Genomic DNA, 69,410 nt, shown 5'->3' with positions numbered 1-69,410 from the left:
ATGTCGTTTCTCACAGATAGCCCATGCACCTGCATCAAAAGGCTGGTTCTTCCATGCAGTTCCACTGCCTACCGAGCCGACTTTAAATGCCCGTGCACAGTGCCTGGGGGCATTTGTAAATGTTCTTTTGTATTTGACGTCAAAACGTACTCCCCTTCATTCTTCCTGTGTCCGGTTCACCATGTCCTCTTCGAAAAGGGGGGTTGAAATGGGTGTGTGTGGCCTCAATGTACAGTGCGTGTCCTCTTTGTTCCCAAATCCCATGCACCCATTTGGACCTTCCTTGCTGAGTGTGCTTTGAACAGGAAGCGGGAATATTGATGTCTCTCTGTATGTACCTGTGCAACACTTGTGACTCCTGTCATTTGCCGCTGTAAATAAACATGTCCTAGTAGAAGAGACTGTTTCGAGATGTGACTGACGCTTAGGTATGACAAGAACACAACACATTCCGCTCTTATACCAGACATTGTGACAAGTGGAATTTTACGGCGAACATATATGGGAAAAAAAAGCCTCCTAGACAGATATACAGGTATAGCCACCTCCCCACCCCAGTTCAATAGCCATAACGCAGCTTTTTCTCCAGAGGGCACCTAGCAATTTTCAACAAGGTCATTCCTAAGCCACCATTATTTCAAACAGAGGCTGTGTTGCATCTAAATCGATACTCACCTCTTAGGTGATAAATCCGAGAGAAGCATAAGAGCGGTGTAGAATGGTGATATTTGACGATGTTTTAATGGAGTTCATCGTGTGGCACGAAGACACCCCCAGTCTTTAATCAACAAGTGGAATTTTTAATGCATAACTTATCGAGAAGTGTCACCCTGGGTGAGTGGTTGGCATGCGGTTCCAAGATAAAGGCTTCATTCCTAGGTGTCCAACTTCCTGCGTGGAGTTTTTCATGTTGTCCCCATGCCTGCATGGGTCTTCTTTGGCTTTCCCCCACATCCCAAAAACAGGCATGGTTGACTGATTGAACTGTCGTTAGTTTTCCATTCGGTAGGTGTGATTGTGAATTTGAAAGGGTGTTTGACTACATGTGCTTTGCTTTTTGTTGGCAGCCATTACAGGGTCTACGCCGCCTTCTGTCCAGAGTTAGCTGCAATATGCTCCAGTATACTCCATAAACCTCGTGAGGATAAGCAGAACGGAAGAACATAGTTTTAAATCTTGGCACCCAAAAAGACAGCTGTCAGTAGCCACACCCGCCAAGATTATTTGTTGAGCTTTGTTGAGCAACCGTATTGCATGGATTTACAGTCACTTTTTTTAGATTGTGTTAACCTAATCTGTTCTCTGCTACTGAACAGAATTTGAATAGTCCTTTCAATATATTCCACAGAACATCATTCGAGTTGATTACCCTTCTTACTGCTCCGTTTGCTTCTTTCTCGGATGCATTCTCTTCAATGATGTTTCATTTAAATTCTGTAAAGTTGATGTGCCACAAAATTATTTATTTAAGCCTGTAATGTTTACTCCTTCATTGCTCAGTTTTACATGGACGCAAATGTGTTCATCCAGCATTTTAGGAGCAAGTGTTGCTTTTCTTGTCAAAGTCGGACGCTGAGGCGTAGAGAGAACATTGTACTGTATGTCTGTAGAGATACAAGAGGGAGGGCAGATGCAGAGCAATGAAATGAGTGTGACTGTGAGATATACAAAATCCATACACTAGAGGACACAAACAAAGGCACTGAACAAACCACAGAGTAGGAAAGTGCAAATGGCCCCATAAGACATAGGTTGCAAAGGCTCCCTGCAAAGAGTTGATGCTGAACAATTGTAGTTTTTGAATACTCCAAGTATGCCTAGCCACTCACATCAATTTAAACAGTGTTTTAACAGACTGACAGACAGTCATAAAGAAGAAGAAAAAGATAGCACAATAAGCCTTGAGGTAATATTTCTCTCCTAATCTTACTCTTTGCAGAGTCCCCCATGATACTGACAGCACCTTAATCCGAGCTACTCAGGAAAGTTTGGGAAAAAAAACCTTCCTGCCATTGTTGGAAGTTTTCTCTCCCTGATGCACAAAAGCAGGCGTGCACTTAGGCACCACTTTTCCACACAATCCCACAGTGACAGGCGGGCGCGCACAAATTAATTTCCAAAGCTCTGTCGGCGTGCATGGAAGGTTGAGATTTTCCACAGAGAAAATTCTTGCCGCAAGCTTTCTGCCAGGTCCACTTTTTAAATCTCCTGATTTCCAAGTCGCCCAGCGCAGGTCCATTTGGCTCTGAGCTGACAGGCGCAGATGTGCGAAACAGTCGGGAGGAAGCAGATTCTAGTCCACATTAAAATGCTCACCTCTCTCTTACCTCTGTGGTGATGTAACACATCATTTTAAACCCACAAGGGAGAACAGAAGCACAAGAGTGATCTGAGTGGCTTTAGAAGTATGATGGCGCTCATCAGTGAGGAGAAACTTGACCTCAGCTTCAGGTAGGGACCTCATACTGAACAACCAGCAGCCTCAGAAGTGTTAATGACGCTCTCGCAGTGCTTTTGTCCCATAGATGAGCTCTGTAGTTCTTGAAATACAGCGCAAATGTACTTTTCTACTTTGGAGCTGCTGTGAATGGACATATATCCCAGTGCTCCTATAATTCAAAGAGATTTCACTATACCACTACATTCAGTAACCACAAACATGCATGAGCCAATAAAATCTAAATTATTTATAATTGTCTGAGAGGGTCGCAGGGGCACTGGAGTCTATAACAGCTAACCGGGAACAAGAAGAAGAACAGGAAAACTGGAACCCTGTCACGTTTTGTTAGGGTTTTAGGTGGAGGTGTGTGTGTGTGCTTTTCGCCTATTGTGTCACTCTGTGCTTCCCGTCCTCTTGTAACCAGCTGCGATTGATTGGTAATCATCCTTTGTCTGTCTATTTAAACCCTCTGTGTTTGTGAGTGATTGTCAGATTGTCTGACTTGTTTGCTTCATGCTGCATCTTCCTTGTTTCCCCATGTCTTTCCATCAGGTTTGGTTTTGTTATTTGATCCCAAGTCCTTGGGTTTCTGTTTTTGAGACCCTTGCCACGTTCTATTAAAGTTTTGCTCGAGCACTCCATTCATAACATATATAATAAACCCCGCAGGGATTGAATCCTTGATCTCAAAATTGCTCAAATAATTTAGAAAAAAAATTAACTCTCAGAGAACTATAAATTGCAACTAATTGCTCTTTTTGTAGGTTTTTTTCGACTCAAGCTGAAATTCAGGATAGCAATGAAATAATGGTAGTCCCTCGAATATTGCGGCTAATGTAGACCAGACATGGCCGCGATAATCAAAGAATCGCAAAGTAGGGTCACCCCTAGTATGACTTTTTTTTGGTGCTTAGTCCTAGCAGCAAGTAGCAGTTATATTTATTTGCGGAAAAAAAATGTAGTGAATTTGCGATAAATGACTTCCATCTTGAATGTTATTTTTTATTTTACGTCTTAATAAACAGTACTTTAACAGTAATAGAACTTTTTAATAATAAAATAATTGTATTTTACGTTCTTTCTATTCAAAGGAATGCATATCATCAAATACTGAGCAAAGGATATGAAAACATTACAGTTAAAAAGCGGGTAACTTAATTCACGCAGAAAATCTAACCATTCATGTTTACATTTTACACGAGAGAAGCAGCACTGTCCACAAAGTTTGGTGACTGCTGTAGAAGCTTTTAAACACAGCCCCCAATTACGAAGCCCAGCCACGCATCATCACAGCCAGAGTCCCTCAAAGCCAGTATAGATTACGGCCATTTGTAGAAAGCGCCATGCATAACTGTGCAGAGCCTCTGGGAAAAAAAAAGTCTTTCCCAATAATTGAGCGCATGGCAGGGTAAATGTCAAACCATTTGCGGGCCGTTCAAAGCCACAATATTCTTCTCTATTAGCTTAATATTCCAGAGTTACTCCTGCAGGCTTTGTGCAAATTCATATTGGATTTTTATTAAAATTCAAACCAATAGTAATAGATGCGCCTCTGGGGGCGCTTTAAAAATCAATTTGCTAAACAGCTCAAAATTGCCCCCACAATTGCGGCCGCGGAATGTAGAGCTCATCGCCAGTCAAAGGTGATTCTTACGCAAGTGTGAGTAAACTTTGTTCTCTCATCAACCAAGATTTGCTGGCTTCAAATGTGACAGTACACCCGCGCATATCCTCCATGACTCCGCCAAGCCATACAAACTGGATCCTCCTGCCCATCAAAAAACCCCACGGCTGTCTCATCTGCTAAAGAAATGAAATATCAGCTTGACTTGGCTCATTACCGAGGAAAGGAGAGCAACCGGCCGACAGGATTGATTAATTATAAAGTGACATTTACGGATAATAACCTTATGGTGGGTGTAGGCGCTAATGAATATGCAGAGGCCAATCAAATGAAGGCATTCAGCTCACAGAAATTATCTATACTCACATATGCGATCGCATCACAGCAGACTGCACAAAATCTATCTCAGTTGTGACTGTCCAGACAATTGTGAGGACAACATAATGGCGTTGCCCCTCAGGCCCACCCCCACGCCAACCTGGGGTCACACACGGTAACAACCGATGTGACGATGCCAGATGCTCGTCTCTGCCTCGCCAGCTGCGGTTAGTGTTCGGGGTCGCTCCACCTTGCCCACGGGGGAGTCCGATGGCCGGAATCGTCACATTTGAGAATGTGCTTAACGGTGCTGCAAGCGTTCCAATTTTTAAATAGCTTACCTAAATGTTCGGTGTAAAAATGTCCCACTTGTTATTTTCCGGTGAATTGCTTATTGATAGGGCAGTGTTGTATTTCAATGGTTATCACATCTGTCCAACAGTTTTCAAGATAGGGTTTAAAATAATTTTCTCCTGGTGATTGTGTGGGTTTTCTCGGAATAGAAATGTTAGGTTTCATTCACTTCACTCAACATTTGATAACGGCAGTGTTTCCCAAACTCTAATGAGCCATAGCACCCATTTCGAAATGTAATTGCTCACTTTCATAAACTACATAAAATATATGAATTGTGAACAAAATTATTCTTATCAGAGAACAAAGGTCGTCTGTACAAAAACTGTTTAATTGAACATACGACTGAGAAAAATACTTTGTGCTATATGAAAGGCCATGCGCAGGATTATTTAACCTTCAGTTGGAAAAGCATTGAATTGTTCTTCATGTCATTATAGGCAGAGATGGATGACAGTAATTTTTTTTTTCTACTTTTACCCCCATTTTTCTCCTGTATTATCTGAAATTGGATAATTCCCAGTGACCCGCATAGAGCTCGAGTGGTAATCACAGCACTAGATTCACCTTGACAATCCAATGAGATAGCATACTTGAGTGTAGAGGTGTATTAAAAGCCCACTGAGATGTGTTTTTCAGGTGACCTTTTGTTGCAGGTCTCAAAACATCAGGTGTTTTACTTTTTTTCCGTAGTTGTTCATGTTGACATTCAGGCCGTCACTTGTGCGTATAAACTCCTTCAAACAATCAACCACAACAAAAGGCAACAGACGCCCCGTCGTCAGTGCTGATTGTCAAATAAGGTGCTTGAAGTACTTGCTCTTTCCTACTTTCGCTTCCCCGTTCACAAAAGCAATTTAATTCGTATCATTCGACTCTATTCTAAACATTTTCTTCCGGAATACAAAAAAAAAAAAAAATACATCCGAGATCTCTGCAGTCTCACAGCCAGCCAATAGCTATAAGCTAAATAAGAATTGGTCTAAAAGGACACTGCAACCTCAAAAATATCCACAATAATAACAAACTGTTAGCACGACTGAATTTTGGAAATTTTCTTTCCGGTTCTGTATGGCGTTTCTTAGAGGAGAACCGGTGCAGTGTGTGCACAAGTAGAAGATAAAAATAAATTACACAGAACATATTATGATTCATTAATATAATGAGCAATTAATCTGCTATTAATTGACAAAAACAGCTCAATGTCTGGATCGTATTACATTGCTCACTGTGACATTCATGACCCATTTGCCTTGACCTACAAAATCCACTTAAATATTTCCTATATGGCCTTTCAAGAAAAAAAATTGCAAATTGGTTCCATTTAGTTGAAATTCCTCTCAAGAGCGATTTTTTTCTCGAAATGTACTCTGAAGCTCATTTTAATGTATTAAAATTGTAAAGAAACACATATACTATTCAGTTTGGTGCTTGTCCTTTCCGGCTCATGTACAGCATATTGGCAATTCATTTCATTTGTATCATTTGCTTCCATGATTAAATAAACCAGTTAAATGTCATTATAAAAGTAAGTGTGAAATGCATCCTGCATATTCATGATTCCACATTTAATGAATACAATTTAGAATGCTATTGTTTTAAAACCACAGTCCTTTGAACAAATGTGCAAAAACAACATCTGTTTCCTGCGCCTGGTTCTTAAAATCAAACTTTTGCATAAAATATAATCATTTGAATCCTCCAGGAGAAATAAATGAAATACATTTTTTACATTAAAATGTATTAGCCCCAGTTATTCTGTAAAGGTGATCTAGCAGAGTTTAAAAAATAATCAAATAAAAGCTTTTCATCTTTGTTATTTCTTTCTCAGGATGACTGTCTAAGGGAGAAACTGGAGTACCCGAAGAAAAGCCACATAGGCATGAGGAGAACATGTAAATTCAGCACAGGAAGGAGGAATCTCAGAACTGTGAGGCGCACATGTGCTAGCCACTCTTTTCCGTGCCACCTCATCACTTTTATTCAGATCAATTTATGGTTTGAAATATTTTAGTTGCAATATCAAACTGGGCCTAATGAGGTGATTTATAGGTGATATTACACAGTTTGTCGCATGAAAAATATTAATATTTGCATTCCAGCCAATACCGATCTCTTGTATCCCCAGTGGGTTTTGAGCTTCTTGTTTTTCTTGTTATTCCCAGTTAGCTGGGATAGGCTCCAGCACCCCTGGTGGATATATATTTAAATATAGGACAAATAGACAGAAAATAAAACTTGAATGGGCTGATTGGGAACTTTTCTTTGTATTGCCTCTGTTGTAGTATTTGTGCTATTAGCATTATTTTTAAATAAACAAGCAAGGGAGTTAAGAAACTCATGGGAGCACAAATTGTTTACTATAATGAATATCTGTTGGGAATATCAAAGACAGGGTGAAGTTCAACTGCTTCCTTGTTTGAAGCATGGTGTGATTTCAAATTTAATGAATCACCAAAAAAAATTAATGATTAAAAATGTAACCCATTTCTTGGCTCAGAAGATGAAAGTCTAAGACTAAATACTACATGTATTTTCAGGTGTTGTTCTCCCAGGAGCTTATTACACACAAGAAGATGGAGGTCAACAAGCACTTTTGGAACAGCAAGCACCCTGTGGTGAGCTCATTTTGTCAAAGTTTATCACAAAATTTACTCTTTTTCTCCTGGCTTTTGTTTACCAGCCATTGCAAACAAAGAAAACAATCGCCAAAAAGGTAAGATGACGACCTTCTTTCAGCTCAGCACTTTCCTTTGTCAGTAATTGGATGATTCATTCCCAGTATTCAACCATAAAGTGTGTAATGTAAACGACAAAAACTGACACATTGCCCTGTTTCATTTATCATTGGGTATTTCAAGACACAAAGTGCTGTAAATGAAAATTTGGAAGACCCATGGGACATAACAAAAACATCTTAAAAACTAGGGCTGGGTAATGAATTGATTGAGAATAAAAATTAAACATGACATTGGTATTTGATTGACACTTTCTACAATGGTTTCAAATATCAATTCAGGCTCATTCAGTTATAAAATACAACATTCATCTTTATGAAAAAAAAAAGGATTATTTACACTCAATGTCATTTTCTCTTTCTTTTCATTGAAGGAAGAGATAGAAACTTGCAGCTTAGAGGGATGTAGTGGATTTAATTTTCGGGCCATAATGCCTATGAATAATATATAGCAGGGGTGGCCATGTCTGGTCCTCGAGAGCCCCTATCCGGTCTGTTTTCCATACCTCCCTCCACCAACACACCTGAATCAAATAATCTGGATGGGTATTGAGATTTTGGACAGCTTGCTGGTGAGTTGATCATTTGACTCTGGTGTGGTCTTTTAGAGAGATATGGAAAACAGACTCTCGAGGCTCTTGAGTACCAGACTTGGCCATTCCTGATATATAGCATAACAGTCCTGGTTCTGGGAAAAAGTAACGGCTACGGAACGGAATTTATTACAGTAATGAAAACTCCGTAAAGCAACAGGAAACCGCTGATTCGGTGTAAGATCCTTGTGAAGCCATAAGATTTAGCACATAATTAAACATCTCTTCTTTGGGCACTCAAATCCACTGATTGACTGTCATAATAACTAATGAATTATATTCTTTACATACTCATCATATTGCAAAGTGTCAATAATAACAATCATCAAGACAACAGGCTTAAACAGAAAAAAATTAAAACGCGACATGATTAGTTTTATGGCATTTTACTTTTTATAATTATAGTCAGCCAGCCGGTTTGCAAGTGGTTAGCGCATGGACCTCACGGTTCTGGGGTTGAGGATTCAAACCCAGGTGGGTCTTTTTGGGTGCTCAGGTTTCCACCTACATCCCAAGAACATGCATGCCAAATTGTTCCTAGCTCCGTGTGATTGGTTGTTTGTCACCTTGTGCCTTGTGATTGGCTGGCCACCGATTCAGGGTGTTCCACACTTGGTCCCCCACATAGTTAGTCGGGAATAGCTCCAGCAACCCCGCCCGCTTTTCATTCACTGAAGGATTCTGACAATGGCTTTCTCGCCAATGACGTTACCTGATTTTGAATAAGTTGTACTTTCATTCACTGGCCCATCCAATAGTAAGTCATTACAAAACTTGATTTAGAAAAAATAAACATTGGACCAGGAAGAACAAAATTCAATGAAAACCATTAATGAAGGCAGAGGGCATTTCTTCTACATATGTTCTTCCAAGTAAATGGTTGATTTATTGAGGTACATTCAGAAGAAATTGTACATTTGGTCTTTGTTATTCCTACTTTCATCTACACTTGCCTTTGTGCCTCACTTTTGAGAATCTCACTCATGACGTCATGGCATCTTGTGTGCAATATCAAACTCAGTCGTCTTAGCAACTGTACAGAAAGGCAATTGTTCTTTCTGGCGGGAGCATTCAATGAGTAGATTTTCTCTAAAGGACTGACACTATTGCATTTTCTATAAATACTGCATACTTTTCAAGGCGTTTACACACTCAAAGGAATCGCTGTGAGAGTAGTGCTTGCTGTAGATGGAAGTTTCCCAGGAGAGCATATTAGTTCTTTTTGTCTTTGCCTCTAAACATTGTGGTAGACCTCAAAGCATGCTGACGTTACAACTAAAATAATTAATACACATCTTTAATCTTTTGATCAGTACGCTGGCTTTATGAACTTTAAAATGTATACATGTTTTCATTTACAAACTGCAATTATAAAAAAAAACTAACAGAAATTTTCTGAAATTATTATTTCTTTTTTTTTAGTCACCTTGACCATATCATTTATTAATGTACAAACAAAACAACCTTTGGTCTGAAACAATTTCCACAAACAAGTGTTTGGGAGAGAAAAAAACGTTTTGAATTCATTTTTTCGTTTAGTTGATAATATCTGTTGAAAAGTTATGAATGCTTCAGGCACTAAATTATAAGAATTCACTTTTTTTCCTCAGTAGCCCGATGGTGGAGTTGTTAGCGTGTCGGATTCACAGTACTAGGATCGAGGGCAAAATTCCTAACCCAGCGTTACGGAGCCTGGTGCGTGGAGTTCGCATGTTCTCCGTGGCATTGTGTTAGCTAGTAAACACTCTAAATTGCGCTAGCTATGAGTATGAGCATGAATGGTTGTCTGTATCCTCATGCCCTGCAATTGGCTGGTCACTAATTCAGGGTGCCCCTGCCTCTAGTTCCCCTCTACAAGCCTTTTTAATGACTTTGGTAAAAAATGTTGACGGCTGTCTTGATGGCGTAGAGTTGTCTCTGTCTATATGTGATGCCCCAGCCAAAATGTACTTTTCAATTTGGACACGCATAACCAAATGGCCAACTTTTTGCTCAAAATGAAATGCAGTCAAGCGTAAGTGACGGCCATACGGCAACTGTGAGAAACCCTGCTCTTCGAATGGAAAGCTAGTTTGAAAGTCACAAATAGATGACAGTCAATTGCAACCTCAAGAGTCGTGTAGTTATTGTCACGATGAAAGCGATTGCAGTATTATGTTGCAATGCATTGTTGCATTATTACTCAGTGGGCTGACTTTGTAGTTGTTTACAGCTGTGCACTGTTTGTGGGTAACAAAGATTCCTTTTTTTCCCGGCAAGGACAAACCAAGCATTTCCCGTGTTGTTGTTGTTGGTTTGGTAGTGATTCGAGGCCAGAGTGAGACCCAAGCCAGGGCTTAGCCTTTCTGTGTTCTATTACAGAAAATGGGCGAACCCATTACTCCGCTGGTAATCTCACCAGAGCCAGACAGGACGTATTAGAATTTTCCATCTACCCTGTGGTCTCCTGTGCCCCAGGCCACGAGCGTTCCCCACTGACCCTCTGGAGTCCATTTCCTTGCTGTGGAACCACTCCGATCATGAGTGCTTTGAGCTGCCAAGCTGCACTGCGCACACAAGAGATATGTTTGGAGTCTATGTGATGTGCAGTGAATTGAGAAGACGAGACGAAACAAATGAACTAGAACACATAAAAGAAATAAAATATAAAAACGTACAAAAAAGAAGTCTGCATCTAAAGCGCAGGCCCTGGGCAAAGTGAGGGCTGGGGGCTACATCTTGCCTGTGCGTTTCCAAATTCCAAACACGGCACATGGATCTTGTTTTAAGAATACCCACGTGCAATTGAGGAAAAACGACATAGTTGTTGTGTCTCCAGTGTTGCCAACTTGGTGACATTATTTGTTTTTTGCTGACTTTTTCAGCTCACCTTTCAAGTATATTTTTCTAAAAGCAGACAAAATAAGCTATGTTACTAATGTGGGCCAAAAGGGGGTTTCAGTGTGTTTTTTATGATGATACACACATCCTTTGACTAGTCTAACTTTCAATTTATTTGAAAAGTCCAGAAAAGGAAGAGACTATATCCTATTTAACATCAAGATTTGTGGGTAGATGATGAAAGAGTATTGTAATGTCATAGTTTATTAAAACAATCTAATTCGCTATACATACACAAGCAATAGTATATTTACAGTAAATGTAGCGAGGCCCCTTGATAACGCTTAGTAATTCTGAAATGTCCCTTTTTGGGATAATAATCACCCAACCCTGGTCGAGAATGTAAATAACATACCACTTAACTGTGTTGGTGTGGAATTCAAATAACAAAGTCAATTTTCTTCATCCGTCTTGGAGGCTGGTTGGGGCAGCCTCTGTTTGCTAAAGCAAATATTAAACAAGGAAGATCTTGACCTTGCTTTTTGGTGCTGTAAATGTTATCATCTCAAATCCACCTGCTTGCTGGATTGTTGTGATAATGGCAAACCTGTTGGATTTCCAGACAAAAGCAGCCCAATCAAGGTGTTTTGGTGCTCTTTTGAACGGAGTCTTTTGAAAACGAGACAAGAGGAAACTCGGTATGCTTTTTGTGGTACCTTGTGGCCAAGCTTTGAACTTTCAAAAGTAAAGTGCTATTCATTCGTCCTTACCTATCATTCGCTGATGGTGTCAGCGTGCAGCAAAACGTTGTGGGAATCAATAAAAAGTGGGCACTGGCTTTTTCCTAAGAAGTCCCATGTAGCTGCCAGTCAGTCTCAACCAATCTGTGTTTCTGTCAAGTCAATGTCTTTTTTTGAAGAAAAAAAAAAGGCCACTTTGCGCTACTGACGTGACCTCCATCTTGGAAGGCATTCATATGACAGCTGCTCTGTAAGATGATTTCAGCCAAAAATGGTATTGTAAATTGTCTGACTGGTTTGCCCTCCATTTTTATTTTTTCATTGTTATATTAGCCAGCTCATTGGTTTGGCTAATGACATGGTTGTCTATTATAATGGTGACAGCAAACAGCAAATATGTCTAAAACAAATGTGTTTTATGGCAGTTATGAAAACACTTGAGTAGACAATCATCATTTATTTAAGTTATTCTAAATTGCCTATGAAAGGATTAAGGCATAGTAATCCTTTGTGTTCACAAACACTGTAATTCATTTCAACAGGAAAGATGGAACCCTTCAGAAAAGCAAATCTTTGCATTCATCTTGCTTTCGTGTGAAAACGGGTCTAAAATGAACATTTATTCACTCGTCAGAGTGTTATTAACTGTGAGTAAATTAGAAGGGCATGACTGAACAGGAAAATGGGCAGTAAATTTATGGTGCATTTTTCTACAGGTTTTTACCATATGTGTAAAATGAGCTCAAATTCTCCTATAAACTCACACTCCAATGAAAATAATGAAATACTGTAGACTCAAATTAATAAATCAAACAAAATGCATTCCAAATACTAATTATAAACGCCTATAAAAACAAAAAAGGTTAATTATCTATGCATTGTGCTAAACCTTACTCGATAACTACCTATTAGTCTACTACTTTTTAGTCTTTGTATAGCAAAATTGTCGAAAAGCTAAGCAAAAGATATATGCAAGCGGACAACTATCTAAATTTCTAATATTGACAATATGCTACAAATTATCATATAGTTTGCATTACTTAAACTATTCTATTATAGTAATATTTATGACGGTAAAAAGCCCTTGAATTAATTACTTCCCCGTAGTACATGCTGTGGGTGTAGGCATGATAATAAAATGCAAAATCCCAATAGTTTTTGTACATACATACCATTAAAATACAATGCCGGTTGTAAACCAAACAAACATCAGTGTATCCCTAGAGGCATTATGTTGTATTTTTGATGGGGTGGTTTAAGACAGATTAACCGCAACCAACGTTACAGATATATATTTTAGCCTCTGACTCTGGCGTCTGTAAAATCTTCAAAATCATATAATAGCACATAAATCCCTTTAAGGAGCCATTTTAAAAGCTGTCTTCACGTATATTAGATTTCCAAAGAGTCATCAGAGTATCAGCGTATTTCGGTGAGTTTGAGGCCGTTGTAGAAATTGTATCCTTCAAGTGAAGCTCTCAATCACTACTGCATTCATTTCATTTCACCTGACTGACTGACTGTCAGTGTGACTGAACGCCGACAAAGTGTTACGGCAAATAGGGGGGAGGTAGAGGAAGGGAAACGAGGCGACGGACGTAGATGCGGCAAGGAGTGATGACTGGTTCTCATGGGATGCGATATCTTTCACGAGCCGACGTACGCGAGCACACGATAGACACAAGCTTGATATGATGCATAAATAGAGAGTCATTTTTCATCTGACTGATGATTTTATCCCCCAAAGCAGGCAGGTAGCTGCATTCTTTATCTGCTGATGCAGTGATGTTACTTACTGCCATCGATCTTTAATAGACAAGGTCATCAGATATTCGTGGAGCCTAATTAAGCAAGTGGGGCCCGTTCACTCCCTCTGCGTATGTCTTAGTAATGACATACAGACCTAATTAATTTTAGTTTAATAGGAAGGTGATTTTTGCTCCCGGGCTTTCATCTTTGTGTAGGCGCAGTCTGGTCAGGTCAAGTTTTGGAACTTTTCTGCGTTCCAGAATTTAAATGGAATATTTTTTGCATTTTTGAAGACCAGCAAAAATGAATCCGATCACTTCCAACAGATTAGGAGTCATACTTCATATTCAGAGTAGCAGTCCGTGCTTCCTCCGACTGTGGGGAATTATTTCTTTGTTCTACACTAAGCAAATATACTGAGTAGTGCAGGATCGATGGTGAACCAACATCAGTGACCTCGGAACTGACAAATGTTATTCTGCTTTAGGGGTGGAAATTCACACGGACCACCAATGTGGAAGATTGAAACCTAAGGGTAAAGTAACAAAAGCCTTCCAGTGTTACTTGCTGTCAAAGGTTTTGTATTCACTTACTAATAATTAGTAAATCAATTTTATGTTGGTTTTTACGGAAGTGAATCTGTATTTGTGCTGTTTTTTCCTTGGAGAATGGTTCACAAGCTAGTTTGGAGGATTCCAACATTGCCTTAAGCTGCTCTTCAACCAACTGCAGACTGAACTAGAAGCCATTACAATGGCATTACGGCTAATTAAGTAAGGTTATTATTTGTGGCGAAAAGAAGGTGGAACTGGACCCAGTGGCAAATCGCCTTTGAAGCTTAAACCACCAAAGACTTCTAAGCCCGTGAAAAGGGGAGCCTGCCTTCACAAAACAATTATGTCTCCTTCTAAGCAGTCAAAACACACTGTGTACATTTGAATAACTGATTGAATTTGGGGGTAAAGGACACGTGACCAAGGCAGAGGCATGCGTGTTTTCAAGACCCTTTTTTTTAAAATTAGCATGTGATTTAACGAGAGCAGACGCTGTCGATGATTGATGCTGATAAGTGATACTGGTTGGGGTAGATTGTAGTCAACGACGGCCTTTACGCTGCATTTAATGGTGATTGCTGCTGTTCCGTCGATGACATCCTGCAGGCCATGTGCCCAATCATCAGCGTCTATGGCTATTTGTGGAATCAAAAAGACTGAGGAAACGTCTTCATATTACAGCGCAGAAAAGCTCATTTCATCGCGCAATCCAAATCAGCATGAAATGACTTCTCTCGTTTTCCCGGTGAAGCCTTCACGTTTTTTAATGAAAATATCACAGTGGATGGGTGCAGTTGAATCTTGGGCCTGGTTGAACAAGTCCCTGATTTACGGGAAGTATATCTACAACGTGAACTGCTACCGTGCTGGAGAGTTCAAGCTAATCCAAGACTCATGAAGCATATGTTGGGAATGAGCCTCACATCTGCCTTTCCAAAGTCCACTTGCAAGGTCTGGGTTTTTTGTTTGTAATCCATCGGAGCTTTAAAGAGGCTGCCGGCTGCCAAACGGATCTTTGCTAAGCCTTTGGAGAATCCCACAGAATTCATCTTTGTGTCGATGTATGGAAAGTTTTCATTGCTTAATCCCTGCTTATTTGACTTACCTTACCAATGTTGACAAATATTTCTGCTGATGAATGAGTTGTTTTGGTGCTGTCAGGCCATTAAGGGACTCTGGGAAGTGCAAAGCGTAAATCCAGAGTCCCCAAAGGCAGAATAAGGCCAACAACCTTGATCTCCAATGCAAAAAAAAAAAAAAAAAAGCAGTCATTTTCCGCAGCAATGCCACAGCGCCGGCAATATTGGATTAAAACGGCTTCTTTTCTTCTCCTGTCCACTCATGTATGGCCACTGTGCGGATGAGGTCTGTCGGAGATGCTTGGCCGCGCACAATGGAGATAGCAGCAAGCAATTTTGACATTTCTGCTTCAGGGTCACGATGCATGAATGCAGTTTGGCAGAACAGCTTCAGAGCTGTACGAGTGAAAATGTAGCAATACTGCTCGAAATCAACAATCTATTTGGCTGAGTTATAAATTTGCTGTTGTTGAATTGACGCGGTTTCAAAAACAATACAAAATAATATAGATGTTAATAAAGAATCCACTCAAAGACAGTAATGATAATTATAAGTCAAGACAAAAATGAGACTGAGTGGCACAACAACAGACAGTGAAAAAAGGTTACGCCAGCCTAGACCAATCTTTCACTGGTATGAGCAACTTGCCCTGTTGAAGGCCAAATAGGCTCAGTGAAATGGAAAGGATGAGGGTGACAGGGGATGGGGGTCAGTTGGACAAAACGAGCACCGGGAAATTGGACCAGCTCTGAGTGGCGGATGTGACAAGTGGAGTGAGAGAGGTGAGACACAAACAGAGCCTGGGTCATATTGCAACATTGACACACGGACTGTGTAGCATCACAGAGAAAAGTCAGTGATCCCGACAAGGGACACAATGTCTTCATGTAAACTCTGCTGAAAAATCCCAAGATGGCGTGGAATGTTTTGTATGCCAAACTATTTCATTGTTTTAGTAATATTCATTTGCAATGCATTTGTCTTAACACAGCTTTTAGGTGCTAGCTTTCATTGTAAACACCAAATTTGACAAAAGAATACTTTCAGTGATCCAATTTATTTTTCTACACTGTTTAAGACCATGCATCTAGTATCTTGTATTTGTGTCGAACCAATGGCTTACACAGCACCGATTAATCATTTTTTGGGTACAAAACAACAAAAAATGCTCAGAGAAAAAGTTTATCGGCGAGAATGCGCTGGAGGTGAAAAAAACGGTACAAGCGTCAAACGCCAACAGAGGCTGAATCAAATTGGGATTAAAAATAAGGATGGGGTTCTTCGATTTCTTCACAGTCAAAATGTTTGCGCTTTGTGGCACTATGAAGTCCAATCTCCTAATGAGGTACCCTCGCCATAAAAGCGAGGTTTAAATATAATACTCTTTTGTATGCACTTCAGTTTGGTACTAAAAATATATTTGCTAATAGTAATAGAAGCGGTTCAATTTGATCTTAAAAATATTATTTGTTGCCCTTCCACAACACTACTTATTTTCTCTTCTGAAGGATCAGTATTGGGTTCACATGGGATTGATGGGAGTTGTTGCCTTGTTGATTTGGAGGAGGAAAAATGTTTTTTTTCCCGCAGTGTGGTATTATTATTTTTTTAACATTAGTTTTCAAAGTCGGCACATTGTGCAAAATGTTGCAGCCACCAATTTTGTTGGTCACACGGGCGATGCTGTGTGTGTTTCTAATCTCCCACGCTGCCATATCTAGCGCCATCCATCACAGGTTTGCTGGTGTGAACCTGTCGTTAAGATGAATTGACTCACTTTCCTCTGAACCTTTGAGGAATGATACCTTCCATTGTAGAAGTAATAAAACAATCGATGAGGCACACTCGGCTGTGTGTTTTATTTTTCATACCGTGAAATGAGGCGCGGCAATCGAGTGCATTATGGGTAAAACCAAAGCATGACTTGACGCTCTGACTCAGCAATCTTGTTTTCGGTGCAGAACAAGGGGGGGTTGCATTTGTTGGGGAGCGGCAGGTGGTCAAGTTAATTGCCCTATGCTGCGAGTTGCTGGGGCGTCTTGCTGCGTATGCCCGAGCCTTGGAGGAGCTCAAATTTGGGCTTCTCTCACGGCGCCGGTTCAATCAGATTCTCTTTGCTCTGCCATTATTCGCCTGAACTGGCTCACTTCCCAGAGGCATTCTCTCTCTACCTCTTCCTCCTCTTCTTTTCTCGCACTGCCCGCTGCTCACCCGTGTATTGTCGCCTCTTTTGTGTATAGGACTCCCTTTCTACAATTCTTTGTCCATAACACTGCTTCTTCCCTCCTCCACATTTAGCAGCGAACTGCCACTCCTCACAAATATTCTTCCTACCCACCCTGACGATTGTATTCTTTCCCGTTTCACCAGAACCATTCCTCCTCCTCGTCCTCTTTTATCCCTGAGGCCCTTTTGTCCTCCAGCTCCACCTCCTTCTCTCGCCGGTCTTCATCCTACCCCGTGAGGCAAATATCGATGTAAACATACACACGGCCCCGGGTCCTTCTAAGCTGCTGCGAGCGATCTGCAGGACGCCCTCCATTGTTCCATAAACATTAGCAAAAGACTTCAACTCCAATAGGATTATATCTCTTTAGTCAAGCCAGCCTCCAGCCGTGAAATAGACGGCGAGGGATTCGATTAGATTGTGGTAGTAAAGCGAGTTTGCAGTTCTGGCAGCAAAGTAATGATGGATTGGTCAGCTCATTATGCCTGGACTATTAAAACTGATTATATTACACTAACATGCCAGTATTATACGTGTAAAATCAAATGTGATACAATACAAAACATGCGACATTCATGGAGAAGAAAAACGTTTGTTTCAACTCCCCTCCGGTGAAAGTATTAAGTTGCAATTGGAGATTTCTTTAATCTGAGAATATGGCAAAAACAATAGTCATTAATTAGGCCTGAAACCTCGCTGTCTACATTTATGGCAACTGATGTCATTTACACTGTGTTGAGATGAAGGTATATTATGGGCTGTCATACCAAACAAAAAGGATAGGAAAGTTCCTAACGCAAAGTACATTGAGCTTCAAGTCTTTCAGAAGCTACGTGTCGGAAAGCCATTTCGGGTCTCAGGCTTATCAATTTGAGCAGAGATTAAAATTGAATAAGGATTTTACGTTTTCATCCTGTTCGTGGAGCCGAAATCTGAACATTTGAGCATACTGGTGATTCCTTCTTCTTTTGTCTGTTGTCTTTTAATCATTTTTCTGAGCAGAATCGGTGCATAAAACCACTACTATTGTGATCCATTGTTTATAAACTGTGTTAATTCTCTGTATCTACATGGAAGAAATTGTAATAAAATCACAAGAAAGGGTCAGACAATCTGCGATACTGATAAAATAGTGCTTTTCATTTCAGTTTTTTTCTCCATGATTCATTACCAAAGAGTAGCACCAACTCTTCTATATTTTGCCCCCAAAAACTTTGAAGAACTTCTACCCCCAAACACACATGCCTAGCCACCACCTGCAAGACAAAAAAAATCAGTTTTGATGGTATTGTTGGGGCCTTTGCTATGACACAGGGACAAACAAAAACACAGTCCTTTCACATTAAATATTGCTGCATATTTTCCCTCCAAAGAAGGCCAATCCATTTCTATCATAAAACAGAATAGTGTTGCTCACCTGCGACACACTGCTGGTCTCGCTATGAATGTCATTGTTCTTAAAATCTCTGTCTGGTCAAGTCTGGGGAGACATTGTGAGGACCAACCGAGCAGTGGCATTTCTTTTCATGTCATAGGAATGCTGTCTGTTGTGATGCCTGCACCTCTGCTTTCCCTATCACGAATTTCTCTGTAACCTTTTGCTTCAAAGTGGTATTGAAGGTGGTTGTCATGCCTAACGATCAAAGAATGATCAAACTCTGTTGTGCCGCTGTCAGTTCTGCTTTTTCACCTAGACATAAAGCACAGACACGAGGGAGTCACAGACAATCTGGATAAACACCCAAAGAACATGTTTCTTATCTACGATCTGCACATTTCTTGCAGTTGGCCATTCCTATTGTTGAGAAATTGAAATTACGCCACGCATTGTTTTAATCCCTCATTACATGAATTTACCACTTCTTTGCTCTCTTTTTGTGATATTTTCTTGTCCTACTCTTTTGTTTGTTTCTCTTAACTAACATCAGTTTTTTTTTTTAAATAAATGACCGTCATTATTTTTTTAATGGTGTGTTATTAGTGATCTAACTGGATTCGTTCCATTTGGGCTATTATTTTGTGTTCATAATTTGCCCCATTTTACAATTATTTCATCATTTATGCATCATCCATTCATGGTAAAATTATGGATCATCAAACAAAAATGCTTCAAATTATTGTTGTATTGAGAACAACAGGCAATAGTAGTCTGTATAGAAAGAAGTCAAAGACTGGCATTAGGTTTGAATTAACATTTTAGCCTCAAAAGGACCAATGACACACACCAAAATGTCCTTCCTTTCTTGTTTGTGAATTCATAAAACGTCATAAGGATGAATTTTCAGGTGTCATAAAGAATAAGTCCTGTTTTTATGAGCGTAGCGAACAGAATTTTTCCCTAGGTGAAAGATGAAATTCTCAAGATTTGATTTACATGCACCTATAAAAAAAAAAAAATCAAAGATCGTTTTTACCATTTGTAGAATGTCAACCAAATGAACCAATTGGGAGGTAGTAATGAGACTATTAGTGTAGTTGAAACCCAATCAATAATCGTTGTAGTAAGGAGTCGCTATACTCATCACTGCTAATGGACAATTGGCTTTGAGGGATTGTATTAATTGGCCTCTTTAATTGACTTTATTTGGGTTTGTAGGCATCCGATTGTTCATCAATTTATGTCATACATGCTTTCTAGGATGATGCTCATAATGCGTGAGTGGAATTGGAATTGATATTTTCTTTTTATGAACTATGCTTGGGCCCTTCTTTACTTGAGGTTGTCCTGTCTCTTTTCCTGTACAGTTTGTCTCCATCTGGTCTCCATCTCATTCTCCTCCTTTCTATTAGAGTTATGTCAAAAAGCCGAGATGACCGCTATCCATTTGTTAGGACAAGAAATATAAGCTTATCAAGAGCAAGCTCCTCCATCGGTAGAGAATCCGCAAGTAATCCAGAGATACATCCATTGTTGAGTTGTGCATTGGCTATCGCGAAGCTTGGAGTCAATTGTCTGAAACTTCACATGATTTTCTTTTTTGAAAACCTGTCAGGGCTCACATAAAATTCTACAGTGATGGACCAACTTCCAAATAATAGCTTTACAAAACACTGCCTCCTGGTACGCGGAATTTTTTTGGGCAACACATTTTTGATATCTTTTGGAACTCTACACACAAATGTGGCCAAAATATTTAACATATTCCTTGCCATAATCTTTTATCTTTACTTGTTGGGTTGGAAGAGCAAAGACATTATGTATTTCATTCGTCTATTTTAATTACCGTAAAAATCCTATGTAAATCATTTTTGCGGGTGTCTTGCTTTAAATGAAATATTGCTGTTTCTTACTAGGCCTCAATGAAAAAATAAATTGCCTTTTACCTTTTAAGAATGCCTTTTTCTTCAGAATTGCTTTCTGTTATGATTGATGTCTAGATTTAAAAAAAAAAAAATCCTATCGCGTTTTTCCCCATGTGGTATATGTTTCCAGGCACCTCGTCTCTGAGGTCAAGTCTTCTTATTTCTTTTGTTTTTGTCATGGTGCGTGCCTTTATGTTCTTCATTTTCCAAAAATCTCATTGGGATTTAACTTTCTATAATTCTTTATGTTTTTGCACTTTGTTTTCCAAGTTGAAAATAAATACAATTAACCTTATACTGCCCAAAACTACCCAATAAATCCCTGTGACAGCTTGCTCTGATATAAAACTTGAAATCCAGCCTTCCACTCAGCTTGAGTTGGACTCATCAAATTAATTTCCTTTATTTTACTAATCCATGTTTTGTATGGTCATGTTTATCTATACGTTGTAACCAACGGCAACACTGTGCCACCATCATTTTTGTAGTTACTGTATTTCCTCGCAGTCATAGCTCACTCAGGGCACCTACATCCTTCCTAAGGATGACAAACTAGACCGCGAAGAACACACTTCCTGGTTGTACTGCTCACGTGACTTCCTTTTTTAATGTGTCTACGTGGAGGCAACACCCTTTTGGAATGGGCAGTCCAGCAGACAATCCTTTCAATTCATACAGTATCTTAGAAATACCACGGGCAATGATTTTTCTCAATATTTTCCCTTCAGAGAAACACATTTGTACTCCCTATTAAAACCATTAATATGGAGGTGAAAATTGTGAATCGGGGGGCGTCTTGTACGAGAGAAATTGTAAAATTCAACGATTTTAAAGCAATCTTAAGGGTGCGGCTTATACGAAGAGGCAGCTGGGAGCTTGTGAATTTAGAGATACTTTTTGCCAGGCTAGAATAAAGTGTCATTTGTACAATCACTCGGTGGATAGCAGTGGGGCGCTCACTGTCAGAGTTCACTCAGGGATAAGAAGAAACGGCACAGAGCAGAACTAGTGAGTCGGCGACACCATTGGAAAATATTTTTCAGGGATGCAAAGAAAGGCAGAGAGGAACGCAGTCAGTAAGTCAAACATAACTCACCCGAAAGCCAAAGTGAGGAAATATGACGATGCGTATGTAGCATTCCGCTTCACTGTTACTTCAGTGAGAGAAGGGGAAATTTCAACCGCTGTGTTTCTGTGCCAAAAAAAAATGAACCCCCAAAACCAATAGTTTACAGCAATTGTCACACTTTGGTGGCTGAGTGGTTCGTGTATTGGCCTCGCAGTTCTGCGGTAGATCCCAGGTGGGTCCTCACCATGTGGAGTTTACACGTTTGCCCCAGGCTTGCGTGTTTTTTTTCCCGAGTATGTCAGTTTCCGACCACTTCCCAAAAAAAAATGCAAGGTAGGCTAGTTGAACATTCTTAATTTCCCCTAGGTATGTGTGTGAATGTGACATCAAATAATTGAGAAGTACTGACTTAAGGTGATGTAATGATCACATTGATATACTAGTCATTGGTGCTTCATATTTTAACCATTTCTGTCCATACACACAAAGAGTTGGCAGAAAAGAATAATATACAGATGTCTGGACCTGGGGTACATCATTATTTTTGGATTTCTGGGGCAGAGTGAGCAGTGAGCCTCAATACATGTGCTCTGGGGTAGGGAAGCCGGTCTCAGCAATGCTGGTTGTGGCCGTCAAAGAGGATGTGGCTTGTCAGCCAGAAGTGTGAATCTAGCATGCAGCGAGCAGCCTGACAGAGATTGTGTAGCTGTGACGGTGACACACAGTATAGAGACATGCCTGAAAGGTTGAGGTATTGACTTTTACTTCCTGACAGCTGAGTGACCTTTCAGCTCTTGCAGGGGGTAAGCATCGCAAGGATGGATTTTTGCCTTTCCACAGGGTTAAGAAGGAATTTACCTCTCGCTTGACTGCTAAGCAAGGATATTGAAGCGTAAATAACCAAATTTATATTGAATTCTATTCTATTCTAATTTACATTACAATATTGAAATTTTGCCATTTTAAGAGAACTATTGAAAAACCAGTGTTTCAAAAGCATTACAAAATTGATAATTTTGAGTTTTTATTTTTGTATGCATCACTAGTAAATGCCTCTAGGAAATCTAAAAACTCTCCTTACCAACTCCAAAATATTATTTTTGACATTTGGCATTCCTGTGCAAATATTTTTGACATTTTGTTCATTTATACTACTAGCACAGTGGTGTAATAATGAGCATCTCCACAGTTTCCTTGTTCAGAATCATGGCGACCTTTCACTCACTTATAGCCTCCAATACAGAAGTATATTGGCCTTGACCATGTTGGGTTGAGTAATACAACGAATACCAATGAGCTTTACAGGGAACGTTACATATCATAATTTTCTTTTACTGCCCCATTTGGTCACCTGGTGCCTTTATGAGAATACAATATACTTAAATGAGACGGACTGCTTAATCCTGTTAGGTTTCACAGGTTCTCAGTTTTGGTTGTCTGCCTTTGTTGGCACAGTGGGCAGTTGTAGGGCCTTCAATATGCTTGAGCGTATTGCTTGACGTCTTAAAAAAAAAGAGCTAAGCTTTGAATGATGGAGGTGAATTGAGTCACTGATCTCATCCCCATCTGTCTTTCCAGGCATCCAAGGAAGCAGTCAATGGCTTTCTGCCTATCCATGGACCATTACTCCCATTGGTCAATGAGCCATCTGCATGAGAGGGGCCTCATTGATTCCTCTTTACTGCCTGAAAACATACACTCAAACATGAATGCATCGGCAGGTTCACGACACAAAAGCACCAACCCGGCAAATATGATATATTATTTGGTGCTCGTTTGTGTTTTGGATTTAATAGGCAGAGTGCTTGGGTCATCGAGAGGTCATCCACATGGCAGAGTTGTCCAATTAGGGTGGTCTTGGTTCAGAGTGGAGTTCCATTTCTATGGGTTACAGTATATTAAGTTGCAGTTGTAGTTTTTATTGTTCCCTTTCGGTCGATTGGCGATGTGCAATGTGCTATTGGATATAATCAATCAGCTTCTCAGGAACTTTCTTGGGTCAAAGTGAGTCCTACAAAAAGTCCAAATTCGTGAAGACTGAAAGACTGTCATGACAAAAGGGTGGAGGTTTTTTCTTTTTGGGGGATCTCATTGTATTTTTAACAGGTAGCAATTTACTTAAAGATGCAACAGTTAAGAAAGTGAGAAGATCCTAACCCAGTCTGTCTCATTTTGGAATTGTTCAATGTTCATAAGGTTTCAATTTTCCTGTTTTCCCTCAACTGCTATTCTTTGATTTATGCCTTTTAACCATTCCTTGCAGGTTTTGAAACTATCACCTGTTCTGGAGCTCTCCAATGCATACAAAGGTGTCAGAGTGTTTAAAATCCAATTCAATTTTCCATCATCTATGCCCCACTAACACCTTTTTATCAGGAATATCTCATCACATCTCCTATAAATACCCATCACTGTGGCTGAAAGGCAATCTCAAAAGAATACAACCTATGTAAATAGCATGTGATTTAATTTCTCCAGGCTCATAAGACAAATGTGGCTGTCTTGCTTTCATGAGCTCTTTTGTGACATGATTTTTTTTTCTCCCCACTCAGAGCACTGGAAAATCCCGTAATTACATTTCCCATCTGTCTGCGCCCTCCATGCGTTGCACATCCGCCTTGAAATAATTGCATGTGCTCCCGAAGCATTACGTGCAGAGAAAAAGTGGACTGATGTCATGAACGAGGGAGTTTGATGATGAAGTGCGTCCTGTTTGTTGGGACAATTTTGTCCTGTCTCAATTCCCCAAGAGCTGCTCATTCCATCATTAGTGGTAAGATCTCGACATTGATTTTGTGGCATCTTTTGCAATCTCATCATTCTTCTAGTGCTCAATTTGCTTATTTGACATCATTTATTAATTGTGGTTGAAACATTGCACTTTATAAAGTATGTAAATTAGCTAAGGGCGACATTTTAAGATGGCCGGAGAATGATTTTCATTCATTTTCTGAAACGCTTTATCTTCACATGGGTTGCGGGTGGTGCTGGAGCCTATCCCAGCTGACTTCGGGCATGAGGCGGGGCACACCCTGAATTAGTGGCCAGACAATCGCAGGACACGAATGTACTAATAAGAGCGTCACTGTGGCGTTGACACTACCTCTACCACCACTTTAATCATCATTTTGTTTTTATTACTCTTCTGCATGCATGATATCATTGATCCTGATTTATTAGGATCAGCAAAAGAATGTCATCAAAAGAATTCAGAGTCTATTTGTACTTTAAAATTGGTGAAATGACAAAAAAAATCACATGTTCATGTATTTTTACTATCGATTCTGAGAATGGCTCTCAAGAAATCACATTAGAAAATATGAATTGTTTGTGGCTCTCTCTGTCAAAATGGTTCCCGACCCCTGTTTTAGATAATAATTTGCTTGTTAACGATTAACTGAGATAGTTGACCCAAGTGAGAATATGGAGAATACTAATAATCATTATACCTTAACTCCCCGAATTTTGAATCACTGTTTTTGATGACCAGTCGCACAAATGTGAGTACGTGCAAATGTTTGTCTTTCTTTCCCGACAAGGCCCAATGTGTAGCCCACCCCAAATTGGCGGCAGCTCACTCGTATGCCTGAAGAGGATAAGTGGTTAATGGATTGATGGATATGAAGGGTTCCCATTGTGTTTCTTGTTCGGTGCATGTGCTCCAACATCGTGTGAACTATTGACAAAGAATCTGTCTGCCACTATGTTTCCTTCTCATAATGGCCACCATCCCGTCGAGCCAATCACGGCCGCCTTCTCCTCTCATTTCACTCTGCACTCACGTTAATGGAGTTCACTCTTACACTCCCAGTGTGGGACTTTAGGCTGCCGGCCAATCTCTTTGCTTCATGTTTTTATAGAGTCCCTGGGCGAGGGGCATGTGTCAACAATGAAACTCACGCTGCTTACCCCGAAAGTCCGCCAGCGTTGCTGCTAAATCCCCATTGACACGCGCAGACCAGCCGCGCCTCGCCAAGCATGGACTGCTTGCCCCATGTTGGATCATTGGAGCGTCACGGTGTCAACAACCTCTTCATGCTTCATACAGGGGTGACTAACTTGGAGCAGGCCAGTGCAGGCACGTTGACCGAGTCCAATTGTGACTAAGGCGTGCACCTCTGCTGTCGGCATTGGCGTGTTGTGCTAGGAACGAGCCTTATAGGTTTTCAGCTCATGTGATCCTGGATGGAAAAGACAAGAATGGGGTTAAAAGAAACTAAAATCAGTTTGAGAGGTTCATTAGCATATTGAACTTGACAAACTTTTAGGGAAAGTTTCAGATTGGATATTATAATTGTGTATGACATTACGCGCTATGTCAACATCGAGGGATAATTCTATATTCTGATTTTTTCTTTGGCATTTTGCGGGCTTTCATTCAAACCCAGTTTAGGGTCTCCCATTAGGATTTAAAACTAGGTTTGAGGTTTCAAATGCGATTTCAAACTAAGGCTAGGGATTCAAATATTGGTTTCAAAATAGGGTTAGGGTTTCAAAATAGGAGTTAAATCCCACTTTGGGGGTTCCAATGTGGGTTTTAAATTAGGTTTATGGTCTCAAAATAGTGTTAGCGTCTTAAAATAGGATTTTAAAAACAAATTCCAAAAGCAAGCCCCAACTATTCTAAGGTTATATCTATCATATTTAAAATAAGAGAATTGATCAAAGTGGATACTCATGCTCTCATGAGACCAGTGGTTCTAAGCCTCACTTGTCATGTACATACCCACTCAAAGGCAAAGGAAAGCAACCCTTCATCCATCGGGGTGAACCCCAATGAATAGGCAATGAGCCTGAGGGCTAGACTGTGAAAATACCTGAACTGCAACCTCGACAAACGTATGCGTTCAACATTTGGGTTTCGTTCCGTTCAAGTGTGCCAAGGTCTTTTGTGCAAAGCGATAGTTTTTAAACCAAAGGATAAAAAGCATCACAGGAATCACATCACGTACGTACAATGTGCCTCAGTTTCTGCTTGACCTTGTCTGTTTTGTCATATGTTTCTTCCTGTTGCTCATCCAGCTAACGTTCCAAATCTCAAATACTATTCGTTATATATACTGTTCGTCTTGAGTCTTTCATTCATCTTCCATGCTGGGTTGTTGGAGCTGCTTATCTCAGTTAACTATAGGAACAGTGTGTGCCCAGCGGCTGAGTGGTTGGTGCATCTGCCTCACAATGTTTGTGGACCATTCCAGTTTGTTGTTGAGGTGAACACTCAGGTAGTACTTAAAATTCTCCAGGATTTCAATGTCTGTACCCTGGGTGTTCACCTGAGTGGTCTGTTGAAGATTTCTCTGGTATGAGTGTGAGCATGAATGGTTGTTTGTCTCCTTGTGTCCTGCAATTGGCTGGCCAACAATTCAGGGTGTCCCCCACCTCTGGCCTGAGGCCTGCTGGAATAGGCTCCAGCACCCCCAGCAACCCTGGTGACTGGCGGTTTAGAAAATGAGACGAGAATATAGGAACAGCCTGTATGGGTGGCCAGCTGGACAAGACCGTTCAAGGACTTTTTCATGAAAGGTAGCTTAAAAAAAATGTCTGCTGATAGGACAATGGCTCATCTTGTCACGCTAGTCAAAACGTTGTTTCATGTCAAAGAGGCTTTTATGTGCGTTCTTTGTCTGTTTTATAATGACGAAATCAAGAGTATTTCAGACGAAAACGCCTACCTACACGAATTGCTTTGCATTAAACCAGAGAAAATTCAAGCATAGTCGCTCCATGGTCGTCCCTACATCGCGACCAATCGACATTAAGCCACCGTATGACATATAGGTTCATAATGGGAAAAAATGTTCCAACAATGAAGTAAATCCTCTGATGTTTATCACTTTCTTGTACAGTTTCCTTTAAAGTCTGGTTGCTTAGCAACATACCGTATTCCTATTTGACGCTTGAGGATTAATAATGGTACTACTACTTACGACTGCAGGCAAAGGGTCACGGCATCCTTTTGAAGAGTTTGGGGACGCGCCCGGGCTTGTTTTGAGTCCAAATAAAACAATTTACTCGCACCTGGGGGCCACAGAGCTTCCCGAACTGGGAGCTAATTAAAGACGTAAGCTCGTAAACATCTCTTATTCCCCTTTGCCTGACGATTGTGTTGGTCCTCTTTCGCGAGCTGCCGTCAATGAAGGGGTCCAGCTGGGGAAATGAATGGCTTTTTTCGTTTTGACAAGTGGACTAAATGGCGGAGAGTGGAAGCACTCTTCAGCAACAGGTTCAAGTGTCTCCGAGTAAGACGCAAGTGCTTACAGCAAGCAAGCGGCGTGTCCTGAGGGGCTTTTCGTGCAGTTTCAAATTGAGGTTCAAAGTCATTGAAGCAACATGGAGAATAGTCGGTCGATTCTTGTGGAAAATTAGCCTGGCTTGATCGCACTGCTGTTCCCACTCAGCATAAGAATAGGAGCGTAAAGGTTAGAAGTCTTTGTGAAGTGCCATGGAACAGACTAGCAGTCAGTCTCCATGGCTGGATGAAACACTGGACTTCACACTTATAACACGAGCAATCCTATTTCAAATTTCCTGAATCTAAAAGAGTCTGGCAGGTTTCAAATTGGGGGGCCATGGGCCAAAACTGACTTGCCACATCTTTTTTTTGTGCAGACAGTGAAAGGATATCAGGTATCCACTTCATGTATCATGATGAAACTCAATTGAAGATTATAAATGAATAGAGAATATTGGCTTTTTTATCTTCAATAATTAATTTTTTGAGTCCCCAAAATGTTTATTTTGAGTTTGTTTTTTCATCCGAAGAAAACATTTGAAAAATAAAAATATTTTATCTTGTTTTTATCCTCTTCAAAGTAAATAAAATATATTGACTGCCACTCCTTCAATAAAAATTAAATAATTAAAAGATTTAAAATGAAATATTTCATGTTTTCTTTTTATAAGAAACATTTTTTGGACCAGATGACAATTGTGCACTATGCATCAATTTATCTTGCATTCTTCTCTCATGTTTATAACCAATAATTACCAGGACAACCACGTACTCAATAGTAACAAACTATTTTGGTTTGCATGGCGTGAACGGAATTCAAACAGTACACCTGACAAGAATGACGACGAGCATCCGTGACGTTTTATGTAACGTGTGTTGCTATACAAGCGGCAAACCCAAGCAGCTTACTCTAAACCGGGTCATAGCATTTGCATAGAAATTGTTTCAAGATTGGAGGATCTCAAAAACAATCCCTGCAAGCACACATACACACACACAAATAAACAGAGGCTCCCAGAGTCTGCTCATTGAAGGCCGAGTAACTTCAGGACAACGAGAGGGCAACATGATGAGAAACAGATATAGGGAAACGCTTCATGTTTACCAAAAAGGGTAACGAGGGATGTGGAACTTCTCTGGCCAAAGATGAAAGATTTGCATGACTTGCAGGGCCTTGTCATGTATGGAAATGAACCAAGTGTGAACGTCAAGGACAGAAAAGGTTTCCAAGACTAAATAGCCATAAGGGGAAAAAAAACTGTTAAAAATAACTCTATTGGCCAATTCAGAAGGCAGGCAAGTAGGCAACAATAAGTCTGAAATTCCTCATCATAAAATAAGCGTCGATAGAACTGTTGCTTTAACCAATCAGTTTTTGATTTTCACAAACTAGGATTGGCTAGTGATAGAGTGGACTAATCCGAGCTACCCAACTGTATCTGTAGCGAGATGGACAAGCAAATATATTGTTGTTTTGATTTAATAGCAGGGGAGAAGAAACGGATACGGTTGCAGATTTAAATACACGTTATCATGAAAAGAATGTATTTTTGTGTCTGTTTTTAATATGCATGATCAAGGTCAGAGTTCAAATGGCCGCCGCCAACCTTCAAAATGACGGATGAGCCGGTATTCAGTTCGGGAGTGGACTACAGAGCAGATCAGAAGTGACGATTTACCAAAGAAAGACCCAATAAAGCTCTCACAAGACAATACAGCGCATTTGGTACGTTGTCATTTTTCTGTATTTATGTAGATTTCGAAGCCCCAGTTTTCATTTTAAGAGTCCATTTTGATGAGAGCATGCTTTGTTCGCATGATGTAGCCCTACGTGTATGGAGACAGAAAAATGGTTGCTAAAAAATTGGCTACATTGCGTTACCTATAACTCTTAATTTTTAAAAGGGAATCATTCCATTGTGTATTTCAGGTCCTCAACAAACAGACTTCTGGGAAGCATCAAGAATGTGGCGAAAACGGCCGAATAGGAGCAGCTTGTCAACGCCATAACGAGCTGTTTGTCAGCAAAGTGAGTCATTTTCTAGTTTCTAGTTTCTCTATCTGTATAATAATGAAATGTCAGCGATCAGTATTCAAGGATTCACTCTATTAGCTTGTTCTTTTCATAATAAATACATTCCATGTTTTAATCATGTCAATAACCTGTGTGGATAACTCACACCAACACAAGTACCATCAGTAGAGGTGTAATGAATAAACAGTACACTTATAGAGAACACCCTGAATTGGTGGCCAGATAATCGCAGGCCACAAGGAGACAAACAGCCATTCACCCCCACACTCATACTTAGGGTCAATTTAGACTCTAAATTGACTCTAAATTTTAGAGTGTCCAATCAGCCCACCATGCATGTTTTTGGAATGTGGGAGGAAATCGGACTACCCGGAGAAAACCCACACAGGTCCGTTGAGAACATGCAAACTAACCACTCAGCCGCCTAGGTTTTTATTGATGCTTTTTTATGCGTCGCAGGTGAAGCTGCAGTAAAGGTTTTATGAGATTCGCGTTTTGTATATATATATATATATATATCTCACTGAATTTTTATTTATTTTTTAATAGGGGTGACCCTAATTTGTGTTTTGTTGAATATCGCGGCTATGTCTGGTCCACGTTTCCCACAGTATTTGAGGGATTACTGTATAGTAGCTATATTTATATATTTATTTATTCATATATATTTTATACAATCTCGAATCCAGTCATTTGGCCCTGCTAACAGCTGTCCTTGGTGACAAAATGACAGATGGTCTCCAAACGTCACGTCGGATTGGTGCCTCATCCTTGTCACCGTGACCTTGCGCGTGTTTGTGAAAGGTGTTTTGAAGTCACCGTCGAACAGGAAATCGTTGTCCCGTCGAGAACACGTCTCCTCTGTGTTATTGTGGAAATGCTCAGCTGTAGTGACAGGTGAACAGCAGGTGTCATGAGCTAATAGTAGGTTGCGACTGCCGAAATCTTAAACTAAAGACCACCTTTCAGTCACAGCATTGGTGATTGAACGAGTGTCTCAATTCTTGCTGGTTACTTCACGGAGGCGAATGTCAAGAGAAGCATTTATTATTGGAAAAGGCTGTCATGGATAAAAAGAGAACAACTTGATGACACACCCGTTAAAAACATTCTAATGAAAAAATAGGCTTTTCACGCAATCTGGGCAACAGTCAACTTGGAATGACCGCTTTTGTGGGTGCACTACTTACTGTATGTGAGGCGCCAGGTGCTTATCAAACATGTCGCACCTCTCTCAGAGAATTCCTCCACACAAGCATTTTTTTAAGTGGCAATTGATTGTGGCAAGCAATGGGATTTGTATTCATGGACAAAGCCGCGCGCCACATGTTTCGGTTCGAATTGGGTGTCGCTTTGCGTTTTGTCTTTGGACACCAGGACATCTTAACCGTTGCGGTGTTTTTCCTGGCTGGCTACATTTTATTTGTAGGCTTCTTTTCTGTTGTTTTGCTGTTTGCACATATTTGTAGCACATTTCCTCATATTGTTCATATTCAATAAACCTATTAACTAAATGTGCATTTTATTCTGTATAATTAACTAATGCTACAATTGGATTTTTACTTAACCAAGTAAAATCTATTGTTGTTGTCATTATAAGCTATATTTAGTTTGAATCCACTTTTCATATGTGCACTATTTTGTCAGAATGTGTACATTATACATTGTTTAGAGTGGTGCAGATTCAATATAGATCTACACAAATCAATAAGCTGCATTCCCTGCGTATTCACCAGAGATGCTTTTTCGACGGTCAAATTAACTTGGCTTGCTCTGACCAACCAATCAGGTGACATAAACAAAAAGAATATAGACAGTACTATGGAGCATCAAAATGGCTGTCTAAAGCAATTTTGAAATCTGATCGGTTCCCGAATTTAACCCAATGTTTAATGTAGAAACTCTGATTCCCATTCTTGGGCAGATTCGATTAACATGGAAGCAAAAATTTGGAAATAAATACATACATAAATAAATATCAAGGTGCCAAGAACAAAAGAAGACTTAAGGTGGTTGGGAATACGATTTTCTAATTAGTGGAACAAATATATAAATGTAAGGTGTAAAAATAGGTGAGTGTCTGCTAGATTAGGCCAGCCAAACCACAATCCAATAAAACATTCAATCTTTCGCGAGGGTGCTCAAGCCTATCCCAGGTGACTTTGGGTCAGAGGAGGGGGACATCCTGAATTGGTGGCCAGCCAATCACAGGGCCAGACAACCATGCACACTCGCACTCATCCAATCAAGCTACCTTGCATATTTTTGAAATGTGGTAGGAAACCGGAGTACCCGGAGGACCACCACGCAAGCCCAGGGAGAACATGCAAACTCCACACAGGTGGACCAACTTGGATTTGAACCCAGGACCCCAGAGCTGTGAGACCGACACGCTAACCACCCAATAGAAAAAAATCCTACAATTAGGAGTACACTATAAAGAGTCCGTTTGTTAATTATTGATCAATTTAGTCCATCACACTGACCATTACTTTTTTATTAGTTAGCTTTAAAGCAGAACTTCAGTTTATGAACCCCTCAAGTCCAGCTAGGGTTGTCCATAAAGAGAGAGGTGCGTCATAAAATGTTAAACATCAGTAAAGTATTGTACATTTTACTTCGAGAACGTAAAAAGATGAGTTAAAGCAACCAGATTCTAAATCGGCAGTGTCGCTGGTTGTCTTTCCCAATGTACGAGTTCTCTAAATGACAGGTGATCAATCAAGGAGAAAGCAACTTTCCACTAAAGGTCAGATGGTCGTACTACTGTACACGCTAAATCATAAGACGAGTGGAGTCTATTCAAACATCATCTTCTTGACCTCTTGGCGCACAGTGGCTCTATCGGGATGGACCGGATTAACGCTTGCCTCGTGGGTAAGCTGATTCATAATAAATAGCCGCTACGCTTCGAAAACAGCCATAACCACACATTAGCATTGAAATGAGACGATGATTTTGTCGAGAGCAACTTCGAGGTCATACAGAGACAAGAGATTAATCCAGCTAGGAGGATTTAGGAATATCAGAAGCGTTAGGTTGGAAATTTGTTTACACAAGTAGAAGAGGGTCTTACTTCATCAGGTGATAGAAGTCATCCTTTTTAGAAATGTCAAGTGGGCTACCAAATGGGCTGCCTCTGTCTTTTCACTTGAAGCTTCATTTATTTGTACCGCAGATGTACATTTGACTGAAGGACATCAAGAAGTAGCAATTCCTTAACGAATATCTGCCTAGATGTTTAGGCCCAAATTGCATCAATTCTCAAGATGGTGAATAAATTAAAAGGGATCAGGAATACACATTTAAACGTGCCGGACTAACCGACTCATCTGTCCTTGAATGATTTTCAACAACGCCTTCTCATTGCCGGAGTCTTAGAACTGAAGCCTCAAACTGACATAAAACAACAAGTATTTGACTCAGAATGCAACATACCCTTTTCAATAAACCTAATAAAAACACGTTTGTTAGTGCCAGCACAATATGCAGTGTATTGCAAGGATAAAAGTTAATTTTAGTAGTTTGCTTCTCACCAGGTAAACGCAATGTACCTAAGTTGATTTGCTATATGGTAAATATGTACTGTACTTTTCTGACTGTTTCATCTCCAGCTACATTCATAGGAAGATTACTTTCCAAAAAAAAATAAACTTGGATGTTCGAAAACATTTTTTTCATTTGGACTATTGTAGGAAACTTGTTCTAGTGCAGGTGTGAGCTAACTATGGCCCGCGGGCCACATTTGGCCCGCAAGGCGTTTTAATCCGGCCCGCCGACGTTGTCCAAATAGTATTTTTTCCCCCAAGATGGCGCCGTCACGGGGAAGCCAGAGGCAGTAGGTTTGTCCACTCTTATTTGTTTTTCGTGTTTTACAGACCATCTATCTTTTTTCCAATTACATTTTAATATTTCTTAATACATTCCTTTTTACCTTACTTTGTACTTTATACTTTTTACTTTGATAAGTATGTTAGTACTTTAGTCATTTTTTTTCTGTTTATGTTTCATTCGTACTGTTAACGGATGCAGTTTTTTACATGTATCGAATCTTGTGCTGACCACGGCCCATTTGTCAAATTTTTAAAGTCAATGTGGCCCCCGGGTCCAAAAGTTTGCCCTCCCCTGGTCTAGTGCGTATTCTATTTTGGTAAGTTAGTCAATTGGAAACAATGAAATATAGAACTGCAAGAAGCCTCCAAAAATCCAGACAACCTTTTAAATATAAACATGTCATTTGGGACAAAATGTCCATCCACAAAGAAAATGTTCTCTTTTGTGTCCCTGACAGGGTATGTTGTGAGTCAGACAAAAAAAAAAACATATTCCTCATTCATCTATTGCTATCCTGGCTTCAGAAAAGCAAAAGGTAGAATAGCTTGATAGACATAGTGATAATAATTTAAAAAAAAACTCTCATCAGATGGATTCTGCGTGGACATATTATTGATCGTTGATCATCCGAATCAACATTTCCTTCCTTGCCCAGAGACACACTGAAGCTTTTACTTATTTGTGTGCTTCTACTTAAATGTAAGTGTGGGTTCTGCACACCTAACATTGTGTTGATGTCAAAATTAAACATTCAAGCCAAACTGAGGCTAGAATAGAAGAATGTACAAGTAATAACGTCCTTCACTCTCCACAGGCTTTCGCTTTCATACTTTTCTGAATTCAAAGGACTTTGACAGCACTTTCTCATTGGACTACCAAAAAGGCATGAAAACCCATGTTGCTTAAGTGTCCTTTGACATCGTCAATGGGTTTCAGGGTCATCTCCCACACACTTCTTGGCTGGTAGAAGACACTTTTCCATCTGAGCTATGGTACTAATGCCAGTGAAATACAAGATGCCAAAAATATAGATTTTATAAAGAGTCTTAGATGTGTTTAATTCACAAATAAATGGGAAAGGGACACTTGAAACTAGGATGAGAATAGTAGTACCTAAAATCAAGAACCCAAATCTAATCAAGAGGGTGAACTTGTTAGAAAAATACCTAACCACTTTTTTTAGTACATGTGGTTCTTATTAACCTTTGAAATTAATACAAACATTACTCCAGGGGACAACTAGACTGGTCAGTCGTTTAGTACTATCTTTTGTATTATTTAACACATACAGAACTACATTGATATAGAAATTTAAAATAACTTTAAAAAATAAGATGAGACCTAAATTATGTTTTATATATTTCTATTGCATATCTTCACATATTAAAGCAATGTTATAGTATTGTATTTCTTTTTTAAAACTACAATTAAAACCAAGAGGAAAAATCTAAAGAGGTTAGGTTCAATAGGGTTGTGCATTCACAAATAATTAAACCAAGAACGACAACAATAGTAAGTCCCTAAAATGACCACCAGATAGCATCACCGTACCACTAAAGATAAAACGTAGTTCTACGTTATTACGTTCACCAACGTCATTACGCATACACGCGTAAACTACAGGAAGTAAACCGTTCAAATTGTGGCTAAAGTAAGATGTCTGGTACTCGCCATGAGCCAACAGGGTCGGAGGGCACTCAATTGTCTGCCATTTTGCGTCAGAGCCATTCGCTAAGTAGAGCCAATTGGTCATTTATGTTCATTTAATTTTGGAGGATTTTTATACAGATTGGTTTGTCATAAACATTCGCGACAAAATAATACGTTACCTAAATACTTCGATTTTCGGTGAATTGCTAATATTTTAGGAGTGATAATCCCTCATTCGGCTGCAAACCATCTCATCCTAAATTCATCTGTCGCAAGATGGCCACCGGATGTTGATCGATGAGAACCACCATCGGGACAAACTATATCAATGGTGGTCAGCAAATACTGCCGTGACAAATCCCAAACGTGTTGTGTTTAATTCAAAGTTATTAGCGTCAGGAATTGGCCATGATCGCCCTGAAAAGGAGAAGGGTGTGCGCCTAGTTCGCTATGTCGGCTAACTATCCCACGCCTCTGTACGACCATGCGGCGCGAGGAGACTTCTGCGACGTTTACGAGCCGTCGGAGGATTCGTTTTTGCTCCTTGACTCGCTGGAGAAGGACTTTCACAAACTCCAGCAGATAAGGTGAGTGACATTCACAAACTTCGGCAGATAAGGTGAGTGATGCACACACCAGAGAGGTTGTCATGTTTTACACTTGGCCACCAGTCAGTGAGGCTTTCCCGAACATTCCGTAAATTCAGGTCTGCTTTCTCCCAAGTGAATCTCATTTTTTTGAACCGCTTTATCCTCACTATGGTCGCGAGGGGTGCTGGAGTCTATCCCAGCTGACTTCGGGCCAGAGACAGGGGACACCGTGAATTGGTGGCCAGCCAATTGCAGGACACAAGGGGACAAACACCCATTAACGCTCATACCTAGGGGCAATTTAGAGTGTCCAATCAGCCTACCATGCATGTCTTTGGAATGTGGGAGGAAACCAGAGTACCTGGAGAAAACCCACGAAAGCCTGGAGACAACATTCAAACTCCACACAGGTGGACCTACCTAGATTTGACGCGCTAATTACTCGCTCCGCCGAACCGCCATCCCAAATGAATCGAGCTCTTTAAATGGGCTACCAAAACTTTACAAGAGCTCAAATGAATTCATAAAGTGGGGTTCTCATCTTATTTGTGATGTATTTTTTTTTTTGCTCAAATTCAGCGGCCCGTGCATTTGTCTGGAAGTTGGCAGCGGCTCCGGCGTGGTGTCGGCGTTCCTGGCATCCCTGCTTGGACCTTCGGCCGTCTATTTGTGAGTTCATCACCACTTTGGTCTCCCCTGCTCATCCATTTTCATGTGACATAAAACGTTTTTTTTACCAGTTGTACAGATGTGAACCGTGCGGCAGCGCTGTGCACGGCAAAGACGGCATCACGCAACTCTGTAACCCTCGAGCCCATCATCACAGACCTGGTCAGCTTTCACATTACACATACTTCTCAACTTCAACATTTCAGATGCTTATTTGACCTTTGACCTAGGTGGAAAGTCTATTACCCAGGCTGAGTGGACAGGTGGACGTGCTCCTTTTCAACCCCCCATATGTGGTAACACCGTCCTGTGAGGTGGCTCAGCCTTCGGAGGTCAATGAAACTGAGATCTGACATGTTGGATTGACATGTTTGCATTGTTGATTTTTTTTTTCCAAGGTGGGCAGCACAGGCATAGAAGCTGCTTGGGCCGGAGGGACGAGAGGCCGTGAAGTCACTGACCGATTTTTGCCAATTGTCTCCAAGTTGCTGTCCAGTCGAGGACTCTTCTACTTGGTCACTATAGCAGAGAACGATCCAGGTGGGCTTACCTTTTTTAAAATCCAATCACTCCTCTACCTAAATGATCTCATAGCACAAATAATCTGCCGAACTTGTTGATTTTGGGGAAAATGATTTTGTTTTAATTTATAGTCGTACCTCTACTTACGAACGCCTCTAAGTACCAAATTTTCAGGTTACGAAAACATTTTTATATGCACAAGTGACTCGAGATATAAAAAAGATCCAAGTTACGAAATCCCCCCAAAAGTAAATGCATTTCCCTATCCGTCATTTTATTTTGAAAATATTGTCGCGGATGCATTGATTTTCACTTTAAAATATTGCTCCATCTAATGGACTCTCATTTCATCGCTCTCATTCTGTCTCGTATCATGAAAATGAAAGCATTCAATTTAATTGGCTGTTTAATAACAACCACCATCCATGTTTCTAGATTCTCTTATATAGCTGTCCACCTCGGCTAAATGCTCCCCTTATTAATGTTTGCAATTACCATTAAGCGATTAAAACCGTACAAATGCAATGTGGCACATATTTTCACACTAACATCTAAAATGTACTTCTATGTGGAGGGCTTTCGGCCCTGATAGAACATATAAAGTATACCTCGTTACGAAGTTTTCAAGTTACAAAAAATAGTTCTGGAACCAATTTATTTTGTTAGTCGAGGTACGACTGTACTTAGTGATTTCAGTCATTCTCAAATGCCTCATTTCACTGAATTAATCCAATTTCATCATACCTTCACATCCTAGATGAGATTATCCAAATACTGAGCGAATACGGACTGCAGGGGAAACCGTGTCTGTCAACCAGAGCTGGGAACGAGAGGCTGACTGTTCTGTGCTTCCATTGGCGCAAACATACATGAATATGCTAGGTAAATAAATTATGAAAATGTTAGTTTTTTTAAAATGAAGTTATAACATCGTCAGTCAATATTTTATTTTTTTAATCTGAATTACATTGTGCAAACATGAAATATTGGTTTGAATACCTTTTAAGAAATGTGTTACAGTAAAGTAACATGAATCATGTTAGATGTATGTCCACTATTTGCTATTAAATAGTAACACTGGTCAAAAATGTTCCCCGTATGTCATTTTCCACCTAGGCAGCAAGCTCAAATTTTGCTTTTTCATGAACATCATCTGTGTGAGCGTCAATTCTGTCGTGTTCGCCAGTGTGTAAAGTGACCAGACGTTTCGCCGAAAGACGTTTCGCCGGAAGCCGTTTCGCCGGAAGCCGTTTCGCCGGAAGCCGTTTCGCCGGAAGCCGTTTCGCCGGAAGCCGTTTCGCCGGAAGCCGTTTCGCCGGAAGCCGTTTCGCCGGAAGCCGTTTCGCCGGAAGCCGTTTCGCCGGAAGCCGTTTCGCCGGAAGCCGTTTCGCCGGAAGCCGTTTCGCCGGAAGCCGTTTCGCCGGAAGCCGTTTCGCCGGAAGCCGTTTCGCCGGAAGCCGTTTCGCCGGAAGCCGTTTCGCCGGAAGCCGTTTCGCCGGAAGCCGTTTCGCCGGAAGCCGTTTCGCCGGAAGCCGTTTCGCCGGAAGCCGTTTCGCCGGAAGCCGTTTCGCCGGAAGCCGTTTCGCCGGAAGCCGTTTCGCCGGAAGCCGTTTCGCCGGAAGCCGTTTCGCCGGAAGCCGTTTCGCCGGAAGCCGTTTCGCCGGAAGCCGTTTCGCCGAAAGCCGTTTCGCCGAAAGCCGTTTCGCCGGAAGCCGTTTCGCCGGAAGCCGTTTCGCCGGAAGCCGTTTCGCCGGAAGCCGTTTCGCCGGAAGCCGTTTCGCCGAAAGCCGTTTCGCCGGAAGCCGTTTCGCCGGAAGCCGTTTCGCCGGAAGCCGTTTCGCCGAAAGCCGTTTCGCCGAAAGCCGTTTCGCCGAAAGCCGTTTCGCCGAAAGCCGTTTCGCCGAAAGCCGTTTCGCCGAAAGCCGTTTCGCCGAAAGCCGTTTCGCCGAAAGCCGTTTCGCCGAAAGCCGTTTCGCCGAAAGCCGTTTCGCCGAAAGCCGTTTCGCCGAAAGCCGTTTCGCCGAAAGCCGTTTCGCCGAAAGCCGTTTCGCCGAAAGCCGTTTCGCCGAAAGCCGTTTCGCCGAAAGCCGTTTCGCCGAAAGCCGTTTCGCCGAAAGCCGTTTCGCCGAAAGCCGTTTCGCCGAAAGCCGTTTCGCCGAAAGCCGTTTCGCCGAAAGCCGTTTCGCCGAAAGCCGTTTCGCCGAAAGCCGTTTCGCCGAAAGCCGTTTCGCCGAAAGCCGTTTCGCCGAAAGCCGTTTCGCCGAAAGCCGTTTCGCCGAAAGCCGTTTCGCCGAAAGCCGTTTCGCCGAAAGCCGTTTCGCCGAAAGCCGTTTCGCCGAAAGCCGTTTCGCCGAAAGCCGTTTCGCCGAAAGCCGTTTCGCCGAAAGCCGTTTCGCCGAAAGCCGTTTCGCCGAAAGCCGTTTCGCCGAAAGCCGTTTCGCCGAAAGCCGTTTCGCCGAAAGCCGTTTCGCCGAAAGCCGTTTCGCCGAAAGCCGTTTCGCCGAAAGCCGTTTCGCCGAAAGCCGTTTCGCCGAAAGCCGTTTCGCCGAAAGCCGTTTCGCCGAAAGCCGTTTCGCCGAAAGCCGTTTCGCCGAAAGCCGTTTCGCCGAAAGCCGTTTCGCCGAAAGCCGTTTCGCCGAAAGCCGTTTCGCCGAAAGCCGTTTCGCCGAAAGCCGTTTCGCCGAAAGCCGTTTCGCCGAAAGCCGTTTCGCCGAAAGCCGTTTCGCCGAAAGCCGTTTCGCCGAAAGCCGTTTCGCCGAAAGCCGTTTCGCCGAAAGCCGTTTCGCCGAAAGCCGTTTCGCCGAAAGCCGTTTCGCCGAAAGCCGTTTCGCCGAAAGCCGTTTCGCCGAAAGCCGTTTCGCCGAAAGCCGTTTCGCCGAAAGCCGTTTCGCCGAAAGCCGTTTCGCCGAAAGCCGTTTCGCCGAAAGCCGTTTCGCCGAAAGCCGTTTCGCCGAAAGCCGTTTCGCCGAAAGCCGTTTCGCCGAAAGCCGTTTCGCCGAAAGCCGTTTCGCCGAAAGCCGTTTCGCCGAAAGCCGTTTCGCCGAAAGCCGTTTCGCCGAAAGCCGTTTCGCCGAAAGCCGTTTCGCCGAAAGCCGTTTCGCCGAAAGCCGTTTCGCCGAAAGCCGTTTCGCCGAAAGCCGTTTCGCCGAAAGCCGTTTCGCCGAAAGCCGTTTCGCCGAAAGCCGTTTCGCCGAAAGCCGTTTCGCCGAAAGCCGTTTCGCCGAAAGCCGTTTCGCCGAAAGCCGTTTCGCCGAAAGCCGTTTCGCCGAAAGCCGTTTCGCCGAAAGCCGTTTCGCCGAAAGCCGTTTCGCCGAAAGCCGTTTCGCCGAAAGCCGTTTCGCCGAAAGCCGTTTCGCCGAAAGCCGTTTCGCCGAAAGCCGTTTCGCCGAAAGCCGTTTCGCCGAAAGCCGTTTCGCCGAAAGCCGTTTCGCCGAAAGCCGTTTCGCCGAAAGCCGTTTCGCCGAAAGCCGTTTCGCCGAAAGCCGTTTCGCCGAAAGCCGTTTCGCCGAAAGCCGTTTCGCCGAAAGCCGTTTCGCCGAAAGCCGTTTCGCCGAAAGCCGTTTCGCCGAAAGCCGTTTCGCCGAAAGCCGTTTCGCCGAAAGCCGTTTCGCCGAAAGCCGTTTCGCCGAAAGCCGTTTCGCCGAAAGCCGTTTCGCCGAAAGCCGTTTCGCCGAAAGCCGTTTCGCCGAAAGCCGTTTCGCCGAAAGCCGTTTCGCCGAAAGCCGTTTCGCCGAAAGCCGTTTCGCCGAAAGCCGTTTCGCCGAAAGCCGTTTCGCCGAAAGCCGTTTCGCCGAAAGCCGTTTCGCCGAAAGCCGTTTCGCCGAAAGCCGTTTCGCCGAAAGCCGTTTCGCCGAAAGCCGTTTCGCCGAAAGCCGTTTCGCCGAAAGCCGTTTCGCCGAAAGCCGTTTCGCCGAAAGCCGTTTCGCCGAAAGCCGTTTCGCCGAAAGCCGTTTCGCCGAAAGCCGTTTCGCCGAAAGCCGTTTCGCCGAAAGCCGTTTCGCCGAAAGCCGTTTCGCCGAAAGCCGTTTCGCCGAAAGCCGTTTCGCCGAAAGCCGTTTCGCCGAAAGCCGTTTCGCCGAAAGCCGTTTCGCCGAAAGCCGTTTCGCCGAAAGCCGTTTCGCCGAAAGCCGTTTCGCCGAAAGCCGTTTCGCCGAAAGCCGTTTCGCCGAAAGCCGTTTCGCCGAAAGCCGTTTCGCCGAAAGCCGTTTCGCCGAAAGCCGTTTCGCCGAAAGCCGTTTCGCCGAAAGCCGTTTCGCCGAAAGCCGTTTCGCCGAAAGCCGTTTCGCCGAAAGCCGTTCCGCCGAAAGCCGTTTCGCTTTTGAAGGACAGACAAATTATAGTCAAGTAAAATGCATTACAGCCCACCCAGACGGATGAAAACAGAAGTAAATCACCGAGAAGTATTTCTTTATTGGGAACAATTCCCTCACACCATTCATGCAAACATGGAATGTAGTTAAGTAACAAAATGATTGATGGTGCTAATGCGGTAAATTGGACTTCCAGATAACATGTCCGTCATCACTAAGATGGACAGCTCCGCTGGCTACCAGCTCCATAGCGGTAGGGAATGCCCTGTGCTCTGCTTCTTTAATTCTTTCTGACAGACTTTCCTCTGTGTCGCTGCTTAACACCGGAACCGCCTCCTGCACAATGATGGCCCCAGCGTCCACCTCCTCCTGAAAAGTAAAACAGCAATTTTAACTTATCTTTCATGTCATGCAACAAGTTTGGATGACAATATGACTGACTTACTGCAACAAAATGAACCGTGCAGCCGCTGACCCGCACCCCAGCATGAAGAGCTTGCTTTTGGGCCTTCACACCCTTAAAGGAGGGCAGTAAGGAGGGATGTATGTTCAACAGCTTATCTGAAAAGACACCACGTTCATAAGAAAATAGACAAAACGGAAGATTTGTTCATAGTGATGATAGGTGTGTCAACCCACTGTTCCATTTCTTGACAAAAGTTCCTGTGAGGATTCGCATGAATCCTGCCAAACACACCAGCTCCACCTCAAATTCTTCCAGCACACGGTCGATGGTGCTGTCAAATTCTGCTCTGCTGCCGTACAGTTTGTGGTCAACCACCTGTTTAAGTCAGATACATTGTCACAAAATATTCTATCTTTCTTTGTCATTTATGCCTAAAATTATGTATATGTATGTTTGTATATACATATGTATGTGTTTGTATATACGTACGTACATACATACACGTGCGTACGTACGTACATACATACATACATACACGTACGTACGTACGTACGTACGTACATACATACATACATACATACACGTATGTACGTACGTACATACATACATACGCGTACGTACGTACATACATACATACATACATACACGTATGTACGTACGTACATACATACATACGCGTACGTACGTACATACATACATACACGTACGTACGTACATACATACACGTACGTACGTACATACATACACGTACGTACGTACATACATACATACACGTACGTACGTACATACATACATACACGTACGTACATACATACATACACGTACGTACGTACATACATACATACACGTACGTACGTACATACATACATACACGTACGTACGTACATACATACATACACGTACGTACGTACATACATACACGTACGTACATACATACACGTACGTACATACATACACGTACGTACATACATACACGTACGTACATACATACACGTACATACATACATAAATACATACACGTACATACATACATAAATACATACACGTACGTACATACATGTACAAGATAGCAAATAAGATTAAATGTTAACTTGAAAAATGCAGTGTTTTCTAAATTTCTTAGCACTGAAAATCCTATAAAACAAATAAAATAGAGTACCCGTGTCTGAATACCAGCCAGCGCTGCTCTCTTGAGACCCTGAACTCCAGGCTTGTTGGAGATGACTACAACAATTTCTGCGCAGCTCGATGGACGTTTGGCCTGTTCGATCAGAGCTTGAAGGTTTGTACCTGAAGGAGTAAGCCAATGCAGGGTTTTGAATCCACTTGATTTCTTGAAACTTCATTATTAAGTAAGAAGCAAACCTGTGCCTGAGATGAGAACCCCAACTTTGGCCCTCTTGTGAGGAATGCTGCTGTCATACAGGCAACTGCCATTCTTGGAGGCAGGACCGGCATTTAGCAAGCTGTGTTTGAGGTTACGGACGACCACAGACTCAGCTCCTGCGGACCCACATTCACATTGTCACCGCATGTCCATTTGAATGTTCGGACGTTCGATGATGGGTCTTACCAGATGGCTTGTGAGCGAGCGCACCCACAATCCAGGCCTCCTCGTGAGCTTGCAGCTGCCGCAAAACTCTCTGGGCATCCACGGGGGCGACCACCAGGACCGCACCCAAACCACAGTTGAAGGTGCGGGTCAGCTCGAGCTCGCTCAGCCCACCCTCTTTCTGCAGCCAAGAGAATACCGGTGGGATGCTCCAACGGGAAGCATCTACCGGAAATAGAAGAATAAGCAAATAAAATACACGGTGTCGGTATAAATTAAAACCATGGTAATGAATTATTAACATACATGCAGGGCTTACCTAAATCGACAGCCAGCTCCTGGGGCAAGACCCTGGGGATATTTTCCAAAAGTCCTCCTCCAGTGATGTGGGCGTATGCTTTGACAGCACCGCTGCGCAGGATTGGAAGGAGAAGACGACTGTAGATCTTTGTTGGTGTGAGCAAAACCTCTCCTGCAGAGAAAATAATAAAAACATAATATCACTTCAGTTCCAATGTACGTTGCATGCAAAAAATAAATTTACACCCCTGCTGAACATGTGTCAAATATTCAATGTTTTCGCCATTTTAGTAAAAGAAAATGTAAATACATTTGACAAAAATACAAGAAAATATTTCCTATTACGAAGATTTTGACATATCTTAATTTTCACAAATGATCTATCGCGTATCATAAAAGCTGTCAAACCACTAATCAATTAATTGTGGCAGTTTAACAGGCAGACATAGTGACCCTCAGATTGAAAGCATAATTTGGACGTGGGAGGTGATAAGAATGAGGCCCTGCCCTAATGCAACAATGACATTTGGAACAATTTTATCACTTATTTGGGTCTTTTGCACCTTATGGAGAAGCACTACCAATTTCGTCATTCGCAGTTTCTGGGTATGAAGACAATTGGGCTTTTGTTTTTGTTGATGACAAAGCCTATGCCCGATTATTATTATTACTTACCGACAGTCTTGTCAGGGTTACCAAAAGGTGATGGGGAGCTGTAGCTGAGATGCGTTTGCTCCAAGACCTTGCGTACCAGGCTAAAGCCGTTGCTATGGATACCAGAGGATGCCACGCCAATTAACAGGTCTCCTTCGGCGATGTCCGCCAGCCGAGGCAACATTGCTCCCCGCTCCACTGCTCCCACACAGAAGCCAGCTAGGTCGTACTCTCCCGGGAGGTACACACCGGGCATTTCCGCCGTCTCACCACCTGAACACCCAACAACACAGGTGAATTGTTTAACGTGGCAGTCTAGGACTACAGAATTGACAAAAGCTACGACTATACTTGCCGAGTAGAGCACAACCAGCCATCTCGCAAGCTTTGGCGATACTTGCGACCACTGTGGCGGTGACATTCACGTCCAAAACTCCGCAGGAGAAGTAGTCGAGGAAGAAGAGTGGCTCGGCGCCCTGAGCCAACACGTCATTGACACACATGGCCACCAAGTCCTGACCTAGTCCACCATGCTGTCCGCAAGCCTGGGCAATCTAGATAAAGCACAGTAAAAAAAGGAAAATATACTATAAGTCTACCCTCGATTATCGCGACTCCACTTGGCAATTTTTCTTTTTTTTTAGTTCATAAAATCCAAGCTGAAACTCGTAAGCCATTCAGCATTGGAGAAAAAAAAAACAACAATAAAGGTAGATTTTTCGATTATCGTGGCCATGTATTGTCTACAATAACCGTGATATTCGAGGGATTACTGTAAACAATACATAAATATAAGCTTGATAATGGTAAATAGGAAAGAAATACACTGATGACGTCAATCAAAAAATATTGCCTAGCTTAGGCTTTGTAAAATGGTGACTACATTACATCTTGTTGAGTAACTTAACTCAACTGAAGGGGCATAGGAATATTATGAAGAACAAAATCCCACCTTAAGTTTAGTTCCCACTCCATCAGTTCCGGATACCAGGATAGGGTCGACGAATCCGGCAGCTTTAAGATCAAACAGCCCGGCAAAACCTCCCAGCTCCGCATTACATCCTGGTGAGAAGAACTTGTAAATATATTTCCTGCAGTTGAGACCGGTTTTCAAAATGTCAATTTACCCGCTCGGGAAGTTGCCCGCGCTAGTGGCTTGATCATGTCCACAAGTTTGTTGCCTGCAGCAATGTCCACACCGCTGTCCTTATAGGTCAGCCCTCTGTCGAAGACACGATTAAATAACTCCTAAGTTTCTGTAGGCACACCTTAGAAAGGGCTAACAAAGTGATAAAAATTCCAAGTGAAGAAACAAACAAATAAGTGATCATCCAAAGTTTGTTTATTTATGAAATAAAAAAGCCAATACAGAAGACGGAATGTTTGTGAGCTGCAGTCAAACACACCTGCGTTGCTTCAAATGGGCAATGGCCTTGTGGCCAATGTCCCGGCGGTAAACAGCAGCGGGGAACCCCACAGCCGCCACGCCTTGATTGGCCGCCTGCAGCGCAGCCTCTAAAGATGGCCGGACCGCCGTTACTGTCAGGACACGTCCGCCGCTGGAGACCACTTGTTTGTCCTTTAATGCGGTGCCTGCGTGGAATACCTGAATCCCCATACCCTCAACCTGGGAGAGACCTAGGGATTAAGAGGAGGAGAATTAAACAATGTGCTTTTATTGGTGCTCTCTTTCAATATTACTCTAATTTCTTTTTTATAAAAATAAAGAAATCTACATATTTTTGGCCATTTATATTATTTTTCACTTTTCATACCCTAACCACTTACCAGTTAGGGTAACTCCTTTGCTGTAGGCACCAGGATAGCCAGCACTCGCCATCACCACCGTGACTGCAGATTTGTCCTGGTACCACTCAGGGGTGCTTAAGGCCAGCTTGCCTTGCATGGTGTTCAAAATGACCTCATACAAGTCACTCTTTAGCAAGGGGAGCAAAACCTGACACTCTGGGTCTCCGAAACGGCAGTTGAACTCCAGAACTTTGATTCCCTGCTGGGTTAGCATCAGCCCAGCATACAAAACTCCTTTGAGGGTCAAATGACATCAAAGGTGATTGGAGCCTTTTAGTCACAAATCAGGTTGAGAAATCCACACTCACCCACGTAAGGTACTCCTTCCTGCTTCATTCCGTCCACGGTTTTCTGGAGCACAGATTCCCGGATCTGCACCATGAGCTCTTCACTCACCTGCCACACAAAGGAAAAAATATTCCTAATTGATGGGACATAAATAACAAAGTACAGAACCGGGACAATAGCTTGAAAACTAGCATGAGACAGCACCACTCCCAAAAGGTCTTAATTATTTTCAAGCCATTGGTTTAGCCTTTTTTTCTACCTCACAGTATGTACATGTTAATCTTACGGCATAAACCAAAGACCACATATACCTGAGGGGTCGGACAGTAGGCTCCCATGCCGCCCGTGTTTGGGCCGTGGTCGCCATCAAGCAGACGTTTATGATCCTGCGCTGGAGGCATCGGCGACACTGAGGAGCCATCACTGAAGCACAGGCACTGCAACAAGTGGTACAGTCTCTGGTACATAAAAGGCTTGAAGACAGACATTTGTTTGCCTACTTCAAAGTGCATTGACTCACAGATACTTCCTCTCCTTCTAGGAGCTCCTCCACCACCACGGTGTCCCCCGCAGACCCAAACGCTCGGTCCTGTAATTCATCAGTGAGAGATGTGAAGACTAAAATAATCAACATTTTAAGACCACACACCGGATGCAATTTACCTTCATGATATCTATCACAGCCCGGCAGGCCTCCTCCTTGTCCTGTGCTACAATAACTCCTTTCCCTGCTGCCAAGCCACTGGCCTTCACAACAAGTGCTGGAAAGTCAGCCCTGTGGATGACAAAACAAGAGAAACATAGTTTATGTCAAGTTGTAAATCCAGTCAGAGAGGTTTGGGTAGGGGAAAAGGGCTGAAACTAACGTGCGGATGTAGTTGCAAGCCTCCTCGGGGTTGGTGAAGGAACCGTAACGTGCTGTGGGGATTCCATGACGCTCCATGAAGGCCTTGGAGAAGCTCTTGCTGGCCTCCAACTGGGCGGCTTTCGCAGAGGGGCCGAAACACTGCACTCCAGCCGCCATCAAATCGTCCACGATCCCTGAATCACACGGCAATGAGATGCTTCCTACTTTTTTGGATTGTGGCTGCACTTACCTGCCGCAAGTGGAACCTCAGGACCAACCACCACTAGCCCCACGTGATGGTCCTTGCAAAATTGAGCCAATATGGCGTGGTTATTCACAGATACCTCTGTAGAGAGAATAAACATTGAATTACTACATGACAGAAATGATTTTTTTCTCCTCAATTCTATTTTTACCAAGCACCCAGTACATACATTAATGGCATAACGCTTTTATTACATACCCGAATTGCTGATTTTGCCAGAGTTCACCGTCCCAGCATTCCCAGGTGCCACCAGGACTTGCTGGACGTGCGGCGACTGGGCCAACTTCCACGCCAGAGCGTGTTCTCGCCCTCCTCCACCGACAACCAGCACCCGTTCAGCCATAGCATCTGTGATATGGGAAAATGACCTTTCACAACTCCATGTCGTCTAATTAGACACCAAGACTCAACAAAAGGTCGACAGGCGAGGAAGCGCTGACCTTTTCAGAAAACTGCAGTCCTATATTATCTTGTATTGTCACACTTAGATAAGCCCAATCGGGCAGAACAAAAAGGCAAACCAATAAGACAAGCTTTCTGTCAGGTGACTGAGCACACAAGGAATTATTCGACAATCTGGATTTTTTTCCCTCCACGTCCCCGTAGTCGTAATTTGTCACATCCCTTTGTTAATAACTTTTCAGGCACAGAGCTCACAGTCGCAATGATTATAAGCCGCGTGACATTTGTTTGCAGCCATGTGATCTCATCAGTGAAATGCACTGATCAGCCGGATGCAATTTGACTACCCTGTCCTAAACTAAAAAAAAATGCAGATTTTGTGATCACCGGTGTGTGCCAATCACATATTTACATGGAAAAAGTCTGTGTTCATCACGGAAAATATACAATATACAACAGCGACTATAAAAAGTAGCAAAGTGAAATTTGCTAAACTTTACCTTCATCTTAACAGACTTATTCTGGAATAATACTTTTATTCCACAGATCCCAAAATAGACCTTTTCACTTTCAAAATAGGCTTGTTACTGTATTCATCCTAAAAAAAAAAAAAAATCTTAAACAATGGGCGTTCATAACGATTTTAGTTGCATCCTCGATTGATTTTGGTCTTGGGGAAAACAACCTGGGAACGAACAATCACTAACTCAAAACATCAGACTCAGAAAAGCAAGACAGGGCATGCAAACATTCTTAATACAGGGATACTTGAATGTTTTTTTAAATAGTAATTCGACAGCCATGTAAACTTCTTTAATTTCAGCCCAAGTCTACTTCTATTGGAAAAAAAGTACAGACTGTTTAACAATTTTGCAGATCCCAATTCTTCATGATGCTAAAAAAAGTGGCTGAAATGAAATCCAACTATATTTAATGTATTTGATCAGCTTCACGAGATACATGCAAAAGAGGATGTTTAAGCGGGGGAACGGTTACATTCCTGAATCAGAGCAACACCAACCTGAGATTTGCAGGAAAGCAGGAATTAGACGGGGCCCGGTTCAGGATGCAGACACGTCCACTCTGCTTTCAACCAGCCTGCAGAATGACCACACACACATTGAAACATACACACACATGGACCACGTGCATCCTAAATATGACAAGGATGTACTCGGTCTTGCCAAATAACCAATGCAATTTGATGTTGTTGTTGTTATCACTAAAGGCGACAAAAACAACAATGTAGTTGCAGTCAAACTTAGTTTTTAGGCAGCGTTCCGTATCTTACCTTATATATCTTACTTTATCACTGACGTTTGAGAAGTTTTACCAACTTCCTCGGGTGTAACGAAGCAATGCATCATGGGATTAGTAGTTCTATACTTGGATTTTTGCTGCCAACAGATAATTTAAGATGAATGGTTAATTTCACAATCATCACGCAATGATGAAAACCCATATGCATTTTATTATTTCCTTTTAAAATAAATTTTCATTTTTGTCCTGATATGGTTGGAACATCAGAAATAAAAAGATTAAAAAGAATATGCACTTTTTATTACCCTGCAGTTATTCATATCAGGTCACACACACTTCCACAGGTGCTTATGACTAAAACATTAAATACCAATGAACTATTTCCTTGTTTTTGAATATTCTTTACCTGTACATAAACTTAAGAATCTTAAAAATAAACAACAAGCATCAGGTTGGAAACGAGGTATTGCTACCTGAATGTCATGCATCCAGAAACTTGAAATAGCGTAACTCGCTATAAATATTTCGATTTAATGTCCTTCATCCGCTGATGAAGATTTGTGATAAACCCACAAGAGAAAAAAGCAGACCTCTAAAAGAATACACTATGTTTTATATGTTACATGTATTCAATTCACATTTGTATGATTGTACTCAAAAGGCTTTCCTCCAGGTCCATCATATCTTAACATATTAAATAAATCCCATTGTTATCACAGCATGATTCTCCTGTAGTCCTTGGTGCCGTTCTTCTTTTAGAAGCAGGCTGTTTGCCTCTCAGCCTGTTCCATCATTAAACAGAAAACAGCAAAGGTCGAAATCAGCCCGCAGTGCAACGCTTCGTCTTTTACACTTCAAGACTCGACCTACAGTTTTAGATAGAATCTGTGTGCTGCAAACGAAGAGCGCATAAAGCCATATCACATGCTCAATAGCGACCCCTTTGGTTGTTCCTGGACATAGTGAGTGGCAGGGAAACCGAAGACAGCGAGGAGACTTCCCAGTAAAGAGAACGAGACAGGAAAAGCTGGTAGAGGATTACCATGGAGATGGATTGGCACAGAAATACACCAATGGTGACCACCTGCAAAAACACCGTTGTTAGAAATAAATGATTATGGGTAGAGAAGAAATGCTGAAAACCCGAGTCACCTTTTCTCTCTGATGCTCGTTAAAGATGACAGATGTGAGAACAAGGACAGGATGACAAAGAAACCACAGGAAGCACCCCTTTGAAGCAAAATAAAAGAAATGTTAGAAATTCTCAAAACAGTGTCATGGCAAAGTAGGATGACGGTGCAGATAACCTTGGCAAAGCAGAGGTAGAAGTCTCTCTTCAGAGTGCTTCTCTCGGTGGAGATGATCTGATAGAGCACTGAAGCCAGCAGGATGGCGAGCAACAACCTTAAAATGATGAGTAGAACGCCGGCCAGACTTCGATGGCTATGATGTTGGCTCTCAGAAACAGAACAGCGCTCCCACAGCAGAAGCACACCCTGTGAATTAAACGATGAGGATTTCTCCATCGGGCACAGACGACCACACTCAAGTCAATTTACCTGCACTACCACTCCACAGACGGCGACTGCCGTAGATACTGGGGACTGTTCCCACTGTAAAGGTCGGGATTGAGCTTTTCGGCCTCGACTAAGGGACCAGCTCACACACAGGCTGAGTAATGTGTAGAGCATCGACACTTGAGCGGCCACAGCCCAAACTGTGCAAAGAAGAAAAGCTGAAAAGTCACCTTGGGGAGCACTTATGGAAACAAGATTGTAGTGCTCCACAACTGAAATCAAAAACGATGACGTACACTCTGCTAGGAGGCCCATCAGTGGAATACCGATGCCGTCTCTGGAATATCTGCAGAGCAAAGAGGAGAGCATCTCAACTTTGTCTACTTCAGCTTTATCAGAAGATAACCAGAACAGACTATACACGCAGTGCGTGTAATTGTGCATTAATATCCATTCATTTTTTTCATTTCATTCAGTTTCCTTAACCGCTTTATCTTTGCTAGGGTCGCGGGGATGCTGGAGCCTATCCCAGTTGACTTCGGTCCAGAGGCCAGGGGACACCCTGAATCGGTGGCCAGCCAATAGCAGGGCACAAGGAGATGGACAACTATTCATGCTCACTCATACCTAGAGGCACTTTAGAGTGTTACCAATCAGCCTACCATGCATGTTTTTGGAATGTGGGAGGAAACTGGACTACCAGGAGGAAAACCACGCAGCTCCGGGGAGAACATGCAGACTCCACACAGGTGAGCCAACCTGGGTTTGAACCCAGGACCCCAGAGCTGTGAGGCCGACGTGCTAACCACTTGCCCCACTGGGCCTCGCGTACATAAATGCAATACATATATTTAAAATATAGCTTCTGTGCATGATTCTCATACCTATTGAGTTGATTATTATAGTATGTTTGTGTTGAAGTCGTTGAAATTGTCTCTTACCTGGCCATGTGAACGTAGTTGCAAAGTGCTGAGCAGCCCTGCAAAGCCATACTTGAGGTCAGGACCTTCAGGGCTGTGTGCATGGGACCACCTTTTTTCAGAGCCTGGTATAGTGGTTTAACGTAAATACATGAAGCTACAAAATAGGCAAGCAGCAGAAGGAAGTAAAACGTATGGAGACCTGCAAGAGAAGTGAAAAAAAAATGTTAGGAATAAATGACGGCAATTTAGCTAAACTTTCCTAAAACCTATTGGCCAGAACTTGACTGAGCATGACAGAAATCTGACCTGCCTCCTCGGCACTAAAATGCTCCAGGGGGTTTCCAGCAGAATCAGCATTCAATAGCAGAACGGTAAACCTGAGGTCACCATGAGAAGGAATCACTGTACCATCCTGAAGAAAGAGATCATTTCCAGAAGTGACTCAGACATAACATGAGATGAGATTCCAAGTACACTCATGCACATGATGGTGTCCTTGCTAAAATGAACAACAGTGACAATGAGCGCGCCACTGCCATCCACTGAGTGAATGTGGCATTACACTTTAATCTAGTATAAAAACGTATGTTTTTCTAAAACAGATATTGCTTCACGGCCCTACTATTTGAAAAGCCCTGGTGTACTATGAAAAGTTATTGTGTAGTGAAGAAATAGCTGATAGGTGCAGCATTTAATCCACATTCTTAGTCTGAATAGTCATTACAGTCGTACCTTGACATACGAGCAGCTCTACCTACGAGATGCTCGAGATACAATGAAAATTTTGATCAAATAATTCGCCCTAGATACGTGAAAGAAATATTTTTTGCCACACCTCTTTCGTGTATAAACTATATCTACGAGCAGGAGATAGTGTGACCGAGTCCACTATATGGGAAAAATCCAGCGGAATTTACATGGATTTGATGACAAGTGTTTAGTTTTTTTACAACAAAAAACTATTTAAAAAAAAATGTTTTCCTGTACTAAAGTTGTTATACGGCCTCCAAAATGTGAGATGATTAAAAAAAGGATGTATAAAATACAGGGGAATCGTATAAGTTGACAGGTATGTTCTTTGTAAAATACAGATTTTTTTTAGTTTAGCTCATAATTTAGAAACCCCGGTGTAGTAAAATGACCTGGCATGTATATCGATCTGCGTAGAGAGCATGCCACACTGTCGGTGACGACTCTTGGGGGATCGTCTGGTTGTGTTCTTCTTGACCAAGAGAAACTGGAAATACAAATGAACAAAAAAGCAAATTATTGAGCGGTATGACATGATCATGCAGTCTTGCAAAGGACTTACTGGTGAAGTGGGCACCGGTGAGTTTTTCCGAGCAACTGAGTTTCTCCCAGTTGTCATCAACATTTGGATAAAGAAGCAGTCGAGATTCCTTCTCTGCAGCAAGTGATGGGTTCTCCAGTTGACACACCAACAAACCATCATCACCTACAGAAATTCAAGGAAACATTTCAATTTGTCCCCCTCGTGTACCAATAATATATCATAATTTAAAAAAAACTGTCATTATCCACTTCTATTTCTACAAAACAAATTGAGATGCTTAGAACAGGAAGTCCTTATGATGACAGTTCCAAATGACCAAAAAATGCATTACCTTGATACATGAATTTGGTGATGAACTGGCCTTTATGCTCTCTCGCTACTTCGGTCTTAAAAAGTCCCGTCACGGTTTTCCCAAAAGCCTGCGTTGAGAAGAATACGGCTGCTAAAAATGTGGTTAATAAACACGACATTTTACACGTCCTCGTTTGCGTTTTACGCCAATAAATGTTAGATCATCTCTTCAATGAACCATGAAGCCTGTAGACATCCTTGATTAATCAAGCTCACGTAAGTAAAGCGGAAGTCAAACTATTATGGAATGAAACTCAAGGGTGAAAAAGTAAGAACATATTGTTTTTACTCAATGTAAGAGTTTAATAAAACTAATTAACCCAAATAATTTCATCATTTATGAAATACCAGAAAAAATGGAATTGAATTTCGCGTTAGTTAACGGCAACATTGAAAAGTCGCTAGTTCATAAAAACCTTATTTTGACACTGTAATTCGGAAGTCTTTTTAAAAATTATATTTCTTCGTTAACTTTGTTTTCTAATTTCACCCAATCGGCGCTATTGTTAGCTTGATGGATTTAAAGTTCACCCAATCAAAACAATATTACGTAACATCTACACAATTTTAACCAATCGTGAGGATGATTGTGACCTAATTGGGCGCGCTATGTTCAACCCATTTTCGACGTGTCAACACTACCGTAAACTGTTCTCTACTGTTGCGCTGACTGGACTCATTTACGGTACATCCATTGGAAACCAAAATCAAATTTAGGACCGGAGCTTAATAAACATCAAATGTTAATTAAAATCATGAAGTTAGAATTAACAAAACTCAGAGATAGCCGTATGCAACGATGAAAAATGGATAGGCTTGGGGAAATAATAAAATGATCGGGCCGATGGACTTGGTCAGAACTGTTTTGGTGACTGGGGGTTCTGGATTTATGTAGGTGATGATTTAAAAATGGTTTATATATTTTTTTGTATATCTAATTTTGTAATGCATATATTTATTCTTCTGTCCAAATAGTGGGTCTCATCTTGTGTGTTCCTTGGTGCAAAGGCATCCCGAATGGAAAATTTATAACTTGGATAACGTAAGAATTCATTATAAAACATGAAATTGCTGTTGTTATTATTATAGTGATTTGCTCTGTTACACGCACACTGGATAAAGATCATATTTCAACTTTTTTATAGTTGGATTACTGCTGCAGCCCAAGAAGCCTGGAGAGCATTGAAAACAATGCAAACTACACTTTTATCAAGGTAACTCTTACTTTGGGGGGGGGGGGGGGGGGGGTTGTTGTGTCTAAAATAAATTGGGTTCCTCTAAAGTTACTGTTTGTGCTTTTAAGTCAAGCCGTTTTAATTTGAACACATTATTATGCATTTATATCACAGGGGGATATATGCAACTCCCAGCTGGTCAACCACATCTTCAACACAGAAAATATTGACGTTGTCTTTCATTTGGCTGCTAAAACCCACGTCGGTGAGTATCTGTCAGGGCAGCAAAGACAAAATTAACTAAAAAATGATCTGTTAAACCATCTTTTCCCTCAGATTCCTCCTTCCAAAGCCCGACCACATTCCAGCATGTAAACACGGAGGGAACACGAGTTTTGCTGGCGGCTGCTAGCCAGACTTGCCATCAGCTTTACCGCTTCATCTACGCCAGCACCGATGAAGTGTATGGATCGAGTCTAGATGAGGTTGGTCATTTTATTCACCAATAGTTTTGTACTGTATCGGTTGTAACAAAAGACCAGGACCCACCACAGTGGATGTTGAGGACCAATTTAGAGACACTTGATGTAGCCTTTATGGTTTTTTTGTTCTACAGGTGTTTGATGAAAACAGTCCTATGAGGCCTTCCAACCCATATGCTGCTTCAAAGGCAGCTGCAGACTATCTGGTTAGGTTCTACTGCGACAAATATAAGGTAAAGTGAAGATGTTAGTTGTTAGAAAGTTGGTTTAAAAGAAAAAGTTGCTCTGCTTTTCTAGATGCTTTCTTGTGAAACAAAATTTGGACAAAAATGTTGACAGAATTGTGTTTGCTCTCAAGCTTCCTGTCATCGTCACCAGGAGCAACAACATCTATGGTCCGCAGCAATATACTGAAAAGGTACATTAGTGAGGGGGCAGGAACTATTTTTTCCAATTACATTGTTTAAATGGCTCAATTTAAGAGAAAGGTAGCAAAATATTTAAGTTTTATATTCAACTGAAGTCTTTTGAGACTTTTTCCCTCTATGCAGATTATAAAAGCGTATATTTTTCTGAATTCACAGGTCATCCCGAGGTTTATCACCCTCCTGCAAATGAACAAGAAATGGTAGTTGATGTATTTTTTTAAAGGTTATATTGAGCATTGACATTGTGTTCACCTTCATTCTGGCTCAGTACCATTCAAGGAAGTCTTCCCAAATCTCGCAATTTCCTGTTCATCGATGATGCTGTCAATGCATTCCTCTTGCTTTTGGAAAAAGGAACTGTGGGAGAAGTTTACAACATGGGGTCAAACTGTGAGATTGGCATAGTGCCACTTGCCAGGGAACTTATAAAGATGGTAGGTTGACCTGAACAACACATGTAACCTAAAATAGAATACTTCTGTGGTGTATACATGTGTGTATCACTTATAAAAAGGTACAGAACGTGCCGGATGAAGAGCTAAACGTCTGGCTTGAGTTTGTGCCTGACAGGTAAGGCTAAATGATTTTTTCCCCCATCTATTCATAATCATTTGCTCAGATCTTATTAAAAAAAGAGGTTTCTGTTTACTAACAGCAGGTAATCTTACAATATGTAGTAGATGAGCCTTTTCCATTGCTCCTCAGGCCAAAGGTCGACATCCGCTACCCCATCAACAGTGAGAAGCTGCAGAAGTTGGGGTGGACGGCTGAGATCTCTTGGAATCAAGGCATCAAACAGACTGGTATAACAGAATTTCATGACAAAACTCATATTGGTACGGTCAATTCATGTACTGTGTTTTTTGTTTGTTTATAGTGAAATGGTACGAGGACCACCCAGACTTTTGGTCAGAGGTACCAAATGGCCCAAAAGAAATTCAAAGCAGATTGGAAAATATAACTAGGTGATGCAAATATATTGAGTTGTAACATTAATAATAATCATCATCTTGTCTAAACAAAAGAAAACAATGTATGTTTAAGTGCCATGTAAATAGTTAAGAAGAAAAAATATTTTAATTTAAACAATCTTCACTGGAGCAAATGTGCATTAGTAAATGAAAATGTAGAAGTGTGGGAGGATGTAATTTATTATTTCCAGGTTTGCATTATTTTAATATTGTTGGCTGTGATTTTTCAAGTAGATTTTTCTCAGTTATGGTTGAATAAATTAGGGAATGTCCCTGCATTGTTGAACTTTTGAGAAACAACCAGGTCCTGCAGAATTATTATTACTATTATTTTAAATAATTTTGAATGTGTGTCTTTGAAAATCTATGGACTCAGCATCAAATAAAAGTGCCTTATTTAATCTTCTGAACATTCTGATTGTCTGATTAGTTTCACTTTTAAAGATAACTTATCATATTCAGTTGTGCGTGCATTAAGAGTATACTTATACGAATTTGGAATAGTCAGGCTTTGAGAAAATAACATTTCACGGTGGGAGAAGGGTTAGAACATCATTTTTTGGTAGGCAATGCGGCTTTCTCAGCCAAAAAATTGACCGAGGCAGGATAATTTTGCAACTCCAAACTTTTAATTGTGGTAAAATCACAATGGATGCACAATATTGTTTTCCTTAACATAGTGCTCCTTTTCGTGCACAACTGCTAAACTAATACATAAAGCAAATACTAACTAGCAGGCTGGTGGCACCGTGTGTCCACGCTGAACTGTCTGGCCAGTCAATAATGGTGACAACATCAGCACTTAGAGTATCACATATTTGAAATCGCTTCATGGAAATAAAACCAAAAAAAAGTGCTTGTTGCCACGTCACCTCAGTCTGCCAGATTGCCTTTGACAAAACAACGCAAAGGGCCATCAGTTTACATTTCCACAATTTGGAATACAAAAGGCCACGTGTGTTTACGTGCGCCAATAATGGAGACTTTGCTGTGGTCCCATTGAATGGTGGACCACGGAGGCCGAGGAGCTACAAACGGCAAACGAGCCAAATTGAAATCTTTACACAGGTTTTGCTAATATCCTGACTGGCCGGACGCTCAGCAATGAGCGCATGAGCACACTGTGCCTGAAAATATGCCGATCACAACAACATAGCAATAGAATCACAGTTACTTCTGTGTTATAGACTTTAAACATCCCCACTTGATAGACAATCACACAAAGGGTATTAACAGGAAGGAAAAGTGTCAAAACATATGACCGACAACCAAAATAAAAACTGACTTGGAGCGAATCTGGACATGTTTGTACTGCGTGTTTGTTTTTTCTTTTTCTATTTTTTTTTCTATAAAATGGTTTTTGATTCTTACAATTTAATCCAAACCTTGGCATATTCAGTAGAATTGTCTCAAATTATGATTTTTTTTGGGAGGGGGGAGAGCCAATTGAAAATGGCTGCGAATGGTGTATTCTTATCATCATTGTCATCATGATTGGCATCGGAACCTGTTCGCGTAACAGGTCGGTGGATCGGATACTGAGTCCAATGAGACTTTCAAGGTAATCGGTTTCTCTCCATGCGCCGAGTGCAGACGCCGTGTAAGGTCAAATTTGTTCGCTAAAACGATGCCTCTGCAGCTCAGGACGTAGTCAGAGAAACCTTATTACGCCGTTATTAAAAAGCTCACACTACCCCAGAAAAATAGAAATTTCCACTCATACCAATGACATTCAACATTCATGTGCCAGTGTTTTTGTTCACTGTCTTTTGGTCAAGTCACTTGTTTAAACATTTGCACGCGGCTTATAAAAATAAATATTTCTCAAAAATGTTTGATAAATTACACAAACCGGCGAACTCGAGAACTTTGGGTGCAAACAGTTGGATCTTGCCGTTGCTCTGAACTACGACGCAAACCGGTCCAACTGGAACGTCCTTTTCCACACACACGCAAACACACGCACTGTTTATACCACTACGGAGAGGAGTCGTTTTTGGCAACTATGAACACTCACTAGTGTGTACCTCTCACAAGGCGCTGGAGGACCCGTGCTACAGAAGAGATCTTACTTTTTTTCTTGTTGTTGTTGTTGTAAAAACTAGGATTATCAGTCTGTCTACAAACGAAAGGCCTGTTGGCCGCAGCAAAAGGGAGCATAGCACCGTTAAAATGTTCCACTACACCACATCTCTCAGTTTACTTAAGAGTCTAATAAGATATCACAGAAGTGCTTAATTTTCTACCACAGCGCTACTATCCGTACAACCAACTCCTTGGTAACACACTGGGAAGTGTAACCACTACCACTTTTAATAGGACTATCAGTCTTGAATTTTAAGGCATCGGAAGGTAAAAGGACTTACTATGGAGGCTGTGCGTGACGTACCGTGCTTGACCACCAAATGGCAACGACAGACCCAGAAAACGCAGAAAAAGCCACAAGTGTGCGAGACACTGTGCAATCGGTGCTAAATGCTAAAATCAGCAGGTTCACCCACTCATAATAAAGAAATGGTTGCAGGTTTCGACATTTACGAGCAGCTTAAGTGATCTACAAGGTACAATTGTGTGGGAGGGCAACCGACACAACGTGTGGAAGAATTTCAAGGCACCGAGCACGTCAGAATTGATGACAGCAAAGTGCGTAAAAACCACAAAAAGGGGTCAATTGGGAGTGGGCTGGTGTTTAGGACACTGACGGACCACCATCCGACAATCTTGCAGCTTTAATAGAAGGGGAATTAAGTTGTCGACCGATTGTCATTTGCAACCCGACTGTGTGCTCGGCGACAAGAGTGCATCGCTCACATTTCATGACGGTGAGAGATGCCTGCACTCAATACATTTAGGGTTAAAATGTCTCTGTAGTTTTCCCTGCAACTTAATAAAGCTAAAAAAACTAATTTAAAAAAAAGGGCAGAATCAGTCGTCTGTAAAAACCACTCTGCAAGCCTTATATAGTTATCATAGGGGCAACCAGATTCAATGGGATTCATTCTGATGTGCATGAACTTTAACAGTGAACCTAAATGAAATGTTGCTTTCCAGGTTTTACTGTAACCTCCCAACAAAGTACTCAACTGAACACTGCCTCCCAGTGTAACAAAGTTCCCCCCAAAAATAAAATCTGCATAACTTAAAAACCCACTAGAGAATTGCAACATTTGTTATTGCAAATCTAAATTGCTTGACCAAAAAAAACACAACAACACTTGCATATGTCCTATTGTCTTTGCCCACAAAGCCAGTAGGCAATTTCAAGAAATCTATTGGAATCAAATTGTCCACCGGACTCAGCTCTCAAGATGTCGAGTCCAGCATTGAGCTACCAAGCACTTTTTTCACTCGACAATTTTCAACTATTTACATGTTATCTACATGTTAATTCTTTTAAGATCTCCACGTATACATAAAATGAATTCACACCCTGATTTTTGACCTTACACTAGTCGAAATGAAAGGGTTATTAAACATCGCCTGGTTCCACAGCAGGGCGCCGTGCAAATGTAACAAGTCTTTGCCTGTCTCGCAGACTACTCATAGTATTTATGAATGGAACCCATTACAATTATCACTGAGCCAAACTCAATCCTCCAAAAGTAAACAACAGCATTCCCCTGTTTGTCTTAGTGCCCGACAAGCTTCTGCTGCCCTGCCGGGAAAAACTTTGGCCCAATGTATGCCATTCATCCTGATCGCGACTAATCCAAAAACACTCAAAGAAATACTGGAATGATGTTTTTTTTTGTTTGTTTTAAAGAGAAAACTCTTTATGTGACTCTCCAGGATAGAGTGAGCAGGGAATTTTGGAACTCGGAGTCTTTATTTGTGTTTCCCTTCGAAAGATGCTTTTGACCAGAAAGGGCTTTAACGTTTGTGGGTGGAGTCACGTTTCCAGATGCATATTGACCAAAAGAGGCAGAAAAGCCACTGGGCACTGATGGACACAATTGACAGTTCAGCACCGGTAAGGTAACCATTTGACTCAAGACAAATGGCACCCCTCATAACTTGGTGTCCTGAAGTCTAGCCACTGCACCCCTCAGTGGCCCAGTAACTGAAATACCAACTTTTGATGAGCACGCATGGAACGTCTTGACTCCAAGCTCAAAGCAGAGCTGCAGTATTCATATCTGATTTCTAGAAGCCCACTATAAGAGGTGGGATGCTTTTAGGAACAAAATCAGATCGTGACTCAAAGCAGCTTTGTGTATTTTTGTTTAGTTTTGTTTTGCCAAGGTTTGATTTAGTTCAAGTCTAGCTTGTTTCCTTCCAAAAAGAAATCAAGATAACAAACCCATATATGACATTAAATAAATGTTATTCACAGAAATAAGAAAAGCCAATGCTCAAATTCTTGAAGGCACAGTACAGAAACAAATGATCTTACTTTGCTGTTATTTTTTTGCCAAGTAAAGCACAAGTCCTATGATTCTGTTTGCTAACATTTCAAATGATGGGCAACGATGCTTGCAAGGATTCGATTCCAATCCTGGGATTCCCTAGGTGTCCTCAGACATCTAAGATATATGTATTAAACCTGCACTTCAATTAAAAGAAAAGTGTTTTTTAAAAAAATAATAAGAGCAATATTTGTGACCTCTTATAGATGGAGGCCTCAGCCAGTTCCTATGTCTTAATTTGTTTCATGTCTCAGTGCAGTGTTTTTTTTTTTACTTGTATGGTTGACATGCATTAAACCGAAAGATCCATGGTAGGGAAAAGGCTCACAAGGCAGCCCGAGTGACGGCAGCACAAAACATAATGAATCAAAGATTCAAATATGAAAAGTGACAAAGTATGCATCCGACGAGGGCAAATAACAAAATTGGAAGAATCCCTTCGCCAAGTAGTCTATTGTGAGATTTGACTATAAAATAAAACTAGAGGTCATTGTCCAGGGATGTTGTGGGGGGTGTTGTATAATGAGTATATTTATACAGCATGCACATAGGTTCTAAATGTTGACTACAGCGGCAGATGGGGTGAAGACAACAGAGCTGAGAAAGGAAGAAAGCTGAGTGGGGAGGGGACAAAATATGTGTGAGAGAAAGAAAGGGAAAGAGAAAAAAGGAAAAAGTCTAGTTGCCCCACCAGTCAACTTGAGAGTGTGAGTAGTTGCCGCCATAGCCGTCGCTAGTGTAGAAGGTTCCAAAGCCACCTGCAAGAAAGATAGAGGGCAATGTCGATGCTTTTTCTCTTGAAAAAAAAATATATACAACAAGAGCTATAACCAAAACCATAGCTGCACCTCCTGCAAAGCCACGGGCTCCTCCGTGTCCAGCTTGGTTCCGAACGCCGCGCCCTCCAAAGCCTCCGGCGTTCCCTCCGGCGGCCGTCTGACGATAGTCGCGAGCTCCGAAACCGCCCGCGAACCTGCCAAAGCCATCAAAACACAATGACAATTTAAGCTAAGCATGAATCGATTTCATTCGGAGAGCAGGCAACGGTCAAAAACTGCATTTGTGGACCTTTTGGAGCGTCCGCGATTGCTGCTCTTATGCTGGTGCTCATAAGCCAAGCTCTCGAGCCAGGAAGGAACTTCCTGTTTGGCTTCGACCAGAATGTCGAGCAAGTCTTTAGTGATGTTCCCATTCTTGTCGTTGAAGAACGATGTGGCCAATCCTGGAGAAATTATATCTCATATGTTGATTTTGTACATCAGGTCATTTGTTTAAAACTGTGTTTACCAACCACTTTGCTGCAGGAAATTATCTGACAAGAAGTCATACAATATAAAATTCTAAAAGCAATGGTCTTCTTACCCAGGTTTCCTACTCGCCCTGTGCGTCCAATACGGTGGACATACTCCTCTATGTCACTTGGCAGGTCAAAGTTAATAACGTGCTTCACGTTGGAGATGTCAAGGCCACGAGCAGCAACCTGAGTGTTAACAACAGAAACTTTCAGGATCCTCACATAAGGGGTGCACAGCTATGCCTTTATCTGAATCTAATTTGGAGTTGTACTGACAGCTGTGGCCACCAGGATGGGGCACTTTCCAGATCTGAACTGGCTCAGGGCCTCCTCTCGGTCCCTCTGGGAACGGTCCCCGTGGATGCTGGTGCAGGCGTAACCTTCCCGGTACAAGAAGTCCTCCAAGGCGTCTGCTCCCTTTTTGGTTTCCACAAAAACCAGAGTCAACGAGTCCTTTCCTGGTCAGCCAAAGGAGAATTGACAACAGAAAATTAACAATGTGCGCTACGAGTGAGACTCAAACCAACACAATCTTTAAGCCAACTTTGTTCATATGGCTGCTAATGTTAGCGATGACAAATGAAAAACATGCATTGCGTGACGTATGGATAAAAAGATTCAATAGATTTGAAAAATATATCTTGTAAATCATAACCATGACTACTTATTAAAAACATGTTGTACGGATGACTTTAGCCATAAAAAACTGTTTTGGCATGTTCGGCTTTACATAACCGACCCATGCCAGGACGAACAGAACCGATGAGATACCACAGTAAGATGAATATCGCAGGCATGTAGGCAAACTTGTCATCACAGAAAATAAATGTGGATGCGAGATTCTCTAGGCAAGAGCTTACCAGGCTTCTCCATGGTCTCTCCAGCATTGTCCTGCACTTCACTGGGGATGACTTGGGATAAAACCACACCAAATCATCAAGACCAACCACTACACTTGCCCTCCAACCAGTAAAGGAACTATGCTGTCTGTGTGTGCATGCCTGCGTATGTATTTTTTGTGTTTGTGTCTGTGTTTATGTGCAACGTGGCCACGGAGACACAAGTCTGCTGATATTTTACGAGGATTTTACCTGTTGCACTGAGCAGGTCTAGAAGAAAAGACCTCTTGTCGCTCTCTTCCACCCAAACCACCTTTTGAGTGATGTTTTCTGAGGTGGAGCCCACTCTTCCCACTGCCAGGAAGATATAATCATCCAGGAAATCTCTGGCCAGAATCTAAGGGGGGAAAGAAGAGTTAAATGTTTTGCTGAAGAATAAAAAAAAAAAAACCTGTATCAAAGATGAATGGACCAACCTGTATTTCTTTGGGAAAGGTGGCACTGAACATCATGGTCTGCCGGGTGCCTTTATGAGGCATGGTATCCTGTTCAACGATGCGCCGTATCTGAGGCTCAAAGCCCATGTCCAGCATCCTATCTGCTTCATCTAGGACAAGGTACCTATGACAATAGCAGATACTGTGCTGTAACTCGAAATGGTATTTGATTCCTAAGTGGATGATCATGTGATAACCTTTTCAATGTTATATTGAGCTACAGATAGTGTATTTTTCTGTCTGACTTTGTGCAGGGAGAAGGATTGTTGGCAAAAGTGACCCATTTGATTAGAACAATACATTACAGGGTTTTTTTCATTGCCAATTTATAGTGCTTAAAGAGAACAAACATCAAACTTCTCCCGCTTGTTCTGAAATGCTGGAGCTGGAAAAAAAGCACCAGTTATGGTATAGATCTTACTTGCAGTAATCAAGCCCTATCTTGCCCCTCTCCATCATGTCGACCAGTCTTCCAGGCGTGGCCACGAGGAGGTGACACCCTCTTTCCAGATCTCGGATCTGCTGACCAATGTCTGCTCCTCCATACACAACACAGGGACGCACTCTAGATCGGTAGGAAAACTAGGACGAAAAAAAAGAAGAAAAAAAAAAATCATAATTTGTTTTTTAATTTAGTATTTACAGACGACAGACTTACCTTTCTGGCTTCATCGTATATCTGCAGTGCTAGTTCTCGAGTAGGAGCTAGGACAAGCGAAATGGGGTATTGCTTACGACGGCCATATTTTCCATTGTCCTGCAAAAAGCGGATCAATTACTATACATTGTTGCAATTTTTGGGTGCATAGTTATAGCCGATGTAAACAGTAAAGTATACATTTCCATCATTTCTGCAACTAACGGAAAAACATCCACATCTAGGACGTAGAATGCATGCTCCATTGGGTAAACATGGGTATTTTAAACCCATTAACATTTTCTCATCAATGCTGGTTAAAAATCACAAACCAAACAGACATTCGGCAGTTTGCACAGACAATGTAACAGTCTCATTTCAGGACTTGTGCTAATTTCAACAAAAGATAATACTTCTTAAATAGTTGCACATCAGATCCATTTGGCACCTTGGAATAAGAGATAAAGTGCTCACCACTGCTACTGCAATAAGGGGAGCATTAGCAAAAACAAAATTCCACACCTGCCCAGAGGCTTTAGCTGCATTAACAGCATCTCCTGGTCCCTCAGCATAGATTTGGCTAAGGATTGGCAGCAAAAATGCAGCTGTCTTTCCGGAACCTTAGCACAAAACATGTGAAAAATTAACCATTTTGTTCTTATTATATATAGGAGACCCATTGTAAAAGTGCGATACCAGTCTGTGCACAGGCCATGAGGTCCCTCTTCGACTTGACAATTGGAATGGCATACTTCTGGACAGGAGTTGGTCGAGTATAGCGGCTCAGCGCAATGTTGCCCATTATAATCTCCCCCATGTCTATGTCTTGGAACTATAAGACAGGACAAGCATGGGGCATGGTCATACATACTACTTGCAAGTAGAATATAAACTTTTAATGAAAATAACAGACAGTCTATTCTGACTTACACTTTCAATGTGATGAGGGCAGTTTTGTCCGGTGGCCTCAACAGGAATGTCATCGTATTTCTCAAAATTAATCCCGGTGTTACTGCTGGAGAACAGTTCACTAGAAAAGAGGAAGACCAGAAAAAGGAGAACCAATTCAACATTGTTTGTGGGAAATTGTCCATGGGTATTTAAAACAATAGACAACAACCAGGTATAAATAATAATAAAAAAAAAAATAAATCAATGTACTTACTGCTCAAGTCTTTCATTGAGTGGAGTAGGTTTAGACCAGTCTCCATCATTGCTGGGCTCCTCTACCCAGCGGCTGTTTCCACCGACACCACCACTGTATCCGCCATGGTCAAACCTAGTAAGTACAAATAAGCAAACAAAGATGTGTCAACCCAACGAACAGCTGCAACTTTAATTTTGTTCTAAAGAGAAGGGTGGTGTGCAAAAGTGTGTTTTATTACCCGCCGATCTAATTTTGATTCCCTAATTATATGAAACGGCAATAAAACCGCAATAAAACTATAACACCAGCATCAGCGGTTGAAAAGATATACTGGACTCAAACTTCTCTGCCTGTTCTGAAAACAATTGCACTATCGTTCCTGCAATTAATTATTCAGGTTATTACTATGTATACAATTTATTATTTCATTATTTTTGTGTGCAGTATATAGTGCCATTTATTTATATTACTTTATTTGTCTATGCTGTGGCGGAAAGTGAATTTCCCCCATCGGAGATGAATAACGGACTATTGTATTAAATAAACTAAAGTCGCAAGAGTTGGATTTGTTCATTACCCAAACTTGACAGCTAACTAGTTATTTTAACATCAATTATTGTGGATATATTTTACAATTGAAATGCCATAAACCTAAAACCCATTTTTCTAAATATATATATTTTTTTATTAAAGGAGTTTTATGACTGCAGCACGAGAGTTATGGCAGCTAATTAGTTTCAGTACAATTACCAGTCTACTTGCAAAATCCTTTGTTGACTTTCATGAAGCTTCAATACACGAAGAAAATGGAAAAAGTTAGAAAGTAGTCTCATCTCACCGTCCACGATTTGCATTGGTTCTATCATTGAAGAAAGCAGATTTTCCTCGGTTGTTTCCAAAGCTGCTGTACGTGTCTTTGGCAGTGTTCCAACCACCAGCATCTATGGTCGTAGAACATAAGAAGAAAAAGGCGTCAAGTTCCTTCAACCAGCCACATAGATATCACAGCCTCGTTGCAAGCATTCAAAAGGGATCGCCACCTTTGTTGTCGTACAAGCCAAATCCCATTGGCTGAGCAGGGTTGATAGGATTGAAGGATGCAACTCTGTTGCCACGATAGCCACCTCCACCCATGCCTCCCCGGCCCCGCTCCATGCGAGGCGGGCCGCGGTTGTAAGCATTCCCGGCAGTCATGCGGTTGTCATGGTAGCCGTTGACAAAGTTGGCACGGCCCCCATCCCAACCAACTAAAGAGAGAAAAATAATTGAAAACTGTACACAAGAATGATGAGTATTAAAAAACTTAAGAGAAATGGCAACTTACAGGCAGCAGCAGGTGCAATGGTGTAACCTGACCTGGCAGCAAACACATTTCCTCCTAGAAAAAGATAAGACATTTCAAAAGTGGTTTTATCTGCTAGATATAAACCAAAAAATAAATAAAATGACTTGGACAATTTGTACAGAGACAGTTAATTGTGAACTGAATGCAGCAAGTTAGCATTTCAAAATGTAGCATTTTGAGTCACGTGGGCCGCTAAGACTCATAGCAAGTATTTCTTTTATTTATTTTATTTTTTTTTTTTTTGGAAGAAGCACTGAATAAATGCTCCTCACCATTTTTAGGACCATCTTTGTTCCGTAAATGTGGAGGAATGTATCTTCCTGCAGACACGAGAGAGACATCAGCCTCATTCTAATAATCAGTAAGTCGGGCAGGTACATACAAAGAAAACCTAAAAACATCCTCAATGCAACAAATTTTGGTGGCGATCTGCAAAATTGATGGTGCCTGTTTATGGCCCCATGCAGCTGCCACTGTGTCTCCAAGGCGCCACTTGCTTAATTATTTTGTAATAATTAGTATTAAGAGCTTTCATAGATGAAACACATTGAATAAAAAGAAAAAAGACTTACTGTTGGTGCCACCACCTTGTCCGTCTGCCACATTCAAGTCTAGGACAGCAAGCTGAGGAGATAATTACACACTACATTATTTTTGGTTTTCGCCAACAGATCCCATACAATTTTGTTCCCCAAATCTTCTGTGCGCCTTAGCTTTTATGGATTTTTTTCCCCTTTCTAAATATTTTCAGATTTTTCTGTTTTGTCTAACAGATCATTTATATAATTTCCTTTGCATAAGTATTAATTATTTTCTGAATCAAAGTTAACTTCACCTTCTCTACCATTTCTATCTTTACTTTTAAATATTCGAGCACTTTGGCAACAGTTAACTTTACCTTTTCAGAGTTGACTGATTTTAAAAAATTGGAGCACTTTGGCAACAAAGGATGGCACATCTCGCATTGTCATTATTGGTTTCCTGTGTCTGAAGTTGACTAAAATATGACATAACATATTGCTGCATTGTGTTCCTTTTGATATATGTGTAAGTACTATATGCTCACTTTGTTAAAAACATCACTTTGCAGAAATGTTACATTGCACTAAGAAAAATGGCAAAAAGTTTCCCTTAAAAAACTTAACATTTGTATTCAGGTAGTGGAACATTTTTTTCTTTTTTTCCACTTGTGTTGTAACAAAGTATAAAAATTTAAAAAAAAGATTCCATGTTTTAAGTTACGACATTTTTGTATTGCAAGTTTCGAAGAGATATTTGTTACTGAAATCATGTTCTGTATATGTATTAATGAATAGTAGAGGTTTGGTGTAAATCACGTAATTTTTCCCCTTGATTGATTCAACAAAAAATCAGCGCGTTGATTTAATTGCCGTGTTTAATATCCTAATTGTCTTACAAATGGAAGGGAAATTGGCTGAATACTTCATTTTATTTCATTTAGCAAGATAAGGGCTACAACCATACAAAAAAATCTATTTAGCTGCTTAACCAGTCACAGTCGGATGCCTTTCCTACGCCGTTAGTGACGCAGAACAATTCCACATATGAAAAAAAAAAAAACATTTATAGACGTCTTGAATTTTCAAGATCATGTGTTTCGCTGTCAATTGCAGCATTTTTTAAAGCAATCTACTCCACTGCTAAAGCTTTAGCGCACCTCCATTTTATTTTTTGTCGAGCTGCAAGGCAAACGCAGTCAATAGAATAGCGGGTGGGTGCGTTTCATCTGTTGACCGGGCAGCCCGACGGAGGCCACTGTTATTTCCCGAGCAGATTTCGGCACCAAGTAACATTTCGAGAGTATTGCATCTATTCACAAGACGACGATTAAAAAGAATAACATTCTTGGGAATGCAATATATGAACACTAAGTGCAAAAAAATATTAGAAAAATGGAACAACAAGGCGGCCGCTTGGTGGGCTTCGTTGCTCAAGTGAACAAACAAACGCACCCAAAGCTAGCACGATAGCATCATGCTAGCCATGGTTAGCTTGCGAGCTAACGCCATTCTAATACTTTTCCCCCCGCATGACGCCATAAGTAACAACAACAAACGAGCTTCTTTACCTGTTGTTCTAGACCATGGACATTCTCGACGGACACATGACTCATCACTAGGGAATATGGAGGAAAAATGTTGACGTTGAGAAAAAGACCTCTTTGTCTGCCGGGGTTCGATGTAACGCTATCGCCCCTTTGTCGCGTGCCTCGCCGCGACAAAAGAGAGATTCGGCAGGTTTCGAAGAATAGCCGACACTTTGCAAGGAGCACGAAATAGTTTGTTTAAAAATCCACGGCGATGGCAACCAAGGTGCTACTTGATGCAAAGCCAGCTGATGTCGATTTGTTCTACAGCTGGGAATGAAGATGTGTTAAGAAAGCACGCGTGAACAAAATAGGAAAAAAAACATCCGGTGACGGTGGAAAAATAAAGGGAAAATAAAAGTCTTGTTTTACATAAGGGAAAAAAAAGCTCGGCAGTTGAAATCAAAATGATGTTTTTAAATAACAAAAATTTGTTTGTGCGGAACTCTGCGTTTTTCTGGGGCAAAAAAGGATTACCCGGATATCACGTTATGAAACAGTCAGTATATGCTCACCAAATTAATTGATTGCGCCCCAATTGAACACAACTCCTATAACAATATGTTTTGACTTTTTAAACTATGGAGCAGTTTGAATTTCATGCATTACTTTTGCAAATCAAAATTACATTTATGAAAATGATTTATATTTTCTATTGCAATGAGACACTATGTAGTTGTATATCCCAACGGCCTTCCTGTGTGGAGTTCGCGTGTTATCCCTGTGCTTGTGTGGGTTTTCTCCAGGTCCTCTTGTTTCCTCCC

At 41.5% G+C, this 69,410-nt stretch overlaps 6 protein-coding genes and 1 long non-coding RNA gene across 17 annotated transcripts in view; 4 read left to right on the top strand and 3 right to left on the bottom strand.

Moving 5' to 3' along the window:
- ncam2a (neural cell adhesion molecule 2a) overlaps positions 1–399 on the top strand; it is a 161,758-nt gene extending 161,359 nt beyond the window's left edge. For all 6 annotated transcript variants that reach the window (XR_013326938.1, XM_077721264.1, XM_077721285.1 and 3 more), the window contains one exon: positions 1–399. This exon is cut by the window's left edge and continues 2,238 nt beyond it. The gene's annotated coding sequence lies outside the window, so the exon portion shown is untranslated.
- A 27,117-nt stretch (positions 400–27,516) lies between these two features.
- Positions 27,517–30,305, top strand: LOC144204615 (uncharacterized). The gene is made up of 3 exons (XR_013327925.1): positions 27,517–27,669; positions 29,421–29,566; positions 29,771–30,305. It is a non-coding gene; the product is annotated as an uncharacterized LOC144204615 (long non-coding RNA).
- Positions 30,306–35,368: 5,063 nt separating this feature from the next.
- Positions 35,369–38,353, top strand: hemk2 (HemK methyltransferase 2, ETF1 glutamine and histone H4 lysine). Of its 2 annotated transcripts, XM_077721304.1 has the most exons (7): positions 35,369–35,946; positions 36,529–36,618; positions 36,690–36,780; positions 36,849–36,932; positions 37,017–37,158; positions 37,898–38,022; positions 38,327–38,353. In XM_077721304.1, the coding sequence occupies exons 1-6, from the start codon at positions 35,810–35,812 to the stop codon at positions 38,011–38,013; spliced, it is 660 nt and encodes a 219-aa protein (XP_077577430.1). In that variant the 5' UTR covers positions 35,369–35,809; the 3' UTR covers positions 38,014–38,022; positions 38,327–38,353. The 2 variants fall into 2 exon arrangements, with proteins under 2 accessions (XP_077577430.1, XP_077577420.1); XM_077721294.1 differs by lacking the exon at positions 38,327–38,353 and having other exon boundaries at positions 37,898–38,040.
- A 3,177-nt stretch (positions 38,354–41,530) lies between these two features.
- On the bottom strand, positions 41,531–49,333 carry gart (phosphoribosylglycinamide formyltransferase). Its single transcript, XM_077730380.1, has 22 exons — positions 49,265–49,333; positions 48,995–49,071; positions 47,770–47,919; positions 47,557–47,652; positions 47,326–47,500; positions 47,123–47,234; positions 46,980–47,048; positions 46,771–46,896; positions 46,480–46,567; positions 46,151–46,405; positions 45,769–46,000; positions 45,490–45,584; positions 45,315–45,424; positions 44,718–44,916; positions 44,384–44,635; positions 43,728–43,880; positions 43,430–43,633; positions 43,222–43,359; positions 43,016–43,146; positions 42,090–42,231; positions 41,896–42,011; positions 41,531–41,819 (listed from the first exon to the last, which is right to left on the bottom strand). The coding sequence occupies exons 3-22, from the start codon at positions 47,912–47,914 to the stop codon at positions 41,622–41,624; spliced, it is 3,036 nt and encodes a 1,011-aa protein (XP_077586506.1). The 5' UTR covers positions 47,915–47,919; positions 48,995–49,071; positions 49,265–49,333; the 3' UTR covers positions 41,531–41,621.
- Positions 49,334–49,424: 91 nt separating this feature from the next.
- gpr180 (G protein-coupled receptor 180) lies at positions 49,425–53,732 on the bottom strand. 2 transcript variants are annotated; one of them, XR_013326700.1, is made up of 11 exons: positions 53,299–53,732; positions 52,986–53,129; positions 52,816–52,910; positions 51,980–52,085; positions 51,692–51,872; positions 51,047–51,096; positions 50,793–50,950; positions 50,541–50,729; positions 50,386–50,463; positions 50,104–50,317; positions 49,425–50,015 (listed from the first exon to the last, which is right to left on the bottom strand). XR_013326700.1 is itself a non-coding variant. In XM_077719353.1 (10 exons), exons 1-10 carry the CDS (start codon positions 53,435–53,437, stop codon positions 50,162–50,164), a joined length of 1,296 nt encoding a protein of 431 aa, XP_077575479.1. In that variant the 5' UTR covers positions 53,438–53,732; the 3' UTR covers positions 49,425–50,161. The 2 variants fall into 2 exon arrangements, 1 of the variants encoding a protein (XP_077575479.1); XM_077719353.1 differs by having other exon boundaries at positions 49,425–50,317.
- Positions 53,733–53,977: 245 nt separating this feature from the next.
- tgds (TDP-glucose 4,6-dehydratase) lies at positions 53,978–56,784 on the top strand. Its single transcript, XM_077721385.1, has 12 exons — positions 53,978–54,209; positions 54,294–54,360; positions 54,464–54,532; positions 54,668–54,758; positions 54,830–54,978; positions 55,110–55,208; positions 55,334–55,393; positions 55,560–55,603; positions 55,672–55,837; positions 55,918–55,973; positions 56,109–56,206; positions 56,281–56,784. Exons 1-12 carry the CDS (start codon positions 54,151–54,153, stop codon positions 56,370–56,372), a joined length of 1,050 nt encoding a protein of 349 aa, XP_077577511.1. The 5' UTR covers positions 53,978–54,150; the 3' UTR covers positions 56,373–56,784.
- A 197-nt stretch (positions 56,785–56,981) lies between these two features.
- LOC144207228 (putative ATP-dependent RNA helicase an3) lies at positions 56,982–69,110 on the bottom strand. 4 transcript variants are annotated; one of them, XM_077732574.1, is made up of 21 exons: positions 68,629–69,110; positions 67,112–67,163; positions 66,812–66,859; positions 66,519–66,572; positions 66,235–66,441; positions 66,033–66,135; positions 65,213–65,326; positions 64,978–65,077; positions 64,744–64,879; positions 64,570–64,667; positions 64,069–64,167; positions 63,832–63,992; positions 63,390–63,534; positions 63,166–63,310; positions 62,935–62,985; positions 62,351–62,532; positions 62,143–62,260; positions 61,849–62,002; positions 61,629–61,753; positions 61,472–61,538; positions 56,982–61,394 (listed from the first exon to the last, which is right to left on the bottom strand). In XM_077732574.1, exons 1-21 carry the CDS (start codon positions 68,671–68,673, stop codon positions 61,346–61,348), a joined length of 2,253 nt encoding a protein of 750 aa, XP_077588700.1. In that variant the 5' UTR covers positions 68,674–69,110; the 3' UTR covers positions 56,982–61,345. The 4 variants fall into 4 exon arrangements, with proteins under 4 accessions (XP_077588700.1, XP_077588719.1, XP_077588710.1 ...); XM_077732593.1 differs by lacking the exon at positions 62,935–62,985 and having other exon boundaries at positions 68,629–69,109; XM_077732584.1 differs by lacking the exon at positions 66,812–66,859 and having other exon boundaries at positions 68,629–69,109.
- Positions 69,111–69,410: the final 300 nt, after the last annotated feature.

This window comes from Stigmatopora nigra, chromosome 1 (assembly GCF_051989575.1).
Source record: "Stigmatopora nigra isolate UIUO_SnigA chromosome 1, RoL_Snig_1.1, whole genome shotgun sequence".
NCBI lineage: Eukaryota > Metazoa > Chordata > Actinopteri > Syngnathiformes > Syngnathidae > Stigmatopora > Stigmatopora nigra.
The sequence above is the reverse complement of the archived record's forward strand: the minus strand, read 5'-3'. Positions and strand labels throughout refer to the sequence as shown.

Bases quoted from the DNA above. Each gene is read 5' to 3' on its own strand.
- hemk2 (XM_077721304.1), top strand. From the start codon at position 35,810: ATGTCGGCTAACTATCCCACGCCTCTGTACGACCATGCGGCGCGAGGA. The intron at 36,619-36,689 runs GTGAGTTCATCA...TTTTTTTACCAG, and splicing joins GGACCTTCGGCCGTCTATTT to TTGTACAGATGTGAACCGTG. The intron at 36,781-36,848 runs GTCAGCTTTCAC...CCTTTGACCTAG, and splicing joins AGCCCATCATCACAGACCTG to GTGGAAAGTCTATTACCCAG.
- LOC144207228 (XM_077732574.1), bottom strand. From the start codon at position 68,673: ATGAGTCATGTGTCCGTCGAGAATGTCCATGGTCTAGAACAACAG. The intron at 62,261-62,350 runs GTCAGTACAACT...GTTAACACTCAG, and splicing joins CCATCCTGGTGGCCACAGCT to GTTGCTGCTCGTGGCCTTGA. The intron at 61,539-61,628 runs GTGCAGCTATGG...TCTTTCTTGCAG, and splicing joins AGCCCGTGGCTTTGCAGGAG to GTGGCTTTGGAACCTTCTAC.
- tgds (XM_077721385.1), top strand. From the start codon at position 54,151: ATGATCGGGCCGATGGACTTGGTCAGAACTGTTTTGGTGACTGGGGGT. The intron at 54,361-54,463 runs GTAAGAATTCAT...ACTTTTTTATAG, and splicing joins AAATTTATAACTTGGATAAC to TTGGATTACTGCTGCAGCCC. The intron at 54,979-55,109 runs GTTGGTCATTTT...TTTGTTCTACAG, and splicing joins ATGGATCGAGTCTAGATGAG to GTGTTTGATGAAAACAGTCC.
- gart (XM_077730380.1), bottom strand. From the start codon at position 47,914: ATGGCTGAACGGGTGCTGGTTGTCGGTGGAGGAGGGCGAGAACACGCT. The intron at 47,653-47,769 runs GTATGTAATAAA...TTCTCTCTACAG, and splicing joins TGGCAAAATCAGCAATTCGG to AGGTATCTGTGAATAACCAC. The intron at 43,360-43,429 runs GTAAGACCCATC...GTGGGTCCGCAG, and splicing joins GCTCGCTCACAAGCCATCTG to GAGCTGAGTCTGTGGTCGTC.
- gpr180 (XM_077719353.1), bottom strand. From the start codon at position 53,437: ATGTCGTGTTTATTAACCACATTTTTAGCAGCCGTATTCTTCTCAACG. The intron at 51,873-51,979 runs GTCAGATTTCTG...CTTCTCTTGCAG, and splicing joins TTTTAGTGCCGAGGAGGCAG to GTCTCCATACGTTTTACTTC. The intron at 51,097-51,691 runs GTAAGAGACAAT...TTTGCTCTGCAG, and splicing joins AACTACGTTCACATGGCCAG to ATATTCCAGAGACGGCATCG.